At 39.0% G+C, this 72,089-nt stretch overlaps 3 protein-coding genes and 2 pseudogenes across 3 annotated transcripts in view; 2 read left to right on the forward strand and 3 right to left on the reverse strand.

The window, feature by feature from the left end:
- Nucleotides 1-11,967: 11,967 nt before the first annotated feature.
- Nucleotides 11,968-19,161, reverse strand: LOC136156407 (olfactory receptor 7E178-like; annotated as a pseudogene).
- Nucleotides 19,162-20,446: 1,285 nt separating this feature from the next.
- Nucleotides 20,447-21,466, reverse strand: LOC136156423 (olfactory receptor 7E24-like). Its single transcript, XM_065919099.1, has one exon. It carries the CDS (start codon nt 21,464-21,466, stop codon nt 20,447-20,449), a length of 1,020 nt encoding a protein of 339 aa, XP_065775171.1.
- Nucleotides 21,467-30,386: 8,920 nt separating this feature from the next.
- Nucleotides 30,387-31,390, reverse strand: LOC136156439 (putative gustatory receptor clone PTE01). Its single transcript, XM_065919100.1, is given in 3 exon segments — nt 30,387-30,513; nt 30,515-30,726; nt 30,728-31,390. Coding segments are annotated over 3 exon segments (1,002 nt in total).
- Nucleotides 31,391-43,491: 12,101 nt separating this feature from the next.
- LOC136156455 (olfactory receptor 7E24-like) lies at nt 43,492-48,656 on the forward strand (annotated as a pseudogene).
- Nucleotides 48,657-71,476: 22,820 nt separating this feature from the next.
- Nucleotides 71,477-72,089, forward strand: part of LOC136156471 (olfactory receptor 7E178-like) — an 894-nt gene continuing 281 nt past the window's right edge. Inside the window, exon 1 of the mRNA XM_065919101.1 lies at nt 71,477-72,089. This exon is cut by the window's right edge and continues 281 nt beyond it. Within this exon, the coding sequence (XP_065775173.1) occupies nt 71,477-72,089 (613 nt within the window).

Here is a 72,089-nt window from a genome sequence, read left to right on the forward strand (position 1 = left end):
TCTTACTTTATAAAACTTCACTGAAAAGTGAAAGGGAAGGAGGACATTAGAGGTAATACCTCTGGGATCTTGGTAAAATACAGCCTTCTTTTTTTACATATGTTAGTGTATATGTTTCCATGCTGCTCTCTCCATTAGCCTGAATGAGAAATTCTCTTCCTCCTTTAAGAAAAATTAAATTCCAATTTAAAGAAATGAAGCCATTAAACTTTGTTTTATTAAAATACAATTCTAGATAACTCTTTCATTTAGAATATCTACAGATCTCTATGAAATACAGGACTATGTCATCTGGATTCTAAATTTAAAATGGATGTTCATAATCAGAACACATTATATATGATATGCAGAGTTTTATCCTTCTATATTTTTCTGTCTTCCCTCCTTCATGAAATAAGTGATTACTCAAATGTCAAGGTTTTCTTTTGAAGGCCATTTAGTATATACTTGATATCTTTGATGGACTCTACAGTCCATGAAATTCTCCAGGCTAGAATACTGAAGTGAGTAGCCTTTCCCTTCTCCAGGGGATCTTCCCAACACAGGGATTGAACCTAGGTCTCCCACATTGCAGGAGGATTCTTTACCAGCTGAACCACAAGGGAAGTCCCATTGATGGACTTCAAATTTCAGTTAATATAGTTTAATTAAGTGCACATAATCATAATGCATTGGTGACTACAAGATGGTGGTAGTTTACAGGGGACTGTTAATGATTAAATGACAATGAAAGTTAAGAAAGTCTCTTGAAATCTTTTCTTTTATATGGTGTTATTTCTTTCAATTCTGCCTCAGTAAAATGTCTGATGTGTGATACCACTTACATTTTTGGACTCTATTCTGTACTGGTGGGATAATACTACATCATTGTTCCTCTTCTTTTTTTTTTTTTTTTTTTTTTTGGTTTTTTGAAGTTTGACAAAATTGCATATATTTGGGTTATGCAATGAAGTATTTTAAAAGATGTCCAAAATGATTTAATATACATCAACATTGTGAATGATTACCACAATCAAGTTAATTAGCATGTCTGTCACCTCACAGAATTTCTATTCATGTGTGTGTGTGTGTGTGTAGTAATGGTTAAGCAGATCTTTCTTAGCAGATTTCAAAAATATAATATATTATTATTAACTATAATCAACAGACTGTATTTAGATCCCCAGAACTTCCTCATTGCATAACTGAAAATTTCTCCACCACCAGTTCTCACAAATAGAGTTCTAATCCACAATCCTAAGATTTTTACTTTCTTAGCTTCCACACATAAATGAGATCATACAGTATCTGACTCTCTACATCTGGTATATGTTTTTTTAGTAAGCATATTATTTTCCAGGTCCATCACTGTTTTCACAAATGGCAGGATTTCCTTGTTTTTATGGCTGAGTAACATCTAATTGTTTACATATACACAACATGCTTTCTTTATTTATTCATCTGTCAACAGACACATACCCATATTTTCACTATTTAAAATAATAATGCCATGACATGGGAATGCTGATATCTCTTTAAGGTTCTGATTTCATTCCTTTGGCATCTACCCTGAAGTAGGGTTGTTGGATCCTAAGGTAGTTCTACTTCAATTTGTTGCAGTTTTAAATTTCTTAAGGAACCTTCATTCTATTTTCTGTAATAGCTGTACAAATATTCGTTCCCACCAACCAAATACAAGTGTTCCCTTAAACTCCACGTCCTACCCAATATTTGTTGCCTTTTTGTATATAATAGCCATCCTAACAGATGTGAAGTGATATTTGATTTACATTTGGTCTTGCATGTCCTAATGTTATCTGATGTTGAGCAACTTTTACCCAATGGTTTTGTTCTCCTGATCATAAACCCTCTTATTTATTGTTGAGGAGGTTAGCACTAGGGAAGGTACCACTCCCAAGTCAGGACCTAGCCTTCTTTTGTCAAGGTAACAAATTTTCCTGTCAATCAGTCTGATAGAGGGGTTGTAATTCTTCTAATTCTGCTTTTTATGGACAATTTAAGTTCTTTATTTTGGCGTTCAAACTATAACTTAATAGTGAAAAAAAAAGATTAGAATAATACAAACACATCTGGATAGTTTCCTTATCTATGAAATTTTGATAGTAACTGAACCTACTGAATAGGACTATTGCAAGACAGTTTTTTAAAAATCATTAATATTGCTTAAACAAGTGGTTTTCCATTCCAGTTGATTGATTATTTACATGTGTTTACTTTAAAAATACTCACTCACTCCAGCCTCAACCTCAAATCAGTTTCAGGATCTCTACATGTAAGTTTCTTGGTCTCCCTTCTTTGAAGCTGGGCTTGATAAACACTGCTTTAGAATACAGTCTAACACTTAGAAAAAGCTCAATGACCATCATCTATTTATACAATCATGAATTCACACTATTTTTAAAACAGAAACATTTTCTAATATTTGCTTCAGAGTTCATATTTCATACAGATTTGAAATATTAACAATAAAATTTAACTTCTCTTGATGTCTCAGCTCAAATCCATCTCTCTGCATACACCTCCCTCTCATGATACACCTCCCTCTCATGACACACCAGTGTCATGAACTTGTGTGCACACTTTGTTTCTATGAAAAATGGAAGGGTTTAAACAAAATTTAACTGGATTTATTTTATTCTTGTTGCTACCTCTGTGTCAACAAGATAGAGTCTCTGGGGAATCAAAAATTAATGAGTCCCAGTCATTTCTCTTCATTTATGAAGAATGTACTTGTGTAAACATAAACAAAATGTCCTGTCAGGGATCAGGACATCAGACCAACAGATATTTAAATGTGATAACATAAAAATTAGCATAGTCATTATTAGTAAAAAAAAAATCAAACCATATTTTGCCATTCTTATACGCCCATCATACAATTATTACACAAAGCACTATTATTATTTTAGTCCAACTTCAGTGGGTTTCTGTCTGTGAACAAGCAGCTCAGTTTACACTGCTAAATCTCACAGATTCTAAAAAATCTCCCATAACACACTGAGAATGAGTGCAGCATAGAGGATTCAAAATTAAGTTTTTCTTCTCTGAGTCCCATACCCTAAACTTCACTCTTTCCAGACTTCCTGAAAGTGTTTGGCAGAATTACAGAGATTTAACAACACATTCATCTGGTATACATTATTTTGAACTGTTTTCATTTTTCTGAGTGGGAACGGACCACAAGACTGATTCTGTGTCTCCTTTCATGATTGAGGAAACTGACTTTAAGCACAGAGGAGAAAGTGGGCAGGTGAACTGAAACCCAGGAACAGAGTCAACAGAGATCCATGCTGAAGTGCTGTGCTGCGCTTAATCCCTCAGTCATGTCTGCCTCTTTGCAACCCCATAGACTGTAGCCCACCAGGCTCCTCTATCCTGTGGATTCTCCCGGCAAGAACATTGGAGTGGATCATCATGTCCTCTTCCAGGGGATCTTCCCTGTCCAGGGATCAAACCCAGGTCCCCCTCACTGCAGGGTAAATCTTTACTGTCTGAGCCACCAGGAAAGCCCACCCTGAAGTATGAGGTGCCAAATATTTCTATGACTTTTGTCTGTGATTTCAGACCTCCTTCCTATAGTTGATGCAGCAAGTGCTACCTAGTAACCTCCAATGTGTCCTCCAGAAAACTGCAAGGGGAAGGGCACAGTGAGCAGGGAGTTTCTGCCCAGACTCACAGGGAAGTGACTAACTGACTGGGTGGCAAGAGGAAGATTGCTCAGATTCCCTGGGTCTTGAGTCATTCTCTCCAGAATGACTGGCTTCAACTTGGCTTTAGCGCTTTCTTACTCATGACCTGACACATATGACATAAAATGTTGCACTTCTTTTCTCTTATTAATAATAATGTAGGCAGTTATAATTTTGTGCATGCCTGTGTGCTAAGTCACCTCAGTTGAATCTGACTCTTTGTGACCCCATGGGTTGTAGCCAGCCAGGATCCTCTGTCCATGGAATTCTCCAGGCTAAAATACTGGAGTGGGTTGCCATGACCTCCTTCAGGGGGTCTTTCCTACCCAGTGATCAAACCCAAGTTTCTCCTGTCTCCTGCATTAGCACGCAAGTTCTTTTCCTCTAGCACCACCCAGAAAGACCATAATTTGGTGCAGATGCAATAAAAAATGAAACATAAAACATATACCTCAGAGTTCAGCACTTACAAAGTCTTAAGTAACAGTACCTGATAATATGGTTAATGTCAACCTCCTCACCATCTTCATCAGCACTTGCAGAGTTATTTGATGTGCTCATGGGAAAGTTTGAAAGTGAAAGTGAAGTTGCTCAGTCCTGTCCGACTCTTTGCGAACCCATGGACTATAGCCTACCAGGCTTCTCCATCCATGGGATTTTCCAGGCAAGAGTCCCAGAGTGGGTTGCCTTCTCCTTTTACAGGGGATCTTCCCAACCCAGGGATCAAACCTGAGTCTCCCGCATTGCAGCCAGACACTTTACCCTCTAAGCCCCGAGGGGAGGGATGCAGGGAAGTTTACAGAGACCTATTTACTGCTCTGGTGGGAGGCATACCAGGCAAGGCCACACCAGTGATGGTGGAAGTAGAACTCTTGAATCAGAGTTCTCACACAGCAGAACATAAATGTCACAGGGCTCTAATCTGAAATTTGTACACTGGTGCCCTCCCATCTGTCTATCCCAACTGTCATGTTTGCCATGTTATGCATAAAATCATGCTCCCCAAATTCCTTCCATTCATCAATCACTGTTTCCCTCAGGACTTACTGGGCTGGGTTGCATCTCTGCTGGAACATGACCAAGGAGCACAGACTCACTGCCCCTCTCCTGCCTGGTGTGTGATGAAGTCTCAGGGTCCCTCCTCAGGATGGGCAGGAAGACACACTCAGGCTGGATCTTCTAATGCAGGTTCCTACAAAGATGGAGATACAGGTGTGGACTCATAATATTAGAACTGGCAACATAATAAGCTAGAGACACTGACCAATTATTGATAAAGGTATGACCTTAGGGCTCAATGCTCAAAGCTCATCATTAGCCAGTTGGTCCATGTTGTCCCACTCCCTGGAGACTTGTTAATATTAACAAAACAGAAAAAGGAGAAAATTGAATGTCCTGGGAAGGGTCTGGGTCCCTCTTCATTTCAGGAGGAAATTCCATGTACTCTTGTTTCTCACCTCCAACTTGCAGGATCTTAACATAATGTCAGACATTTTTTTCTCAATTTTATTCATTCAGTGTGTGGTTTTGATATGTTGAAATCCATTGTATCAATTATGAAATCTGTGTAGCAAGAGGTCTAGCCAATGATGCGATGCACTTTCCATTTTCAGAGTTAATAATTGTCTGTAAAGATAAGAGGCTTTCATCTCTTTACTTTAGTTCACAGTTGATGGGAGGAAACATACAATGGAATGAAAACCAAGGGATAGGATAAGTGAGAGCATCTCAGATCCTGCCCACCACACAGGCCTCATCCTCTATAAGGACTTTGGGCACCAAACCCTTCCAAGATCAAGTCTTGCCCATCTGCTTTTCAGTATATTCCCAGATTCACTGCACCAACATGATCTCAACAAAAATTCCCTGGAAACAAACTGGAAATGGGTAGAACTTCATCTCCCCTGGGTACTCTACAACTTCATGTCATACAGTCTCAAGTAGACCCGTGGTTTCTGATACACTAGGAGAGCCCCTCAATCAATGTCCAGACAACCTGCAGTTGTTCCATGAACAGATGTAACAAATTTCCACATGTTATGTTCCACATGTTTCTGATGTCTGGTAATTCAAATGGAATCCACTCAAACCTGGATATATTTTCTCTAGGTTTCTTTGTGGTCTCATCTCTTGAGGGCTTTAACAAAATATGGATTTGGCTTACCCATTTTTGCTACTGGATAAAGTGGGATGTATGTGGAGAGTGTTGGGATGTAACCTCCTCAATCCTGTCCATGCAATCTTCCTGACAGAGAGTGCTCTCCTGAGGAATGCAGGGGTTGGTTTGTCTTTAAGGGACATGAAGAAAACTTTAACTTAAACCATATCAGATTGGATATAGAGGAAAGAATGTTATGCGACCATGTATAAATAATGACAGAGGATATTTTCAAGGGAAATCACATAGCAGATATGCACAGGTGGATATGAGAGGAAGTCATTGGGTGTTGTAGCATTTAAATATTTAGTTCACAGCAAAAACATATCACTAAACTGAAATGCTTTCATACTGAGATCTAGGAATAAGATTCTAGGGTCAAAGACAAAGACGAATTTATAGGACATGGGACAAGGAAACCAAGGTAGTTACATTTGTACCATAAAATGTGATATATGTCATGTTCTTTCCCCAGTTCTCAATGCCCACTATCATGATGACCCAATAGCAACTCAGTAGATTTGATTACGGGCTTCCCAGGTGGTGGTGTTGTTCAGTCACCCAGTCATGTTCAACTCTTTGTGACCCCGTGGACTACAGCACACCAGACTTCCCTGTGCTTCACCATCTCCTGGAGCTTGCTCAAATTCATGTCCATTGACTTGGTGATGACATCCAACCATCTCATCCTCTGTCATCCCCTTCTGCTGCCTTCAATCTTTCCCAGCATCAAGGTACTTTCTAATGAGTCAGCTCTTCACATCAGGTGGTCAAAGTATTGAAGCTTCAGCTTCAGCATTAGTCCTTCCAATGAATATTCAGGGTTGCTTTCCTTTAAGATTGACTGGTTTCATCTCCTTGTTGTCTAAAGGACTCTCAAGAGTTTTCTCCAACACCACAGTTTGAAAGCATCAATTTCTCAGTGCTCAGTCTTCTTTACAGTGCAACTCTCACATCCATACATGACTACTGGAAAAACCATAGCTTTTGCAATATGGACGTTTGCTGGCAAAGTGATGTGTTTGCTTTTCAATATGCTATCTCAGTTTGTCATAGCTTTCCTTCCAAGAAACAAGCATCTTTTAATCTCATGACTGCAGTCACTGTAGGGTGATTTTATAGTCCAGGAAAAGAAAATCTGTCACTGTTTCCATTATTTTCCCATTTATTTGCCATGAAGTGATGGGACCAGATGCCATAATCTTAATTTTTTCGTGTTTTGGTTTAAGCCAGATTTTTCACTTTCCTCTTCTTTCATCTTCATCAAGAGGCTCTTTGCTTTCTGCATTTAGGGTGGTGTCAGGTTGCTGTCATATCTGCAGTTCCTGATATTTCTCCAAGCAATCTTTTTTCCAGCTTGTGAGTCAACCAGCACACATTTCGCATGATGTTCACAGTGCGTATAAGTTAAATAAGCAGGGTGACAATATACAACCTTGATATACTCCTTTCCCAATTTTGAACCAGTCCATTGTTCCATGTCCAGTTCTAAGTTTTGCTTCTTGTCCTGCATTCAGGTTTCTCAAGAAATGGGTAAGGTGGTCTGGCATTCCCATCACTTTAAGAATTTTTAGCAGTTTGTTGTGATCCATGGAGTCAAAGACTTTAGTGTAGTCAATGAAGCAGAAGTAGATAGTTTTCTGGAATTCCTTTGCTTTTTCTATAATGGGTGTTGACTATTTGATCTCTGGTTCCTCTGCCTTTTCTAAATCCAGCTTGTGCATCTGAAAGTTCTCAGTTCATGTACTGGTGAAGCCTAGCTTGAAGGATTTTGAGCATTACCTTACTAGCATGTGAAATGAGCAAAACAGTACAGTGGTTTAAACATCCTTTGGCATTGCCCTTCTTTGCAACTGGAATGAAAACTGACAATTTCCAGTCCTGTGGCCATTGCTGAGTTTTCCAAATTTGTTGGCACATAGAGTGTAGCATTTTATCAGTGTCATCCTTTAGGATTTGAAATAGCTCAGTTGGATTTCCATCAGTTCCACTAACTTTGTTAATCATAATGCTTCCTAAGGCCTATTTGACTTCACACTCCAGGATGTCTGGTTCTAGGTGAGTGACCACACCATCATGGTTATCCGGGTCATTAACAATATTTTTATACAATTCTTCTATGTATCCTTGCCACCTCTTCTTAATTTCTTCTGTTTCTGTTAGGTCATTATGCTAAGTGAAATAAGTCAGACAGTGAAAGACATGGAATATAAGATTTCCCTTCTCTGTGGAATGTAATATATTAAACTCATACAAGCAGAATGCATTTTCTGACATATTACCAATTGTGAACATTGCAGAAAATCATTCCATGAATATTGTAGAACACCTAGGATTACTATTCAAGTGTATACTTTCTCTTGCAATATTTATGGATTTAAAATGCCTTATATTAATTTGCTATGAGAATTTAACATGCTCTAATAAGAAACCAAGTGATAGAAATTTAACAGAACATAAACAGAAAATTAAACCACAGAACCACACACACACACACACACACACACACACACACACACACACACACAGTAGCATTATTTTGACTTCTTTCAAGATTCTTTGACTGTCACTCAGGTTAGCTTAAATGGATATGCAGATATAGTATTATAGTGATTTTAGTAACTTTTTGGGGGGTGATATCTCTTTCCCTAAACTAGTAAGAATGTATCTTTTTTCAAGTATACTCTTTCTTTTAATATCAAAGTCTCTCATCAGTAGAGTTGGTGATTTTCTTAAGTCGTAAAATGGAAAGTAACTAAAGTAGTTCTGCACAGCTTTCAGTCAGCCAAGATTACTACCACAAAAACAATATGTGACATCTCAATTTGTGATGGATACTTATCTTGCAAAATGCAATAGGAGCCCTGGGATGTAAATATTCTGACAGAGGCATGGTAATCAAGTGGGAAAGGAGGACATCAAGGTTGTATATTGTCACCCTGCTTGTTTAACTTATGTGCAGAGTACATAATGAGAAATGCCAGGCTGGATGAATCACAAGCTGAAATCAAGATTGCCAGGAGAAATATCAATAACCTCAGATATGCAGATGACACTACTCTTTTGGCAGAAAGCGAAGAGGAACTGAAGAGCCTCTTGATGAAAGTGAAAGAGGAAAGTGAAAAACCTGGCTTAAAGGTCAACATTCAGAAAATTAAGATCATGGCATCCGCTTCCATCACTTCATGGCAAATAGATGGGGAAACAATGGAAACAGTGACAGACTTTATTTTCCTGGACTCCAAAATCACTGCAGATGGTGACTGAAGTCATGAAATTAAAAGACACTTATTCCTTGGAAGAAAAGCTGTGACAAACCTAGACAGCATTTTAAAAAGCAGAGACATTACTTTGCCAATGAAGATCCATATAGTTAAAGTTATGCTTTTTCCAATAGTCATGTACAGATGTGAGAGTTGAACCATAAAGAAAGCTGAGCACTGAAGAATTGATACTTTCAAATTATGTTGTTGGAGATGGCTCTTGAGAGTACTTTGGAATGTTAGGAGATCAAACCAGTCCATCCTAAAGGAAATCAGTCCTGAATATTCATTGGAAGGACTGATGCTGAAATTGAAGCTCCAATACTTTGTCCACCTGATGCGAAGAACTGACTCATTGGAAAAATCCTGAGCCTGGGAAAGACTGAAGGCAGGAGGAATGGGGATGACAGAGGATGAGATGGTTGGATGGCATCACCAACTCGATGGACATGAGTTTGAGCAAGCTCCAGGAGTTGGAGATGGACAGGGAGGCCTGGCGTGCTGTGATTCATGGGGTCACAAAGAGTCAGACACGATTGAGTGACTGAACTGAACTGACTTGTCTTGCAGAACTCAATAGGAGACCTAAGATGTAATTATTGAGAGAGAACAGGAAGGCATGGTAATCAAGTGAAGTCCTAACCAGACTGTTTCTTCTACTCCCTTGAAAGAAGGAAATAGAAGAAGAGACTTATTATAAAGACTTGGGTGACTCAATGTACCTCAGGCACCATTGGAGTCACACAGCAATTGGAATATGATACCACCTATTCACCAAGGCTATGGTTTTTCCAGTGGTCATGTATGGATGTGAGAGTTGGACTGTGAAGAAAGCTGAGTGCTAAAAAATTGATGCTTTTGAACTGTGGTGTTGGAGAAGACTCTTGAGAGTCCCTTGGACTGCAAGAAGATCCAACCAGTCCATCCTAAAGGAGATCAGTCCTGGGTATTCATTGGAAGGACTGATGCCGAAGCTGAAACTCCAATACTTTGGCCACTTCATGCAAAGAGTACTCACTGGAAAAGACCCTGATGCTTGGAGGGATTGGGGGCAGGAGGAGAAGGGGACGACAGAGGATGAGATGGCTGGATGGCATCACCAACTTGATGGAGTTTGAGTAAACTCCAGGAGTTGGTGATGGACAGAGAGGCCTCACATGCTGCGATTCATGGGGTCGCAAAGAGTTGGACATGACTGAACGACTGAACTGAACTGAACTGAACTGAATTCTCCAGCTGCGTACCCAAAGCTAAGATATACCCTTGACTTCCACCTGTCTTTCCAATTGCAGGAAGATACATAACAGCAAACCTTTAACCCAGCGCTATAGCATCAGTCAAGAGTCAGTCAAGTAAACAAAAACCAATTAGTGTTTTTTCAAAAACTTTTTCATTGGAGTAGAGTTGATTTACAATGTTGTGCTAGTTTCAGGTGTACACTACAGTGAATTAGTTATACATATATCCATTCTTTTTCAGAATGTTTTCTATATAGTTCAATACAGTGTATTGAGTAGAGTTCCTTTTGCTATACAGTAGGTTATTAACAGCTATCTATTTGGATATAATTGTGTTTATATGTCAATTCCAACCTTCCAATTTATCCCTTACAACCCCTTTCTCACTGATATGCATAAATTTGTTTTCTACATCTGTAACACTATTTCTGTTTTGTAGATAAGTTCATTTGTACCCTTTTATAGATCCCACATATAAGTGATATCATATGATATTTATTTTTCTCTGATATACCTCATGCAGTATGACAATCTCTAGATCCATTCAGGTTGCTACAAATGGCATTATTTTATTATTATTTTATGGCTGAGTGGCAGTCAGCCAGGAATAATGCAGTTAATCATTTTAGTGAAAAACTTTAACACAGAGAGTTGGTTAAATAGTTATTGAAGGGCTGAAAGGTAAATAAAAAGAAAGAAATAAAAAGAAGTAACATAGCCATCATAAGTGAAGGAAGAAGCTACTCCACCAAGGGCTTGAGGGGTTTAAAGGGATCACCTGAGCATTTAGGGTAAAGAGATGTTTACAGATCATGTTGAAAGTATGTAAGATCAACACAAGATGCAATATAGAACAGTGATTCTGAGCATCCCACCCCAGAGCAAAGTTCATGCATATATGTAGATACACCATGTGAAGATTATTGGAAATAATGGGGGAAATGCATTGTTTGTTACTACAGCAGAGTCTTCATACCTTCCACGCTTTGACCTCTGATCTCTTCTGGATCTTCAGCATTTGTCCATGAGCAGTTAGAACCCAAAGTATAAAGGTCACTTTTGAAGGAAAATTCTGACTTGTATCAGTAGTGCTCAATCTTGGCCACACACTAGAACCACCTGAGTGCTTTAAAAAATGCTCATAATTAGGCCACAACCAAGTACAGTTAGAGGGTCTGGTGTTGAAACACAAGGTCAGTATTTTTAATCTTCCCAGATATTTTCGATAAAAGCTTAGGTTGAGAAGCAGTGACATACCTCCTCAATCATAACTGCATGTGCAGATTTAAAACATAGATACAGAATTTACTATAGAAACGATATAACAGCTGTGCAAAACTCATAAATTTTCAATATTTTGAAAGGAAAGTATTCATTCTTTGAGGATGTTTGTGCCACCAAAGATAAATTATAGAATCTCCATAGAAATAAAGAAATTCAGGTAAGAAGTGATTATGACACACAAAGAATCCTCGATCTCCCACCGTCATGTTAAACCAGAAACAGAAACAATATTCAGGTGGAAAGCAAAGAAAGACATGAAGGTCATAAGAGTTGCAAAACTGATGACATAAGAATGGTAGAATTTTAAATCTCCAGGTTTTGTTTTGCTACATTTTCTAGCTTACACTCAAATGGGTGGCCAGGTCCTAAGCTGAGATTGTTCTGCTGAGGAACCTCCACATGGCCTTTTTGATGTCTTTGTTCCTCAGACTATAGATGAAGGGGTTTAGCATGGGGGTGACCACAGTGTACACCATTGAGGCTGCTACATCCTTCCTTGGAGAAAGGGAGATGGCTGAGCTGAGGTACACCCCCAGGGCTGTTCCATAAAACAAGCAAACCACTGTCAGGTGAGAGCCACAGGTGGCAAAGGCCTTATACATCCCACTTGATGAGGGGACTTTCAGAATGGAGACAAGAATTTTATAGTAAGAGAAAAAGATTCCTGAGGTAGGGAGAAAACCAGAGATGGCAACGATAGTATAGCTGACTATATTATTCATGAAAGTATCAGAACAGCCAAGGTTGAGCAGCTGAGAAGGGTCACAGAAGAAACTAGAAATTTCTACATCCTTGAAGCAGGTAAGTTGTAACACAGTCACATTATGCATCTGGGAGTCCAAAAGGCTAACAAAAAAAGACAACAAAATGAAGATGCAACAGGTGCGTGGGTTCATGATGATTGTATAGTGCAGTGGGTGGCAGATGGCCACAAACCTGTCATAAGCCATCACAGACAGAAGCATACCATCCATACACCCAAAAAGGATAATAAGAGACATCTGTGTCAGGCAGCCTTCATAGGAGATGACTCTGCTGTGAGTTTGGATGTCCACAATCATCTTGGGGACGGTGGTGGAGATGAAACTGATGTCAGCCAAAGACAGGTTGGTGAGGAAGAAGTACATGGGGGTGTGGAGGTGGGGGTCAGAGGTGACGGCCAGAATGATGAGTAGATTCCCCAGCATGGTGACCAGGTACATGGACAGAAACAGGACACAGAGCAAAGGCTGCAGTTCTGGATCATCTGAGAGGCCCAGGAGGAAGAATTCTGAGACACTTGTTAGATTTCCAGTTCTCTGTAGCTTGGACACTCTGGAGAAAGAAAAGAGGACTGGAAACAAAGGAAATAAGTAAATGGGCATTGAGCACTGTGCCCATATTTTGGATTCAAGCAATTCATTTTAATATTATACATCCCAGTATCTTCAGCAATATTTCTCAGTGTGACAAATTCTACCTGCTTAGAAATGTTTTCTCCTTGGTTTCTATGTTATTCATCTCTGCCTATACACTCTTACTTTATAAAACTTCATAGAAAAGTGAAACGGAACAAGAACTTTAGAGTTAATTCATCCATGATCTCAGCTAAAAATAGCCAGCTTCTTTAGACATAATGTAAAAGGAGAAGTTCCCTTCTCCTCTAATAAAATATAAAATTTGATTTAAAGAAATTAAGACATACATAGTTATACAAATCTTAATTCAATCAAAAACAATTCCAGATATTTTCCTCATTTTCAATATTGACAAATCTATGAAATGAAGAACTAGGTCCTCTTGATTCTTAATTAAAAATGAATGTTCATAATGAGAACACATTTTATATGATATTCAGAGCTTTATCACTCTTTGTTTTCTGCCTTCCCTTCTTCATGAAATTAGTCATTACTCAAACATCAGAGTAGTCTTTTAAAAGTTTTTAGTATATTCTTCATATCTTTGACTTTAGTGGAATTCAAATTTTGATCAGTATGGTTTAATTAAATGCAGGGTCATAATTTATTGATGACTACAAGGTGGTACTACTGTACAGAACAATGTTAATGATTAAATGGTAATAAAATTTAAGAAACTCTCTTGAAATTTTGATTCATGATGATGTATGGCAAAAACCATCCCAATGCTGTAATCATCCTACAATTAAAATAAATTAATTTTTTTTAATAGGCATAATATTCTCCAGATCATTCCATGTTGGCACAAATGGCAGGATTTCCTTGTTTTTATGGCTGAGTAATATCCCATTATTTATATAAACACACAATATTTTTTACCTATTCAACAGTCAATAAATACGTTTTCACTATTTAAAATAATATGACAATGACAAGGGAATGCAAATATCTCTTAGAGGTTCTGATTTCAGTTCTTTGGCACCTACCCTGAAGTGGGTTGCTAGATCCTATGGTAGTTCTATTTCAATTAGTTGCAGCTTTTAATTTTTTTTAAGGAACGTCCATTCTGCTTTCTGTAGTGGCTGTATCATTATTCATTCCCACGAACCAAGTACAAGTGTTCCCATAACAGTGAGCAGGGAGCAGGGAGTCTCTGCCAGGCCTGACAGGGAAGTGACATGATGGTTTGGGGTGGCAGAGGCACTGCCCACACACCTTGCATCTGGAATCAGTCTGTCCAAAATGACTGACTTCAAACATGATTTTATCATTCTTTAATTCATGATCTGCTTGCTGTTGTTTAGTCCCAGAGTTGTGTCTGACTCTTTACGACACCAAGGACTGTAGCCCGCCAGGCTCCTCTTCCATGGGATTTCCCAGGCAAGAACACTGGTGTGGGTTGCCATTTCCTTCTGCAGGGGATCTTGATGACCCAGGGATAGAACTTGAGTCTCCTGCATTGGCAGGCAGATCCTTCACCACTTGAGCCACCAGGGAAGCCCCAAGAACTGACACATGTTACATAAAATGTTTCACTTCTTTCCTCTCATTAAAATAATAGTAATGTTATGTACATATAATTGGGGATAAATTATGCACATGTAATCAAGCAGGAAATACAAAATTTATACTTCAAAGCCCGACACTTAGGAGACCTTCAATAACAGGACAGGATGGTATGGTTCATGTCATCTTCGTCATGTGCATTCTCATCCTCATCACTGATCCCATAATGAACTGAAGTGCTAGAAGGAAGGGGGACAGAGGATGAGATGTTTGGATGGCATCATCAACTCAACGGACACAAGTTTGAGCAAACTCCGGGAGACGGTGAAGGACAGGGAAGTGGGAGAGTCATTTCCTAGGCAGGTTGATAAGAAGTCTAGGGGTCCCCAAGGACAGAGGGGTCTGGAATTCTCAAGGAGGAAGAAAGGACAAACTTTTTTGTCCCTCTACATTCCTTAGGATTATATAACAATAATCTACCCTGCTTGAGGACAGTCTCTGGAAAAAACCTGGCGAATCATATTATCTCAATATGTAAATTATGGGAGTAGGTCTAGTGAGGTCTTTACAACCTCCAGGCATTCTTTTGATTCACTGTAATAATTAATTGGAGAGTATATAACTCCATTGCTAACACTAGCAAGCGGGTACTCTTTCTGCCTGCTTCTGACGCCTGTGTCAGATCTCCTTTTTTTTTTCCTGACAAAGCAAGAGATTTTATTGGGAAGGGCACCCAGGTGGAGAGCAGGAGGGTAAGGGAACCCAGGAAAACTGCTCTGCCTCGTTGCTCGCAGTCTTGGGTTTTATGGTGATGGGATTAGTTTCTGGGTGGTCTTTGGCCAATCATTCTAATTCAGAGTCTTTCCTGGTGGCGCACGCATCGCTCAGCCAAGCTGGATGCTAGCAAGAGGGATTCTGGGAAGTGGACGGACAGGTAGTGTCTCCTCTCAAACTCTTCCGGCTGGTGGTGGCTTATTAGTTCTGTATTCCTTATAAGGATCTCCTCTGATGTCGTTGTCTTCTCATCCTGGTGTAGTGTAGTTTCTCCTGTTTGAGCATCATTTTAAGGTGAGATCAGGTCGGCTGTCTTCTCTATAGACCAATCCAGTGTAGGGGCCTTTGGAAGCAGGAATTAATCTAAGAGTTAATTTCCCTTCAGTTTCATTGTGCATGAGCTAGTAAAGAGTACCTGATAAAAAGTCCTTCCATCCAGGTTGGAGACATTCCCTTAAATTATGTCTTTTTCCAGTCCTGGTTGCAGGTCATAAGGCATTGGTCAGGGCACTCTGGCCAGTTGTCCACGTCAGGAGGAGACCAGGGACAAAAGGGTCCCAGTTGCAGCTGCTGGGTCTGGTCCATTGGCAGGCAAGCTGGCCCCTGAGTACCCCGAGTGGTCAGGATGTCAGTCTCAGTGAAGAAGAGTCCCCACCAGAGTCGCCATTTGTTGCAGGAAGGGGGACCCCTTCCAGGGCCCAAAACTGGGCTCTTATCTAACACTCAGAAATGAATTGTCCGAGGAGACACACGTGCTGACAAAGCAAGAGATTTTATTGGGAAGGGCACCCAGGTGGAGAGCAGGAGGGTAAGGGAACCCAGGAGAACTGCCCTCCTCTATCTCCTTTATACTTTAATAAAATTTTATTACACAAAAGCTCTGACCGATCAAGCCGCATCTCTGGCCCCAGATTGATTCTTCTCCTCCAGAGACCAAGAAGCCAGGCATCTTTTCGTGGGTCAGCAACAACCTTTCAGAAGCCTGGTGTGTTGCAGTCCATGGGGTTGGAAAGAGTCGGACATGACTGAGGGACTGAACCACAACTGAACAAGGGGAAAGTTTACAGAGGCGCATTTGCTTCTCTAGTGGGAGGGATGACAGCCAGAGCCAGGCCAGTGAGGGTGAAACCAGAACTCTGAATGAGAGTTTTCACATATGAACCAAAGCTAAGAATATGAACTTCAAAACGCTCTATTCCAAACCCATGTAGATTGCTCCCAACACCCCTTCACCATCCCTGTCTCCGTCAGCACTTACTGGGTTGGCTGTATCTCTGCTGGAGCATGACCAAGGAGCTCAGACTCACTGCCCCTGTCCTGCCTGGTGTGTGATGAAGTCTTAGGGTCCCCCCTCAGGATGGGCAGGAAGACAGACTCAGGCTGGACATTCTGATGCAAGTTCCTACAAAGGATGGAGACATAGGTGTGGATTCACAACATTAGAACAAGCAAAATAATGATCTCGGAGGCACAAGCCAATTATTTACAATGACCTTAGAGCTCAATGCCCAAAGCTCATCATTAGCCACTTGGTCCATGTTGTCCTCATCTCTGAGGACTTGTTAATATTAAAAGAACAGGAAAAGGAGAAGAGTGAATGTCCTGGGAAGGGTCTGGGTCCCTTTTCATCTCAGGAGGAAATTCCACATCCTCTTGCTTCTTACTTCCAAGTTGCAGGATCTTAACATAACATCAGACCTTTTTTCCTCAATTTACCACTCAATGTGTGATTTTGATATGTTGAAATCCATTGTGTCAATCATGAAATCTTTGCAGCATGAGGTCTAGACCAACGATGTGATACACTATCCATTTTCAGAGTTTTCCACTTTCCACAGGACTGGAAAAGGTCAGTTTTCATTCCAACTGCAAAGAAGGGCAATGCCAAAGATTGTCCACACCACTACACAGTTGTGCTCATTTCACACACTAGTAAGGTAATGCTCAAAATCCTTCAAGCAAAGCTTCAACAGTGCTTGGTTCAACAGTGAACCAAGAACTTCCAGATGAACAAGCTGGATTCAGAAAAGGCAGAGGAACCAGAGATCAAGTAGTCATAGAAAAAGTAAGGGAATTCCAGAAAACTGTCTACTTCTTCACTGAGTATGCTAGAGTCATTGACTGTGTGTATCACAACAAACTGTGGAAAATTCTTAGAGAGATGGGAATACCAGACCACCTTACCTTCCTCCTGAGAAATCTGTGTGCAGGTCAAGAAGTAACAGACCCAACATGGAACAAAGGACTGGTTCCAAATTGGGAAAGGAATATGTCAAAGCTATATATTATCACCCTGCTTTTTTAACTTATATGCAGAGTATACCATATGAAATGCCAGGCTGGATATCAAGATTGCAGGGAGGAGTATCAATAACCTCAGATATGCAGATGACACTGCCCTATGGCCAAAAGCAAAGAGGAACTAAAGAGTCTCTCAAGGAAAGTGAAAGAGGAGAGTGAAAAAGCTGGCTTAAACTCAACATTCAAAAAACAAAAATCATGGTTTCTGGTTCCATCACTTCATGGCAAATAGATTGGGGAAACAATGGAAACAGTGACAGACCTTATCTTCTTAGGCTCCAAAATCACTGCAGATGGTGGTTGCAGCCGTGAAATTAAAATATGCTTGCTCTTTGAAAGAAGAGCTGTGACAAACCTAGACAGCATGTTGAAAAGTAGAGACATAACTTTGCTGACAAAGGTCCATCTATTCAAAGCTACGGTTTTTCCAGTAATCATGTATGGATGTGAAAGTTGGACTATAAAGAAAGCTGAGCACCGAAGAATTGATTCTTTGGAACTGTGGAGTTGGAGAAGACTCTTGAGAGTCCCTTGGACAGCAAAGATATCAAATCAGCCAATGCTAAAAGAAATCAGTCCTGAATATTCATTGGAAGGACTAATGCTGAAGCTGAAGCTCCAATATTTTGGCCACCTGATGTGAAAAACTGACTCACTAAAAACAATCCTGAGGCTGGGAAAGATTGAAGGCAGGAGCAGAAGGAGATGACAGAGGATGAGATGGTTGGATGGCATCACCGACTCGATCAAAGTAAGTTTGAGCAAGCTCTGGGAGTTGATGATGGACAGGGAAGCCTGGCATGCTATAGTCCAAGGCATCACAAAGAGTCAGACACAACTGAGCAACTGAACTAAACTAAACTGAAACTAAGAGTTGGTTTAAAAGATATTGAAATGCTAACAGGCAAAAAATGACATAGCAGTAACAGTAACATTAGCAATAGCAGTAACATAGCATTCATGAGCAAAGAAAGATGTTACTCCACCAAGGGCTTGAGGAGTATAAAACGAACAGCTGAGCATTTAGGGCAAAGAGAATTTACTGACCACTACAGAATGTATGTAAGATAAAAAATAGAGCAATCATTTCAAGAGCCACACCCCAAAGCAATGTACATAAGTGTGAGTTTGGAGTAGAGACAATAGCTTTTTAAACAGCACATAGGCTATAGGACCAAACTATCTGGTGTAGAGAAGCTATATGTGAAGAATCATTATCAGCAATAATGAGGAAAACACCCTGCCTGTTGGGCTTCTCAGTAGTAAAGAAACTGCCTTCCAATTCAAGAGATATGGGTTCCATCCTTGGGTCAGGAATACCCCCTGGAGAAGGAAATGGCAACTCCAGTATTTTTGCCTGGAAAATATCATGGACAGAGGAGCCTGGCAGACTACAGTCCATGGGGTCGCTAAAGAGTCAGACGCAACTTACTGACCGAGTATGCACGCAGGCACATTGCCTGTTACTACAGCAGGCTCTTCATATTTTCCCTCATGAGCGCAGATCTCTTTAGGATCTGGGACATTTGTCCATGAGCAGTTAGGACACATGACATAAAGGTCACATTTGACTGAAAGATCTGACTTAGATCAGAAGTTCCAACCTTGGCCACATGCTAGAACCAGCCTCAGTGTGTTTAAAAATCCTCACGCTGGGACTTCCCTGGTGGTCCAGTGGATTAGATTCCACCTTTCAATGCAGGAGGCACGAGTCCCTGGTCTGGGACTTAAGACCCCACATGCTGCATGGTACGACCAAAAATAAAAACAAATAATTTTTTAAAATCTTCAGTTCAGGACACCGTAAGTCTAACATTGTGAAGGAATTATCCTCCTTTAAAATAAGTAAATAAATTTAAAAATAAATAAATAAGAATAAAATAATATACATGTTTCAATGCTATTCTCTCAGATCATCCCACCCTCGCCTTCTCCCACAGAGTCCAAAGTCTGTTCTATACATCTGTGTCTCTTTTTCTGTCCTGTATATAGGGTTATCGTTACCATCTTTTTAAATTCCATATATATGCATTAGTATACTGTATTGCTGTTTATCTTTCTGGCTTACTTCACTCTGTATAATGGGCTCCAGTTTCATCCATCTCATTAGAACTGATTCAAATGTATTTTTTAATGGCTGAATAATATTCCACTGTGTATATGTACCACAGTTTGGCAGTGAGACTCAGTTGTCAGTTTATTTTTTAGTTTATTTTATTGTAGTATAGTTGATTCACAATGTTGCAAAACAGTATTTTTAAGCCTCCCAGGTGATTTTGAGAAAAGCCATGGCTGAGAAGCAGTGACGTGTATCCTCACACACAGACTGCATGCATACGTGTGTGCTCAGTCACTTCAGTCATGTCCAACTCTCTGCAACCCCATGGACCATGGCCCACCAGGCTCCCCTGTCCATGGGATTTTACAGACAAGAGTACTGGAGTGGGTTGCCATTGCCTTCTCCACATAGACTGCATACACAGATTTAAAACATAGCAATCAGCTGGAAAGTAAACAACAGCTTCCCAAAAACTATACTAACTAAATGTGTAAAAATGGAGCTGTTCATCTTCCTAGTATGTAGGTCACAACAGTAAATGAGAGACTCCTCCTTAGATACAATAAGATTCAGTTATGTGGTATTTTTGACATCTACGGAATCCCAGAAGACCCTCCCAGCCCCATAAAAAACATATATGAAGAAGCAATATTCAGGTATAAAACAAGGAGAGGTAAGAAGGCCCTAAGGGCTACAAATGATGTCATGAGAGAGGTAGAATTTTCAGATCCAGGTGTTAATTTTGCTACATTTTCCAACCCACACTCCAAATGGAGGTTAGATTGTTTTGTTGAGGAATCTGCACAAGGCCCTTTTGATGTCTCGGTTCCTCAGGCTGTAGATGAAGGGGTTCAGCATGGGGGTGACCACAGTGTACATAACTGAGGCCAGTGCATCGTTCCTGGGAGATTGTGAGATGGCTGAGCTGAGGTACACACCAAGGCCTGTCCCATAATATAAGCAAACAACTGTCAGGTGAGAGCCACAGGTGGAGAAGGCTTTATACCTCCCACCTGATGACGGGACTCTAAGAATGGAGGAAAGAATTTTGTAATAAGAGAAAAAGATCCCTGAGAAAAGGACAAAAGCAAAAATGGCACCAGTCAAATACAGGATTATATTATTGGTGAAAGTGTCAGAACAGGCAAGCTTAAGGAGCAGAGAAGGGTCACAGAAGTAATTAGAAATTTGTACATCTTTGAAGCAGGTAAGTTGTAGCACAATCAAATTGTGTACCTGGGAGTCCATAAGGCTACCAAAAAAAGACACCAAAACTAAACAGAAGCAGAGGTGTGGGTTCATAATGACCAGGTAGTGCAGTGGGTGACAGATGGCCACAAATCTGTCATAGGACATCATAGACAGCAGCATTCCATCCAAACATCCAAAAAGGATAAAAGAAGACATCTGTGTCAGGCAGCCTTCATAGGAAATGACTCTGCTGTGAGTTTGTATGTTCACAATCATCTTGGGGACTGTGGTAGAGACGAAACCAATGTCAGCCAAGGACAGGTTGGAGAGGAAGAAGTACATGGGGGTGTGGAGGTTGGGGTCAGAGATGATGGCCAGGATGATGAGCAGGTTTCCCAGCACGGTGACCAGGTATGTGGACAGAAACAGAACACAGAGCAAAGGTTGCAGTTCTGGATCATCTGAGAGGCCGAGGAGGAAGAATTCTGAGACACTTGTTAGATTCTGTGTTAGATTTTGTGGTTGTATGTACCTTGGACACCTTTGAAAAAGAAACAACATTTGGAAGAAAGAAAACAAGTAAATGACATGCAGTACTGTGCCCATATTTTGGATTCAAGCAATTCATTTCTAAGATCATATACCCCAGTTCCTTCAGCAATATTTCTCAGTGTGACAAATGCTATCTGCTTAGAATTCTTTATTCATTGGTTTCTATGTTTTTCACATCTGTCTATGCACTCTTAGTTTATAAAATTTCACTGAAAAGTGAAAGGCATAAGAAGGTTAGAGGTAATATATCCATGATCTCGGTTATATACAGCCTACTTCTTTAGAGATGATGTAGAATAAGAGATTCCCTTCCCCGTTTAAGAAAATATATAATAATTCAAATATAAAAAATTTAAGTTATTTATATAAATCTTATTTTTTCAAATACAATTCTAGATATTTCTCTCACTTTTCTATTTACAAATCTCTATGAAATTCAAAACTATGTCACCTGGATTCTAAATCAAAGATGAATGTTCATAATCGGAAACATTTTGTTTGATCTTCAGAGTTTTATTCATCCTTTGTTTTTCTGTCTTCCTTCCTTTATGAAATAGAGATTACTCAAATATCAGAGCTGTCTTTTAGAAGTCATATAGTATATATTCCATATCTTTGACTTTGGTGGGCTTCAAATTTTAATCAACTTTGTTTAATTAAGAGCACGAGATCTACTGTGTTGATGACTACAAAGATAGTGTTCATTGAACAGTATTGTCAGTGATTAAATGGTAATGAAATTTAAGCAACCCTCTTGAAATTTTTTATCTTATACAGGATTATTTGTTTCAAACCATCTCAGTAAAATGTCTGAAGTATGAGACTACTTTACATCCTTGGACTCTGTTCTGTACTGACAGGGTAATACTACTTCATTGTTTTTCTTTTTTTCAGTTTATTGAAGTGATTGTCAATTTATTGTCAGTGATTGACAAAATGGCATATATTTGGGTTCTGCGAGATGAAACTTCTTAAATATATACAAAAGGGCTATTTAAATACATATACACACGGGGAATTATTACCACAGTCAAGTTAATTACATATCCATCACCTCAAATAGTTTCTTTGTGTGTGTGTGTCTGTGTGTGTGTGTGTGTGTGTATGTGTATTAACAGGTAAGCCAAACTCTCTTAGCAAATCTCAACAACACAGTGCAGAATTATTAGCTATAATCACTAGGCTTTACATTAGATCCACAGAACTTACTCATTTTATAACTGAAAGTTTGTACCCTTTGACCAACATCTCCTCACTTTCTCCACCACCAATCCTCACAACTACAGTTTAAACTATGGTTCTAGCAGTTTGATATTCTCCGCTTCCACACATAAGTGAGATCATACAGTATTTGACTGTCTATGTCTAGTGTATATATTTTAATAAGCATAATATTCTTCAGGTCCATCCATGTTGCCACAAATGGGAAAATTTCCTTGTTTTATGGCTGAATAATAGCCCATCATTTATATATACATAGCACATTTTCTTTATTTATTCATCTGTCAACAGACACGTATCCATATTTCCCTATTTAAAATAATATCACAAGGACAAGGGAACGCATATACCTCTTAAAGGTTTTGAGTTCATTTTGTTAGCATGTACTCTGAAGTGCAGTTACTGGATCCTATGGTAGTTCTATTTCAGTTCATTGCAGTTTTTTCTTTTTTAGGGAACCTCCATTCTGTTTTTTCTAGCATCATAAGTATTCATTCCCACCAACCAAGTACAAAGATTCACTTACCTCCACATCCTCACCAACATTTATTGCTTTTTTTATATAATAGCCATCCTAACAGATATAAGATGATATTTAATTTACATTTGGACCTGCCTGTCTTCATATTAACTGATGTTCAGTGCCTTTTACCTGGTGATCTTGTTCTCCTGATCATAAACTCTCTTATTTATAGTTGAGTTTCAGGGGAGGTTTCACAGTCAGGTCAGAACTCAACCTTCTTATCACGACGTAACAAATTTCCATGTCAATCCTTGCTGATACAGGGATTGCAGTTCTTACACTTCTGCCTTTAAAAGGTAATTCTGGTTCATTATTTTGGCATTCAAACTATAACTTAATTGTGTAAAAGATCAAAATAGGATAATGAAAATGCATCTGGGCAGTTTCCTTATCCATGAAATTATTATAGTAATTGAACCTACCTAATAGGACTATTGCAAGAAATTTTAAAGAAAAATCATTAATGTTGCTTAGACCAGTGGTTTTCAGGTCCAGTTGATCTATTATTTATATGTGCATATTTTAAAAATACTCAGTTACCCCAGCCTCAGTCTAGAACCGGTTCCAGGATCTCTACATGTGAATTTCTTGGTCTCCCTTCTGTGAAGCTGGGCTTGATAAACACCACCTTAGAATACTGCACAACACTGAGAAGAAGGTCCATGACTATTTTATCTATTAACACTACCAAGAATACTTCACTTACTTTGAAAATATGGACATTAATAATATTTGCTTCAGATGTCATATTTTACAAAAATTTAAAACATTGACATTTTCATGGCATCTCAGTTCAATCCAATTCTCCATGCACATCCCCGAAAGCAACAAGTGTTGTGAAGTTCATGGGTTTGTTTCCTTGTAAATGTTTCCATAATGTCAGTATTCATTTATGTATCCAAAACCAGCTTTCATAAAATCTTCTCTAAACAGAATACTATCCATATTGCCCCTGAAATGCACTTCTTTACACGACATTTTGGTTTCACCTCTCTGTGAAGTACATACAACTACTTCATTTTCCTGACACACATTTTTGCATAAGGAAAGACAACATTTCATCAGTTCATAAATGTACATTTATAGAAAGCAATATAAATTTAACAAATGTAAAATATATCTTTGACATATATATTAAAGGCAATAATACATATTTTAATATAGTTTATATATTACATGAATATTTAATTTATATTATATGTATTATATTTTTATTCATCTCAGTTTCTGCTTACAACAATCCTATGAAAATTCTTGTACCTCTCTCTATATCAAGCAAATGAAGATTTGTATGTAATATGTGAGTGATAATCAGTCGCTCAAGTTCTAACAATTGATTCACAATCAGTTTTACTAATTAATATTAGTAATTGCTAATATTTGTTTCAATGAAAAAATCATTTTTGACAACTACATCATCTTTTAATAAGGTATTTTTTGAAAAGATCTTTGAAGTCTGTCTTGTGATAATTTCACATTAGCTGCACATGTTCATCTTATATAGGAAATCTTCTCAACCTTAGATTTCAAAACTGGACAGCAAAATGCATGGCTAATCATTGAAAACCTTATAATCCTCCATGTTAGGGTCATTATGGCCTCTGTAAACTGCTGTGACACTTTCATAATTCACAGATACACCCCCTGAACCAAAAGAAGATGAAACAATATATCTTCCCTGTAACTTCTGGGACCCAAGTAGATTTGAAAAGAAACTCTTACTAGGTACAGTGGAGGTGACTGAGAACTCATGTAAGAATGAGCATATCAGGGTTTGAGTCCTGGGTTTTTCACCCCGTATAAGTAGAGTATGTGCAAATCTCTCCACCTCTCTGTGTTTCTGTTCCTTCCTGGAAATTCAGTCCAATATTTGCCTCTACAGTGTATATCACACCTAAAGGGAAGTTTGGAACTTAATAAATAATCAATCATTTGTATAAAGAATTTCAATCATTATTGGGAGATCATACTCCTTAATAAAATAAACTCCCCCCCAGTTTAATGACTTTTCATGGGTTATAAGGCAAAGAGATCAAAGCCTTTCCTGTCTCAGAGCTGGAGCATAGAAAACATGAAATTCTAAAATATGTCTTGGCCCATGCATTAAGATGTGCATGTCCTCTTCTTTTCTGACCCTTTTTCCCCCATATTCATGAAAATTTCTTCAATGACTTCTCAGTGATTGAATGCAGTAGAGGCTATTGAATAGAAAATGATAGGTCCCAAAGAAAGTCCCATGATATAGGAAAAAACAAGCAGTATTCTAACTTGTCTCTGGTCCTATGGGACATTCTGAAAAGGATGAAAACACTAGCGTGAATGGTCCACTGTGTGGAAGCTATATTGTCCACACATTGTTTCTGTGAAAAATGGAAGGGTTTATTCAACACTAAAATGGGTTTTTCATCCTTGTTGCCTCCACTGTGCTACCAAGATATAGGCTCTGAGGAAACAGAATAAATAAACCTCAGTCATTTCTCTTCATTATGAAGAATGTACTTGTGTGAACAAAATTCACAATGAACTAAACAATAAAATAAGCAAAAATCTCCTGCCAAGGATGTGAGGAAACCATAGCATCAGATGAAGAGATAATTAAATCTGATGACAGGAGAACTAGCCTTATCATTATTAGTAACAAAATATCAAAAATGTATTTTGCCCTCTCTTCATCTATCATATAGTTATTGCACAGAGGGCTACCATTATTTGTTTAGTCCTAATTCAGTGGGTTTGTATCAATGAGGAATCAAGTCTGTTGACAATCCTAAATCTCACAGATTCTAAGAAATTTCCCCATAACACACTAAGAATTAGTGGAGCATAAAAGATTCAAAATAAAGGTTTTCTTCTCTGAGTCTCATGCCCCAAATTTCACTGTTTTCAGACTTTCTGAAAGTTTTCAGCAAAAGTACAGAGATATAGCAACATACACATCTAGAGTATATTATTTTAAACTGTTTTCATTTACCTGAGTAGGAATGAACCATAAGACTCTGATTTTGTGTCTGCTTTCATGATTGAGTCAGCTGATCATCAGAGCAGAGGAGAAAGTGGACAGATGAAGTGAAATCCAGAAACAATGTCAACAGAGAGATCTACCCTGGAGTATCTGGTGGCAATCATTTCTCTGGTCTTTGCCTGTGATCTCATATGTTCTTCCTAAAGCTGACATAGCAAGAGCTACCTACTGCTCTCCTCTGTGCCCTCCAGAAAACTCCAATGGAAAGGGTACAGTGAGCAGGGAATCTCTGCCAGGAGTGACAGGGAAGTGGCACGATGGTTTGGGGTGGCAGGGGGACTTCCCTACATTGCATCTGCCATCAGTCTGTCTAAAATCACTGACTTCAAACTTGGTTTTAATATTCTCTAACTCATGATCTGGTTGCTGTTGTTTAGTCCTTAAGTTGCGTCTGACGCTTTGAGACCCCATGAATTGTAGACTGCCAGTCTCCTCTGTCCATGGGATTTCCCAGGGAAGAATACTGGCGTGGGTTGCCATTTCCTTCTCCAGGGAATCTTCTTGACCCATGATTCAAACCCACATCTCCTGCATTGGCAGGCAGGTTCTTTACCACTAAGCCACCAGGAAAGTCCCTTGAACTGGTACATGTTGCATAAAATATTTCACTTCTCTCTTCTTATTAAAATAATAGTAATGTGTGTACATATAATTGGGGAGAAATTATGCAGATGTACTCAAGCAATAAACATAAAACAATTCCAAACCCATGTAGATTGCTCCCAAACTCCCTTCATCATCACTATCTCCCTCAGCACTTACTGGGCTGGGCTGCATCTCTGCTGGAACATGACCAAGGAGCACAGACTCACTGCCCCTCTCCTGCCTGGTGTGTGATGAAGTCTCAGGGTTCCTCCTCAGGATGGACAGGAAGACAGACTCAGGTTGGACATTCCGATGTATGTTCCTACAAAGGATGGAAACAGAGGTGTGGATTCACAATATGAGAACAGGCAAACTAAAGAGCTGGAGGCACTGGCCAATTATTTACAATGATATGACCTTAGGGCTCAATGCATAAAGCTCATCACTAGCCAGTTAGTCTATATTATTCTAATCTCTGGGGACTTGTTAATATTAACAGAACAGGAAAATGAGAAAAGTGGATGTCCTAGAATGAGTCTGGATCCCTCTTCTTCTCAGGAGAAAATTTCCTGTACTCTTGCTCTGTACTTCCAAGTCACAGGATTTTAACATAAAGTCAGATTTTTTTTTTTCATTTTGCCACTCAATGTGTGGTTTTGAGAGCTGAAAATCCATGTATCAATCATGAAATCTATGCAGCATGAGGTCCATGCCAAGGATGTGTACACTTTCCATTTTCAGAGTTAATAATTGTTTCTAAGGATAACTTGTTTTCACTTCCTTACTTTAGCTCACACTCAATGGGAAGAAATACAAAATGGAATGAAAACCAGGAGTTGAGATCAGTGAGAGCATCTCAGATCCTGCCCACCACACAGGCCTCTTCCTCTATAAAGATTTTGTGATTTAAGCCATTCAAGGCTCAGGTCCTGCCCATCTGCTTTGTAATATGTCCCCAGATTCACTGCACCAACATGATCTCAACAAAAATTCCCTGGAAACAAACTAGAAACAGGTAGAGTTTCCTCTCTACTGGGTACTGCAGACCCCACTGTACAGCTTAGGTCATGCAGTCTCAAGTAGACCCCTGGTTTGTGATACACAGGAGAGCCCCTCCATCAGCATCAAAGCAGGTGTGGAGCCACAATATTAGAACTGGCAAACTAATGAGCTAGAGGCATTGGCCAATTATTTACAATGATATGACCTTAGGGTTCAGTGCCCGAAGCTCATCATGAGTCAGTTGGTCCATGTTGTTCCAATCTCTGGAGACTTGTTAATATTAATGGAACATGAAAAGGAGAAAAGTGAATGTCCTGGGAAACATCTAGGTCCCTCTTTTCCTCAGGAGAAAATTTTCCTATATTCTTGCTTATTACTTCTCACTTGCAGGATCTTAACACAAAATGCAGACTTTCCCCCTCAACTTAGCCATGCAATGTGTTATTTTGATATCTATAAATCAAGAGTATCAATCATGATATCTACAAAGCATTAGGTCTCTACTATGGATGTGACATGCTTTCCATTTTCACAGTCTCTAAGGGTAGTTTCTCTTTTTTTTTTTTTTTTTTTTTTTTTTGGCCAATTTTAATGAAACTTCACATGGGGTTACAAGAGTCAGACATGATTTAGCAAATAAACCACCACCAAACCAATGAATCTTGAGTCCTAAGGTTTTTTCTTTACTGACATTGGCATATTAGAAAACTATTAATCTTTACTTACAATTTAATAACTGATACTTTAATTAACTATTTCAGTGGATCTCCCAGAAGGTCATAATCAAGGTGTAAGCCAGGGCTGCAGGCATTTCAAGCCTGGATCAGCAAGTGTCCACTTTCAAGCACATTCATGAGGTTGTTGGTAAGATTTATCTGTTCACACAATATTACCCAGAAAATTCCTTCAGTTCCTTGACACATGGCCTCCTGGTGGGACAGCTGGGTTTTATCAATGTGAGCCATCAAGAATACCAGAGAGAGGCACCAGGAAAATAGCCAGATTATTGTACTCTGTTCACTATTACTTCCCAACATTTCTTCCTCATTCTTGTTGTTGGAAGTGGGTCTCTATGTACATCTAGCACTCAGTAGTAGGGAAATACACAGGGGTAGGAAAACAGGAGTTTGGATCCATGAGAGGATCTCAGATAGTGCCCACCACACAGAAACCTCACTGTTTATGAGTGGAAGACAGTGGGTGTTGGGACATCAAAAATAAATCATCCACAGAAAAATGTATTACTATGCATGTGGGCTATGCATGTGTGCTAAGTCACTTCAGTTGTCCGACTCTTTTCGACCCTTTGAACTGTAGCCCGCTAGGCTCCTCTGTCCATGAGATTCCCCAGGCAAGAGTCCTGGAGTGGGTTGCCATGCTCTCCTCCAGGGGATCTTCCCAACCCAGGGACTGAACCCAAGTGTCCCTCATTGCAGGTAGATTCTTTACCGGCTAAGCTACCTGGGAAGCCAAGTATCCTTGAAGTGAAGTAAAGCAAAATTCACTCAGTCATGTCTGACTCTTTGCGACCCCATGAACTATACAGTTCATGGGATTCTCCAGTCCAGAATACTGGAGTGGGTAGCCTTTACCTTCTCCAGGGGATCTTCCCAACCTGGGATCCAACCCAGGTCTCCTGCATTGCAGGCGGATTCTTTACCAGCTGAGCCACAAGGGAAGCCTAAATGGCAGTTGAGTAGAGTCGATTATAGAGAGATGAGGGGAGTACTGGGGCTCTTTAAAATATGTGAGCAGTGGTAAAAGTGTTAAACTGAATGAACAGCATTGAGGGGAGAGGGAATCAGACATTAGAGTCAGTGCTAAGGATGAGTGTAGAAGACATGGTGTATATAAAAGATAGATATTGGTCTTTATGTAGTAAATTAGCAATTTGCTTTGCACTCACCTTGGTTTTCCTTACATGATGACTATCTCTAAAGAAAACAAGAATCTTCTCACGTTCAGTGTTTGATGTGTCATTGAGAAATTTCTGTCCTCACTTTTTATCCCTTTACTATGTGCAGAAATAGTCAAACCCCACTCTTTGTTCTATGAGTCTTAATCTTGCAGTTACCATTAGAAAAAACAGATTCTATTGAATGTCCTGATAATAAATGCAAACCATATTTTTATGATTTTAAAGCAAACCATATTTTTTTTCTCTCTTTTGCAAGTTTTCTTAGAGATGTCTATAGAAGTTTTAAGACAGAAGAAAAATACTGGATGTATAATTGTTAAATTGACTTTACTCTTTCTTATGAGGTAGTGGGTAATTTATTCAAGGTTGTACAAAGTAGAGCTGTGCCTAATCTCTGCCTTCACTGTGCTACACTAGAGTACAAATAGACAAATTTCAGTTTCTGTCCTCAACCTAATGAGAACCTACTGCTTAGCACAGGGAACTCTACTCAATGTTCTGTGGAGACCTAAATGGGAAGGATATCCAAAAAAGAAAGGATACATGCAAACATATAGCTGATTCACTTTGCTGTACTGCAGAAGCTAACACAACTTTGTAAAGCAAATATACTCCAATAAAAATTAATTTACAAAAACCTTAGAGTGCTTTAAGCTCCATGTGGTTAACAAAGAAAAATTAGAATGAATGAGATTTTTTTTTTTTAATTTTTAAAACAGATTGTTTTGCTGAGGAACCTCCACATGGCCCTTTTGCTATCTCGGTTCCTCAAGCTGTAGATGCAGGAGTTCAGCATAGGAGTGACCACAGTGTATACCACCGAGGCCACAATCCTTCCTGGGAGATTGTGAGATGGCTGAGGTGAGGTACATGCCAAGGCCTGTTCCATAAAATAAGTAAACAAATGCCAGGTGAGAGCCACAGGTCAAGAAAGCTTTATACCTCCCACCTGATGAGGGGACACTTAGAATAGAGGAAACAATTTTATAATAAGAGAAAAAGATCCCCAAGATAGGGAGAAAAGGAGAGATGGCACCAAGAAAAATACATGAATATGTTATTGGTGAAAGGGTCAGAACAGGCAAGGTTGAAGAGTTGAGAAGGGTCACAGAAGAAATGAGAAATTTCCACATCTTTCAAGTAGGTGAGTTTTATCACCATGGAATTGTGCATCTGGGAAGTCAAGAGACTGATGAAAAGTGATACCAAAACCAATGAGCCACGGAGACATGGGTTCATATTGTCCAAGTAACGTAGAGGGTGACAGATGGCTACAAACTGGTCATAGGCCATCACAGTCAGGAGGAGGCTATCCAAACACCTAAAAAGCATAAAAAAGGACATCTGTGTCAGGCAGCCTGCATAGGAGGTGACCCTGCTGTGAGTCTGAATGTCCAGAATCATTTTCAGGATTGTGGTGGAGGTGAAATCGATGTCAGTCAAGGATGGGTTGGAGAGGAAAAAGTACATGGGAGTGTGGAAGTGGGAGTCAGAAGTGACAGCCAGGATGATGAGCAGGTTCCCCAGCATGGTGACCAGGTATGTGGACAGGAACAGGAAAAAGAGCAAAGGCTGCAGATCTGGATCATCTGAGAGTTCCACGAAAAGGAATTCTAAGTCGTTTCTTAGATTCTGTGGCTCCATATAGCTTTGAACCCTTTTGAAAAAGAAGGAATATTGAAAGAAAGGAAACAAGTAAATGGGCATGCAGCACTATTTCCACATTTTGGATTCAAGCAATTCACAAACAAAATATTCACACTTGGTTTAAAAGTCTGTTCTTTACGTCTGTGTTTCCTTTGCTGCCCTTCATGTAGGAGTGTCGGTACTATCTTTCTAAATTCCATATATATTCATTAATATATAGTATTTGTCTTTCTCTTTCTTTCACTCTGTATAATAGGCTCTGGGTTCATCCATGCCAATAGAACTGACCCAAATATGTTTTATTTTATAACTGAGTATTGAGGTAATATGCCCTGGTACCTCAGCAATACTTCTAAGTGTCTCAAATCCAGTTTGTTTGATTTTTTTCCCCCTTGGAACTGTTTTTTCACTGGTTTCTATGTTATTCACTTTTTTCTTTTTTTTAATTCTTACTTCATTTTTTTATTTTTCTTTTTTTATATAAATTTATTTATTTTAATTGGAGGCTAATTACTTTACAATATTGTAGTGGTTTTGCCATACATTGGCACCTTTCTCATTACACTAGCCTGAAGAATGTTAAGAAAGTAAGGAACTTTTATGATAACAATCTATGATCACAGAAATAAACTTCTCTGGTGGCTCAGATAGTAAAAAAAAAAAAAAATCCACGTGCAATGTGGGAGACCCAGGTTCAATTCCTGGGGCAGGAAGACCCCCCCGGAAAGAACATGACAACCTACTCCACTATTCTTGCCTGGAGAATCCTCAGAAATAGATGAGCCTGATGGGCTGCAGTCTGTTGCAGGAAGGGGGACCCCTTCCAGGGCCTGAAAGCGGGCTCTTGTCTAACACTCAGAAATGAATTGTCCAAGGAGACACATTTACTGACAAATCAAAAGATTTTATTGGGAAGGGATGCCCAGGCAGAGAGCAGTAGGGTAAATGAACCCAGGAGAACTACTCTGCCACGTGGCTTGCAGTCTCGGGTTTTATGGTGAATGGATAAGTTTCCAGGTTGCTTTTGGTCATTCATTCTGAGTCCTCCCTGGTGGCACACACATTGCTCAGCCAAGATGGATGCCAGTGAGAAGTATTCTGGGAGGTGATTGGACAAGTGACGTCACCTTTTGACCTTTCCCAAACTCTTCCAGTTGGTGGTGGCTTATTAGTTCCATGTTCCTTACCAGGACTTCCTGTTGTTTAAAACAACTCAGGCAAATGGTTACTATGGTGCCTGGCCAAGGTGGGCGGTTTCAGTCAGTGTGCTTCCCCTAACAGTTCATGGAGTCACAAAGAGTCAGACACGACTGAGTGACTAAGTACAAGCACTCTTAATGAAATATATTGAATAAGAAATAGACTTCTCCCTCTGAAATGAAAACATCTCTTGACATATCAGTAAACCATAAATGGCATAGACATCAGCGATTTCTGGTCCCCAAATGTGGATGAGGGCTCCCAAAACTGTGATACACCAACAACAACACCCCACAGTGATTGCTGAGGAGCTGGGAGGGGTTCTGTGCTGTGCTTAGTCGCTCAGTCTTGTCCAACTCTTTGCAACCCCAACTACTGTAACCCACCAGGCTTCTCTGTCCATGAGATTTCACAGGCAAGAATACTGGAGTGGCAGGGGAGAGGAAGGCAAGAAGCAATCTTCTGCCACATTGCCACTCTTTAAAGTGAACAAAGAAACAAGATTTGGGCCCAGAGAGGTGAGGTGCATATGAAAGGAATGAATTCACTGATCCTGGAGACTTGAATCTTCCCATACATAGAATGGTAAATTCCTTAATTTGCTGTCTGATCTTTGATGTTCAGACTGCCTGTTCCCTTTGTTGCAGACTTGTATATAGCCTGCAAGCTTGTATTTAGCCTTCCCATCACAATAAACTGTGGAAAATTCTGAAAGAGGTGGGAATACCAGCCCACCTGACCTGCCTCTTGAGAAACCTATATGCAGGTCAAGAAGCAACAGTTAGAAACTGGACATGGAACAACAGACTGGTTCCCAGTAGGAAAAGGAGTATGTCAAGGCTGTATGTTGTCACCCTGCTTATTTAACTTATATGCAGAGTTTATCGTGAGAAACACTGGGCTGGAGGAAGCACAAGCTGGAATCAAGACTGCTGGGAGAAATATCAATAACCTCAGATATCCAGATGACACCACCCTTATGGCAGAAAGTGAAGAAGAACTAAAGAACTTCTTGATGAAAGTGAAAGAGGAGAGTGAAAAAGTTGGTTTTAAAGCTCAACATTCCGAAAACTAAGATCATGGCATCCAGTCCCATCACCTCATGGGAAATAGATGGGGAGACAGTGGAAACGGTGTCAGACTTTATTGTTTTGGGCTCGAAAATCACTGCAGATGGTGACTGCAGCCATGAAATTAAAAGACGCTTACTCCTTGGAAGAAAAGTTATGACCAACCTAGACAGCATATTAAAAAGCAGAGACATTATTTTGTCAACAAAGGTCTGTCTAGTCAAGGCTATGGTTTCTCCAGTGGTCATGTATGGATGTGAGAGATGGACTATAAAGAAAGCTGAGCGCTGAAGAATTGATGCTTTTGAACTCTGGTGTTGGAGAAGACTCTTGAGAGTCCCTTGGACTGCAGGGAGATCCAACCAGTCCATCCTAAAGGAGATCAGTCCTGGGTGTTCATTGGAAGGACTGATGTTGAAGCTGAAACTCCAATACTTTGGCCACCTGATGCAAAGAGCTGACTCATTTGAAAAGACCCTGATGCTGGGAAAGATTGAGGACAGGAGGAGAAGGGGACCACAGAGGATGAGATGGTTGGATGGCATCACCAACTCAATGGACATGGGTTTGGTTGGACTCTGGGAGTTTGTGATGGACAGGGAGGCCTGGTGTGCTATGGTTTATGGGGTTGCAAAAAGTCGTACACGACTGAGCGACTAAACTGAACTGAACTTGCCTCCTTGGAGCAGTTTTCTCAAGTTACTGAGATGCTGTCGCCCACGTCCAAATTTCTAAACTTTCCTTCCAAATAAAATAACTCTCTACTTTCATGTTGTGACTATATTTTTTAGTTTATAGCACAAACAAGTGCTATTTGACCTTGTCTTTTGTTCTATGGGACACCCCATAGGCATGGACTGGAAAGCACCAGTGCATGCAAGCCATGTTGACCAGTCTCTGTTTCTGTGAACCAAAGAAAGGTCTATTCAATATTTACCATATTGGGGGTTTGGTTTTTTTTTTTGGGGGGGGGGGTGGGAGGGGGCATTATTGTTGAAGGAAAGCTACCTGGCTCAAAATAGCCTGGAGTTAAAACTCCCCTCCAGGTCCTCCCGACCATTCTATACAAAATTCTATACAGAACTTTCTCCCCTGAAGAAAGGAATGGACATTAAGATTGATTACGCTCAGCTCCCAGCAGATCCCAGTCTCCAGCTGGTCTCAGGATTTCCTTTCCCCAGTTGTTGAAAGCTAACTAATCAAGAATAATCATGAGGACAAACAGACCCCCTCCAAATGATGTATCTCTGCAAAGATATGTTTTCTATATATACCTACTCTCTTCTTGACTTAGGGCAGCAACCCACTAATCTGACTGCTGCCCCTTCTCACCTCTTTAAAAGTGATTTGTTCCTGTAAAGTGTCGGTCTCTATTTTTTTTTTTTTTCTTGAACCTCGTCTTCTCTAACTCCCTTACCTTACAATTGTTGCCTACATTGTGCCAAAGACTAAACTCTGGAGAATCAGAAATAAATGTGACTCAGTCATTTCCTCCAAGTACTCATTATCCACTTGCATAGAGATGAAACTTAAATGTTTCAGGAATTGCCTGGCTGTCCAGTGACTAAGACACCATGCTTTAACTGCCAAGGGCCCTTGTTCAATCCTTGGTCAGGGAACTAGGATCCCACAAGCCATGGGGCACAACCAAAAAAGAAAAAACTAACATGATTTGTCAGGTATCCATTAAAAACCAAACTGTCAGGTCACAGAATGTTTCAGTCAAATCATGTGAACCATAGTATTATAAAAATTAATAACATCAAAAATTTTGCCCTTATTGTAAGCATCCATCACTTAGTTAAATCATATAGGTAGTATTCTTTATTTTGTTCTTACTCAGTGGAATGGTATTTTTAATCAGGAAGAGTTAATTTTGAATTCACACCGCATCTGATCTGTGACTTCAACCCTTATCTTGCTGCTTCTGTTATTTGTACATAAGGGCCTGCCTAAGAGAGATAATCTGACCCAACCCACCTGTGAAGGACTGTGACACATTCTTAAATTCTTTGTGTGGCAAAGGGCACGGTGCCCCTCCTCTGTTGCTTACCGAGTGGCCCAGAAATACACATTTGGGGAGGCTGGATCACAGATAGATGTGACATCTTTGTTTGTTGATATGCAAGAGACATTCCATTTCATACCACCCATGAAATGACTTGTAAGGAGGTCAAATTAACACATCCCCCTGCCTGAGGCTTGCCATTCTAGGAGACATCTGCAAGGACTGAATAGACTTTTTACTTGTTTCCTCACCACCACCACCACCACGCCCCCACTATCTCTGATCCGTAAAAGTACCTGGTTTTCAGGTCCCAGCAAGATGGTTATTTTGAGGCACTAGACTATCATCTTCTCTGTCAGCTGGCTCATGAATGCAGTCCCATCCTTGTCCCAACACCTCGTCTAGGTTTTATTGGCCTATCATGTGGTGAGCAGAGCAAGCTTGGACTTGGGAACAGTTATCAACCAGGAATCAACTCAGATAACATTATGGAGGTTCAGAGGTACTAAGTACTTGTTCCACTTTTCTAGATAGCAAGTAGAGCAGATAGGATTTTAAATTATATTGTGTACAACTTAGCAACAAAGCAACAACAGGGAATCTTTAAAAAAGGTTAATGATACTAAGTCTATAGCTTGTTGTTCAGTCACTCAGTCATGTCCAGCTCTTTTCAACCCCTTGGACTGCAGCACGCCAGGCTTCCCTGTCCTTCACCATCTCCCAGAGCTTTCTCAAACTCATTTCCATTGAATCAATGGAGCCATCTAGCCATCTCATCTTCTGTCACCCCTTTCTCCTTTTGTCTTCAATCTTTCCCAGCATCAGGGTCTTTTCCAAGGAGCTGGCTCTTCACATCAGATGGCCAAGGTATTGGAGCTTAAGCTTCAGCATCAGTCCTTTCAATGAATATTCAGGGTTGATTCCCTTTAGGGTGGACTGGTTTGATCTCCTTGCTGTCCAAGGGACTCTCAAGAGGCTTCTACAGTACTGAAGTTCAAAATATGTGTAACTGACATCATCCCCCTGCTCATTTTCATCATCACTTTCATGATCACTGATCACTTTGGGATACTTAAGGGGCAGTTGTTTGTTTTTGTTTTATGTTGTTGTTGTTGTTGTTGTTGTTGTTGTTTTTTAAATTTTGGCCATGCCATGCAGCTTAGGGGAGACCATGAGCAGGGATCGAGCCTGTGCCCCTGCAGCAGAAATATGGACTTCTAACCACTGGGCCCACAAGGGAATTCCCCTAGGAGATTGTTTATAGGGACTCATTTCCTGCTAAAGTGAGATAGATGCCAGTGGGCACTAGAGTCCATGTGGGAGGAAAACAGAAATCTAAATAAGAGTCCCAGAATCCCCACCAGAACCAATAGCATAAACTCCATGGGCCTCTGAGCTGACTGCCTATGGTGCCCTACCATCTTCTACTCCAACTGTGCTTCTTATCCCGATGATCAAGACTCAACCCTCCCCCAGTCCCTCCAGTATCCAGTATCTCCAATGGCACTCACTGTGCTGCATTGCCTTTATGCTGGCTCATGACAAAGGACTGACAATCCTCTGCCCTTCCCATTCTTGGTCAGTGATGAAGCTTCGGGCTTCATTCTCTGGACTGGCAGAAAGACAGAGTTAGGCATGAACCCCTTGATGCATACAATGACTCTGGGAATAGAAGACACAAATACAGATGCAACTGGACAAGGACTTGCAAACTGAAAGCTTGCACAGCACAGGCTGATTATTTGAAGTTGTGTGGGCTTGAAGAGTTGATGCACAGAGCTCCTAATTAGCCAAATTGGTCCATGTGATCTCAGTCTCTGAGGGTTTGTTGTTGTTAATTGTACTGGATTATAGGAAAAGTAAATGCTCTTTATAGAGACTAAGGATTTCCACTTCGCAGGAGGAATCTTGACTGTACTTCTCCTTCTGACTTTCAGGTTTCATACACCTTAATGAAAAATTCAGACTTACTATATGTGTATGTGTTAGTTTCAGGTATAGTGCAAAGTGATTTAGTTATATACACATATGTATGAATATTATATATATATATATATATATATATATATACCCTTTTTCAGATTCTTTTCCATTATAGATTATTACAAGATATTTAATATAGTTCCCTGTGCTATATACAGCACGTCCTAGGGTGCTTATTTAATATATAGTAGTGTGTACATGTAAATTTCAAAGTGCTAATTTCTCTCTCTACCCACAAGGCTGTTATCCCCTTTGGTAACCATAAGTTTATTTTCTAAGTCTATAATTCTATTTCTGTTTTGTAAATAAGTTTACTTGCATCATTTTTGAGATTCTACATTGAGTGATATCATATGATATTTGTTTTTCTCTGTCAAAGTTCGCTTAGCATGATAATCTCTAGGTCCATCCATGTTCCTGCAAATGGCATTATTTCATTTTTCTTTATGGCTGAGCAATATTTCCTTGAATATACCACATCTTCATTACCCATTCATCTGTCAATGAACACTTAAGTTGCTTCCATATCATGGCTTTTGTAAATAGTGCCGCTAAGAACATTGTATGTATGTATGTATCTTTTTGAATTAAAGTTATCCCTGGATATATGCCCAGGAGTGGGATTGCAGAAATATATAGTAATTTTATTTTTAGTTTTCTAAGGAATATCCATACTGTTCTCAGTATGGCTGCACCAGTTTATATTTCCACAGACTTACTTTTTAAAATAACATACATTACTTAAATTGGAGAAGGAAATGGTAACCCCCTCCAGTATTCTTGCCTGGAGAATCCCCATGGACAGAGGAGCCTGGCAGGCTACAGTCCCTGGGATCTCAAAGAGTCAAACTTGACTGATGCAACTTCGCACATCACTTAAATGGGAAGAGAATCTAAAAAAAGGTATATGTATCTGTATAACTGATTCACTCTGTTGTACACTAGAAACTAACACAACATTGTAAAGCAACCATACTTCAATAACAATTAATTAATGTATATCAAAATATGAGTTTATCATCATCAAATGTATTCAAATGATCAAGAAATTTAGGGAAAATTAGGTCTTCTACATCAAGAATCTGATGGTATATGTCCTGAAATGTTAATTGAAAGTTAATGTTTGTGTCTCTAAGGACAACTCTTTTTTTATTGTGAAAGGAATACTTAGCATGAGATCTGCCCTTTTAACAAATCTCAAAGTGTTCATATATTATTATTAACTGTAGGTGCAATGTTGTAGAGCAGATCTCTAGAGTTTATTAATTTTAATTGACTGAAGATTTATGCCGTTTAAGTAGCAACTCTCCAATTGCTCCTCCTCTTGGCCCCTGGCAGCCACCATTCCACTCTATGATCTTGTGGATTTGACTCTATTAGATAAATTATGTAGGTAGAATTAGGCAGTATTTGTCTTTCGGTGCTTAGTTTATTTCTCTTGACATAATATCCTAAAGTCACCCATGTTGTTGCAAATGACAAGATTGCCTTCTTTTTTCAGGCTGAAGAGTATTCTCATTTCCTTATCCTGCCATCTGTTTATGACATTTAAGTTGTTCCCAGACCTTGGCTATTATGAGTAGTACAGCAATGAACATAGAAATGCTACTATTTCTTTGAGATCGTGATTTCAATTCCTTTGGTTTAAATACTAAGAGATGGAATTGCTGGATCATATAGCAGTTCTATTTTTAATTTTCTAAGGACCCTTCATGCTGTTTTCCTCAGTGGTTGCCACATTTTTTTTATTTACACCAACAATGCACAAGGGATCCAATTTCTCCACATCCTTGCCAGCACTGTTGTCTTGGATTTTGTTTTCTTTTTTTTCAACCATACTGACAGGTATGAAGTGATATCTCAGTGTGGTTTTGATTTGCATTTCCCTGATGAATAGTGATACTGAGCAACTTTTCATATACCTGTTAGTCATTTGTATATCTCCCTGGAAGAAATGTCTATTTAAGAAATTAGTCCATTTAGGGAGGCTTCCCTAAGCAGTCCAGTGGTTAAGACTTCAAAGGAGTATAGGTTCGATTCCTAGTCAGGGAACTTAGATCCCACATGCTGCACAGTGCATCAAAAATAAATAAATAAATAACAGAGAACCAATATATGTGTGGTGACACAAACAGATGGAGAGATATACAATGTTTTTGGATTGGAAGAATCAATATTGTGAAAATGACTATACTACCCAAAGCAATCTATAGCTTCAATGCAATCCCTATCAAATTACCAGAGACATTTTACTGGAACTAGAACAAAAAATTTACAATTTGTATGGAAACACAAAAGATCCCAAATAGACAAAACAATCTTGAGAAAGCAAAAATAGAGCTAGAAGAATCAGGCTCTCTGATATCAGATCATACTACAAAGCTACAGTTATCGAAACATATGGTAAATGGCACACAGGTCCTAAGTCACTTCAGTCGTGTCCAACTCATTGCAACCTTGTGGACTGTAGACTGCCAGGTTCCTCTGTTCATGGGATTCTCCAGGCAAGAATACTGGAGGGGGTTGCCATGCCCTCCTCCATGGGGTCCTCCAAACCCAGGGATTGAACCCTGGTCTCTTATGTCTCCTGCACTAACAGGTGGGTTCTTTACCACTAACACCACCTGTACATCAAAGGAATAAGATAGAAAGCCCAGTGATAAACCCACACACCTATGGTCACCTTTCTTAGACAAAGGAGGTGAGAATATGCAATGGGGAAAAGACAGTCTCGTCAATATGTGGTGCTGAGAAAACTGGACACCTACACACAAAAGAATGAAATTAGAAGACTTTCTAACACCATATACAAAAAGAAATTCAAAATGGATTAAAGACCTAAATGTAATGCTGGACACTATAAAACTTTCACAGGAAAACAATGGCAGAACACTCTTTGACATATATTACAGCAAGACACTTTTGGACCCATCACCCAGAGTAGTGAAACTAAAAACAAAACTAAAGAATTGAGACCTAGTTAAACTTAAATCTTTTGCACAACAAGGGAAACCATAAACAATACAATAATGCAATCCTCAGAATGGGAGAAAATATTTGCATATGAAGCAACTGACAAAGGATTAATCTCCAGAACATACAAGCAGCTCATGCAGCTCAATTAAAAAAAAAAAAAAAAAAAAAAAACCCAATCAGTAATATGGGTGGAACCTAAATAGACAGTTCTCCAAAGAAGACATGGTGGTATAGTTGCTAGGTCGTGTCCGACTCTTGTGATCCCATGGACTGTAGCCTGCCAGGCTTCCCTATCCATGGGATTTTCCAGGCAAGACTATTGGAGTGGGTTGCCATTTCCTCCTCCAAGTGATCTTCCCAATCCAGGGATTGAACCCAGGTCTCCTGCACTGCAGGCAGTTTCTTTACCAACCAAGCTATGAGGGAAGCCCAAAAATACAGATGGCCAACAAACACATGAAAAGAAGCTCAACATCACTAATTATTCAGTTCAGTTCAGTCTCTCAGTCATGTCCGACTCTTTGCGACCCCATGAATCGCAGCACGCCAGGCCTCCCTGTCCATCACCAACTCCTGGAGTTTGCTCAAATTCATGCCCATCGAGTCGGTGATGCCATCCAGCCATCTCATCCTCTGTCGTCCCCTTCTCCTCCTGCCCCCAATCCCTCCCAGCATCAGGGTCTTTTCCAATGAGCCAACTCTTTGCTTGAGGTGGCCAAAGTACTGGAGTTTCAGCTTCAGCATCAGTCCTTCCAATGAACACCCAAGACTGATCTCCTTTAGGATGGACTGGTTGGATCTCCTTGCAGTCCAAGGGACTCTCAAGAGTCTTCTCCAACACCATAGTTCAAAAGCATCTATTTTTCAGCTCTCAGCTTTCTTCACAGTCCAACTCTCACATCCATACATGACCACTGGAAAAACCATAGCCTTGACCAGATGGACCTTTGTTGGCAAAGTAATGTCTCTGCTTTTTAATATGCTATCTATCAGTTGGTCATAACTTTCCTTCCAAGGAGTAAGCGTCTTTTAATTTCAGAAATGCAAATCAAAGCTACAATGAGGTATTACCTCACAGCAGTCAGAATGTCTGTCATTAAGAAGTCTATGGACAATAAATGCTAGAGAGGGTGTGGAGAAAAAGGAACCTTCATGCACTGTTGGTAGGAATGTAAACTGATAAGCCACTATGAAGAACAGTATGGAGATGCCTTTAAAAAGTGAAAATAGAACTACCATATGAGCCAGCAATCCCACTCCTGGACACATATCGAGAGAAAACCATAATTCAAACACACACATGCACCCGAATGTTCATTGTAACACTATTCACAATAGCCAGGGCATGGGAGTAACCTAAATGTCCATCAGCAGAGGAATAGATAAAACAGATGTTGCAAGTGCACGTATATATAATGGAATATTTCTCAGCCATAGAAACAGTGAAATAATGTCAAATATTTGCAGCAATATGGATGAATCTAGAGACTGTCATACTCAGTGAAGTAAGACAGAGAAAGACAAATATTATGATATCACTTACATGTGAAATCTAAAAAACAGGTAAAATGAATTTATCTACAAAATAGAGTTACAGATGTAGAAACTAAACTTGAAGTTACTATGGAGTAAGGGGGTGTGGGTTAAAAGGAAGATTGAAACTGACATATACCCACTACTGTATATAAAATAAATAACTAACAAGGACTTACTGTAAGCACAGAGAGCTCTACTCAATGTTCTGCAATGATCTATACAGGGGAAGAATCTAAAACAGAGTGGGTACATGTTTGTGTGTAACTGATTCAATTTGTTGTACACCTGACACTATCACAACATTGTAAATCACCTACAGTCTAATAAAATATTGTTAAAGATGAAAAAGATTTTCCTAATAAGGCAATGTAATTCCATTGGAGAAAAACTTGGAAGTCAAGACTCATTCAAATTAGAGAAATAAAAATCTATAAATCTTCACAGTATAAAATGCCATCAAAAGCAAGAACTAAGACAATTAAAATAAAAATTTATACTTATAGACAAATTTTGACTGAGAAAATGGAAAGTGCATCACATTTTTGGTAGAGGAGTCATAATACTGTGTAGATTTCATAATTAATAAAATGGATTTACAAATATCAAAATCACACATTGCATGATTAAACTGAGGAAAAGAAGTCTGAATTTTATGTCATTATCCTACAACTTGGGAGTAGGAAGCAACAAGTACAAGTGAACAACTTCCTGAGAAGAGAGATCTAGACCCTTCCCAGGACATTCATTTTCTCTTCCTGTTGCATTAATAATAACAAGTCTCCAGAGACTGGGACAACATGGACCAGCTGACGAATGACGAGCTTTGAGCATTGAGCCAAGAGGTCATATCATTGTGAATAACTGGCAGTGCCTCCAGCTCATTAATTCACCTGTTCTAGTATTGTGAGTCCACTCCTGTATCTCCATCCTTTGTAGGAACCCACATCAGAAGGTCCAGCCTGAGTCTGTCTTCTTAGCCATCCTGTGGAGGGACCCTGAGACTTCATCACACAACAGGCAGGAGAGGAGCAGTGAGTCTGTGCCCCTTGGTCATGTTCTAGCAGAGATGCAGCCCAGCCCAGTAAGTAAGACAGGGATGGATGAAACGACTGTTGGGAACATGAATTTTTCCACTATAAGACAAACATAACAGTTGGGATAGACAGGTGGGAGGGCCCCAGTGTACAAATTTCAGATTAGAGCCCTGTGAGCTTGATGATCTTTGCTCCAGTTGGGGTGTGAGAACTCTCACTCAGAGTCCTGCTTCCACCATCACTGATTCTAACTCTAGCTGGCACCCCTCCCATCCGAGCAGCCAATGGGTCTCTGTAACCTTCCCCTGAGCCCTTCAGTTCATTATGAAAGCAGTCATGGGGATACTGAGTAGGATGACATTAACCAAAGTATCAGGAACTGTTATTCAAGGCTTCCTAAGTGTCAGGCTCTGGGGTATGTTTTTGTGTTTCTTGGTTGACTACATCTGCATCATCTCTCCCAAATTATAAGTGCACATATTATTATTATTTTATTAAAAGGAAAGAAGGACAACATTTTTTTTTCCACTGCCCGCCCTAGGCTCACCTCCAGGGGTGTGTGAATCTGATGGGTTGCAGGCGAGGTGTCCAGGCATAGGTCCCAGGCACGGGAGCTGCTGGAGGGCAGGTCCTGGCACCTGCCTGAAGCCTGGGCTGGCCGGCTCCCCACCAGGGTGCAGAGAAACATGGTGAATGCAGGGTGGAGGGGCTGCAACAGTTGAGGGGCGTGCTCCTCCACACGTCTTCGCAGCTCCTCAAGAAGCACATTTTATGTCACATGTATTGTGTCATGAGGTAGAAAATGTTAAAACCTTTGGAAGTCAGTCACCCTGGGTAGGCTGATTCCAGACACAGAGCACCTGGGCTCTTCCTGTTTTCACCCAGTCCTGTCACTTCCCTGTCAGCCCTGGTAGAGACTCCCTGCTCATTGTGTCCTTCCCCTTGGAGTCTTCTGGAGGACACAGAAGAGGGGAGTAGGTAGCACTTGCTGCGTCAACTTTAGGAGGAATGTCTGAGATCACAGCAAAGGTCAAAGAAATAATTGGCACCTGAAATTTTCAGAGTAGATCTCTCTGTTGATGCTGTTCCTTGATTTCACTTCATCTATCCACTTTCTCCTCTGTATTTATAATCAACTGAATCAATCGCGAAAAGAGACATAAATATCACAGTCTTGGTTTCAGAAAACTGAAAACAGTTCAAAATAATATACCCCAGGTGTATCTGTTGTTATACCTCTGTACTCCTGCTGAAAACTTTCAGTAAGTCTGAAAACAGTGAGATTTAAGGCACAGGACTCAGAGAAGAAAACTGTAATTTTGAATCCTATAGCTCTACCAATTCTTACTATGCCATGGGGAAATTTCTTAGAATCTGTGAGATTTAGGATTATCAACTGAGTTGATTCCTTGTTGATACAAATCCTCTGAATTAGGACTAAAAAAATAATTATTGCCCTCTATTCAATAACTAAGTGATGGATGCATAAAGAAAGTGCAAAATACCTTTTTGATATTTTGTTCCTAATAATGATTATGGTAAGTCTTGCATCATCAGATTTAAACATTTGTTGATCTGATGTTATGAAACCATAACATCATCCCTGACAGGACATTTTATTTTTGTTTATACAAGTATATCCTTCAAATATAAAGAGAACTGAGTGAGGGTCATTTATTTCTGATTCCCCAGAGCCTATAACTTAATAGCACAGAAGTGGCCCCAAGAACTTAAAAAAACTCAGTTAAGTGTTGAATAAACCCTTCCAGTTTTCACAGAAACAAAGTGTGGGCAATATAGCTTTTGCATAGTGCACCATTCATGACAATGTTGTCATCCTTTTCAGAATATCCCATAGGACTAGAGACAAAATAAAATAATATTTGTTTCTATGTCATGGTCTTTCTATGGGACCTATTATTTTCCATTTAACCTGCAGATTTCAATGATTGAAAAACCATTTCAGAAGTTTTTATAAGTATAGGGGGGGAAAGGAGTCAGAAAATGTGGGGACAGTACATTTTATTGCACTTGCAGAGACAAATTTCCTCTCATTCCACGCTCTGGTGCCCTGCGACAGGAAAGCCTTTGAACTCATCTATCATATAATCCATGCTGCTGCTGCTGCTGTTTGCTTACTAAGGTGGTGTCCAGCTCTTTGCAACCCTGTGAACCGTAGCCCACCAGGCTTCTCTGTCCATGAGATTTCTCAGGCAAGAATAGTGGACTGGGTTGCCATTTCCTTCTCCAGGGGATCTTCCCAACCCAGCGATCGAACCCACAACTCCTGCATTGGCAGGAGGATTCTTTACCACTGAGCCACCTGGGAAGCCCAATAGTCCTCTTAAAAAGGTTCAGTTATTATCTAATTCACAGATGAGGAATCTGCCAGATGTGTTTATATTATTTATTTTGAATGTTTCTCAATTAAATCATAGTATGACATGCCAAAATAATGAACCTGAATTACTTTGAGGCAGCAGAAGCAAGGGAATTGCAATCTCTTGATCAGGAAGGACTCACATGAAAATCTGTTAGTAGACATAAGGCAGGTTGTGGGACCTCCCCCGGGTGCTAAACTCATCAACCATAGATAGGAGGGTTTAGACCAGGAAAGGAAGACAACCAGGTCCATGAAAATGGGCTCAATAAGGCTAATACCAGGAAACTCAATTCAAAAATCCAATCAAATACCACTTTTCATGTGTTAGGATGTTTATTATAAAGAAAAAAAGACAAGTGCTATGGAGATAAGGGAACTGTTGTGTGTGGTTGGTGAGAATGAATATTGGTACAGTCATTACAGGAAAGAGAATGAAGGTTCCTTAACAACTAAAAACTTACTAATTGAAATAGAACTACCATAGGATCCAGCAACCCCACTTCAGGATATATGCCAAAGAAGAAATTATCTGTTCTTACATGTCATTATGATATTATTTGAAATAGTGAAACCATGAAAACATTTGAAGTGTCTGTTGACAGATGAATAAAGAAAATGTGGTATGTATATATGTGTGTATATGTAACCAATGAAATATTATTCAGCCAGGAAAAGAAGGAAATCCTGCCGTTTGTGACAACATGGATGGACCTGGAGAATACGCTTATTAAAGTACATACACCAGACATAGAAAGTCAATACTATATGATCTCACTTATGTGTGGAAGTTAAGAAAAGCAAACACTTAGGGCCATAGATTAGAACTGTAGTTGTGAGGAGATGGTGATGGAGAAAGTAGGGAGATGTTGCTCAAAAGGTACAAACTTTCAGTTACAAAATGAATACATTCTGGGGAGCTAGTACACCGCCTGATGACTATAGCTAATAATTTTGTATTATATTCTTGAAATATGCTAAGAGAGATCTCCTTAACTATTACTATAAACACACACACATAAATAAAAACTATGTAAGGTGACAAATATGTTAATTAACCTGACTATGGTAACCATTCACAATGTGTACATATATTAAATCATCATTTTGGACATCTTTTGAGAAATTTCCCATTGCACAACCCAAATATGTGCAATTTTGTCAGTCAACTTCAGTAAGCTGAAAAAAGAAAAACAATGACATTGTTAATCTGCCAGTACAGAATAGGGTCCAAAAAAAGTAAAGTGGTCTCACATATCAGACATTTTACTGAGATGGAATTGGATTGAAACAAATAAGCCTGTATAAAATAAAAAATTTCAAGTAGGTTTCTTAAATTTTGTTACCACTTAATCATTAACAGTCCTTGGTACACTGATAACATCTTCATAGTCATGAATGTGTATTATGTGCACTTAATTAAACCATACTGATTGAAATTTGAATTCCACCAAAGTCAAAGATATGAAGTATATATTAAGTGACTTTTAAACATAACCCTGATATTTGAGTAATCACTCATTTCATGAAAGAGGGAGAAAGAATGAGAAAACTTTGAATATCATATAAAATATTTTCTGAGTATGAACTTCAGCTTTAATTTAGAATCTAGATGACATAGTCCTGTGTTTCATAGCATGCATGCTAAGTCACTACAGTCGTGTCTGACTCTGTGCAACCCCATGGACAGCAGCCAACCATGCTCCTCTGTCCACAGGATTCTCCAGGCAAGAATACTGGAGTGGGTTGCCATTGCCTCTCCATAGAGATTTGTAAATATTCTATAGAATTGCATTTGAAAAAAATATAACTATATCTAAGTCTCCCTAAATTGAAATGATATTTTTCCTTAAAGGGGGAAGTTTCTCATTCTGTATTATGTCAAAAAAAGTAAGCTGTATTTAACTGAGATCATGGATGTGCTTGCATTACCTCTAAAGTGCTTTCCCTTTCATCTTTCAGTGAAGTGTTATAAAGTAAGACTTTATAGACAGAGGTGAATAACACAGAAACCAATGAGGAAACAGGTGTAGGCAGATAGAAACTGTCATAATGAGAAATACTGCTGAAGGAACTGGGGTGTATGATCTTAGAAATGAATTGCTTGAATCCAAAATATAGACACAGTATTCAATGCCCGTTACTTAATTCCTATTTTTTCAGCCCTCTTTTACTTTTACTTTTACCAAAGGTGTCTAATCTACACAGAACTGGAAATCTAACCAGTATCTCAGAATTCTTCCTCCTGGGCCTCTCAGATGATCCAGAACTACAGCCTTTTCTCTTTATCCTCTTTCTGTCTATGTACCTGGTCACTGTGCTTGGGAACCTGCTCATCATATTAGCCGTCACCTCTGAACCCCACCTCCACACCCCCATGTACTTCTTCCTCACCAACCTGTCCTTGGCTGACATTGGTTTCGTCTCCACCACCGTCCCCAAGATGATTGTGAACATCCAAACTCACAGCAGAGTCATCTCCTATGAAGGCTGCCTGACACAGATGTCTATTTTTCTCCTTTTTGGATGTATGGATGGTACTCTTCTCACTGCAATGGCTTATGACCGGTTTGTGGCCATCTGTCATCCACTGCACTACATGGCCATCATGAACCCACGCCTCTGTTGCCTCTTAGTTTTGGTGTCTTTTTTTGTTAGTCTTTTGGAGTCACAGCTGCACAATTGGATTGCATTACAACTCACCTGCTTCAAAGATGTAGAAATTTCTAATTTCTTCTGTCACCCTTCTCAACTCCTCAAGCTTGCGTGTTGTGACACTTTCACCAATAACGTAATCATATATACTGCTGGTGCCATTTTTGGTTTTCTTCCTATCTCAGGGATCTTTTTCTCTTACTGTAAAATTCTCTCCTCTGTTCTGAGAGTCCCCTCATCAGGTGGCATGAATAAAGCCTTCTCCACCTGTGGTTCTCACCTGGCAGTTGTTTGTTTATTTTACATAACAGGCATTGATGTGTATCTCAGTTCAGCCACCTCACAACCTTCTAGGAAGTTTGCAGTGGCCTCAGTGATGTACACTGTGCTCACTCCCATGCTGAACCCCTTCATATACAGTCTCAGGAACAAGGACATCAAAAGGGTCATGCAGAGGTTTCTCAGCAAAATGTTCTACACTTAGTTATCCATTTGGAGGGTAAGTTGCAAAATGTAGCAAAATTAAATCTAGACCTGAAAAGTCTACCACTCTCATACATCATTTTTTGTAGCTCTCATGGCTTTACTTCTCCTTTTGCTTAATCTCATATTTAAATATTACTTTTCTTTTATGTCTTTAATGTGATGGGTGAGATTTCTAGGATTCTTGTGCATCAAAATCATTCCTTGGCTGAATATTTTTTTCTTTTTTTTTTAAATTGGGAGGTAATTGCTTTACAATATTGTGTTGGTCTCTGACATACATCAATATGAATCAGCCATAGATATACATATGTCCCCTCCCCCTGAACCCCACTGCCATCTCCTACCCCATCCCACCCCTCTAGGTTGTCACAGAGCACTGGGCTGAACTCCCTGTGTCACATAGCAAACTCCCACTTGGTATCTGTTTTCCCTATGGTCATGTATATATTTCCATGCTACTCTTTCAATTCAACCCACCCTCTCCTTCCCCTACTGTGTCCACAAGTCTGTTCTTTCTGTCTGTGAGTCCATTACTGCCTTGACTGAATTTTACTACATCTACAAAAATTATATAGGTTATCTTTGGTGGCCCAAGCATCCTTGAAAGATGAATAATTCCCTTTTAATATACTGAAAATGTATAAGTTTTTCACAGCTCTTGTGTATTTTCCACAGTAAATTCTATTTTTCAAATCTGCTTACCTAGGTTGTGTGTGAGTATTTGTGTCACTGCTTCTCAGCCTTGGGTTGAAATCATCTGGGAACTTTAAAATACTGTTCACTGGGTCTAACCACCATCAGATATTCTGATTTAATTAGACTCGGGTGTGGTCTGAGCATAAGGAATTTTAAAAGCACTCAAGTGGTTCCAGTATATGGCCACGGTTGAAAACTACCAACGCAAATCAGATCTTTCATTCAAAGGTGACCTGTATACCTTGGGTCCTAACTGCTCATGAACAAATGCTGAACATCCAGAAGAGAACAGAGTTCAGAGGGGAAGCTATGAAGACCCTGATGTAGTAATAGGCAATGTGTTTACCACATTATTTCTGATCATTTTCTTCACTTAGCTTCTCTACATCACACAGCTAGGCTTTGCTTTGGGGTGGGGCTCTTGAAATCACTATTTTTCATCTTTGTCCATCTTGCATATATTCAACAGTGGTCAGTAAAATTCTCTTTGCCCTAAAAGCTAAAGTGTTCCCTTTATGCCCCTCAAATCAAGTCTTACTTCACTTATGATAGCTATGTTACTGCTTTACTGTTTTTAAATTTTCAGTCTTTCAATATCTCTTTAGCCGACTTTCTGTATTAAATTCTCTTTATTTAAAATGACTAATTGGTTTCTCTTTTCTTGACTGAACCCCAACTGATATTGTAGCATGAGTACAAAAGTATATTTTGGGGTCTTCCTAGGTGGTCCTGTGGTTGGGAACCTGCCTTCCAATGCAGGAGACACAGGTTCAATCCCTGGTCAGGGATCTGAGATTCCCATATGCCACAGGGCAAGTAAGCCCATGTGCCACAACTAGAGAACCCAAGTGCCACAACTAAGACCTGACTAAAAGGTGACACAGCAAAATATTTTTTAAAAATCAGTGTCGATTGTTTTAAAAAAGTGTATTTTGAGGCATCTGCAATTGAAGATGCAAAATGTGCACAGGGAAGAAAGGTTGTCAAAAATGTGTCTTAGTTTGGGGTATGCACCTGGAAAATAGGTTGGCGATGTCATATTTCAATTGCTGTGTGATTCCAATGATGCCCAAGGTACATTGAGTCACCCAAGTCTTCACAATGAGTTTATCTTTTTTCACATTACTTAAGAGTGCAAATAGCCCAGTTGTCAGCAAAGGGGAGTTTTTTTCCTTTTATTAATACTAGAAACACCCTGGTTAGAACTTCATTTGAATACCATGGCTTTCTGTCACAATAACTTGAGTCTTAGGGTTTCTGTTGAGTTCTACAAGATGACTATCCATCACTTCATAGATATGTCACACATTGTTTTGTAGTGGTAGTACTGGCCATCTGAAAGTAATATTGTGCAAAACTAGTTTAATTTACTTTGCCTTTTACCACTTAAGAAGATCACCACAAGCTCCATTGATGAGTAACTTTGATATTAAAGAAAAGATACACTTGACAAAGGATAAATTCCTATTAGATTTTGGGAATAGATAGCACTCATTAAAAATTACTAAAATAGTATATCAGTATATCCACTTATGCAGACGACATGAGTTTGAGTGACCTCCAGACGATAGTGAAGAACAGGGAAGCCTGGTTTTCTGCAGTTCATGGGGTCACAAAGAGTCGGACACGACTTAGCAACTGAACAACAACAAAGTGATAGTCAAAGAATCTTGGAAAAAATCAAAGTAATCCCGCTTTGAGTGTATATGTGTATGTGTTTGTGTAGTTTAATTTCCACTTTATGTTCTGTTAAATTTATTACCTCTTATTTTCTTATTAAATCATATTAAATCCTCACATCAAATAATTATGGGAAATTTAAGTCTGAAAATATTATAATTGAAAGAACAAACCGGAATTCTAATCTAGATGTACTACAGCATTCATGAAATGTTTTACCACAACATTCACAATTGGTCAAATGGGAGTAAATAAACTCTGTTTCTATGAGTTCAGTAATTCAGATTCCACAGATAAGGGAAACCATACATTCCATGTCTTCCCTTGTCTGACTTATTTCTTTTAGCATAATGCCCCTAAATTTCATCCATATTGTAATGAATAGCAGAGTTTTCTGCTTTCTCGTGGCTGAATAATATTCCATTGTTTGTGCTGAATATCTATCATTTTTTTTATTCTTAATTCATCCATGGACACTAGGTTGTTTCCATTTTTTGCTCTTTGGACATACACGCAGGTGTAGGGTCACTGTATCATGTGATAGTTCTATTAAAGACTTTTGAGGAACTCCACTCTCTTGTTGGTAGTGGCTGCACATTCCCATCAACAGTGCATGAGGATTCCTTTTTCTGAATATTTGCCAGCATTTGTTAACTTTTGTCTTTTTTATAATAACCACTCTAACAGGTGTGAGGTGAAGATTTCACTTCCTAATGTCAGACCCCAGACTTGGGTGCCCAACATGTGGTTCAAACCCCTCACTCCCCAGGAAGGATACCCCAGCCTGTTATATCACCCTCCTTCTCTTCTGTGTCACATCCTAGAGGCACAGATCCCTACTCAAACACTTCTCCCACTTTTCTACCCAACTCCATGTGGGTATTTCTTTAAATTCTTTTTTCTTCAGAAGTATGTGTCATTTTTTTTCTTGGCACAAAACATTATTTTTGTTTGTTCTTTAAATTTATTTATTTTTAATTGGAGGATAATTGCTTTACAATATTTTGCTGGCTTGTGACATATATTAACATAAATCAGTCATAGGAATATGTACGTCCTCTCTCTCTTGAACCTCTCTCCCACCTCCTATCCCATCCCACCTCTCTAGGTTGTCACAGAGCACCAGATTTGAGCTCCGTGCATGATACAGCAAATTTCCACTGGCTATCTAATTTTACATATGGTAGGGTAGATGTTTTAATGCTACTGTCTCAGTTCATCCACCCTTCTCCTTCCGCCCATGTCCACATGCCTGTTCTCTATATCTGTGTCTCCACTGCTGCCCTGCAGATGGGTTCATCAGTACCATATTTCTAGATTCCATATATATGCGTTAATATACAATGTTTGGTTTTCTCTTTTTGACTTACTTCACTCTATATAATAGGCTCTAGGTTCATCCATCTCATTAGCTAGCACTGACTCAAATGTATTCCCTTTTAAGGCTGAGTAATATTCTATTGTATATATGTACCAGAACTTCTTTATCCATTCATCTGTTGATGGACATCTAGGTTACTTCCATGTCCTAACTATTGCAAATAGTGCTGAGATGAACATTGGGGTACATGGGTCTTTTTCAATTTTGATTTCCTCAGGGTATATGCCCAATAGTGCGATTGTTGGGTCATATAGTAGTTTTATTCCTAATTTTTTAAGAAATCTCCATACTGTTCTCTATAGTGACTGTATCAATTTGCATTCCCATCAACAGTGCAAGAGGGTTCCCTTTTCTCCACACTCTCTCCAGTATTTATTGTTTGTAGATTTTTTTATGATGGCCATTCTGACTGGTGTGAGGTGATACCTCATTGTAATATTGATTTGCATTTCTTTAATAATGAGCAATATTGAACATCTTTTCATGTGTTTATTAGCAATCTATATGTCTTCTTTGGAGAAATGTCTGTTTAGGTCTTCTGCCCACTTTTTGATTGGGTTGTTTTTTTGGTATTGAGCTGAATGAACTACTTGTATATTTTGGAGATTAATCCTTTGTCAGTTATCTCTTTTGCTATTATTTTCTCCCATTCCAAGGGTTGTCTTTTTACCTTGTTTATAGTTTCCTGCACTGTGCAAAAGCTTTTAAGTTAGAAGTGTGTTTGTGAAGTTTCCAGTTTGTTTTTGGTAAGAATATCTCGGCATATAGATGTATTTTTTATGTGTTCCATGGGGAAGTGTGTTCAGGGTTCTCCTATGCCACCATCCTCATCTCCTCCTGATAATGAAGGTAATGTTCAGTGAATATCTTGGAATTCATAAGTTATCTGATTTTGCAAACTGTGACCTTGAGTATAAAAGAAAAAGTCTTTCTGTTTAACTTTCTCATTTGTAGAATAGTGATAAGAAGTTCTTAACTGAGAAGATGGTAGAGAGGAGGTAACCTAAAGTACTTATTATAACAATGTTTGGACCTACTAATGGATCAATAATTGTACACTATCATAGTCACCACTTTAATAGATCAATCTATTGTTTCAACTAATGTGCTTTTCAGGTAGAAAAGTTGATTTTCCCCATCAAGTCCTCTGAATTTTTAACCCTGTGGAACTGTTATTTTTTCACTCTGGGGCTTTCTGATTCCTCCTTTTTAATCACATACAGCTTAAATCACTTGTGGATTAAGCAGATAATACATGCACATGGTAATAAATAAATAAATGTTCATACCCTTCCTACCATCTACTCTGAGGTTGATGTGTTTTCAAATTAGTTAATTGTGTACCATTAGCACTTTATTGCAGATGCCTGACTGACCTTGACATTTTCTTGTTTACACAATAAGACCTTGACCAGGTTGAGGGCAGGGACTGAATATCATTTATTCAAATGTAACATTATATCATTATATCAACATTGTATCATTATATCAAATGTAACACAGAAATGGCAGAGATTAGACATGGCTCTACTTTGTAAAACATTGAGCAAATATTCTACTATATTATAAGAAAAAGTGAAGGCAATTTAATATTTATTCTTCCTCCCTGGATCCCTTGACTTCTAAAGACATATCTAAGAATTCCTGAGAGAGATGGGGGAAAGTATGGTTTGCTCCTGTTTATTATCAAGAACCTCACTGGGATCTGTTTTTCTCTCATAGTCACTATAAGATTAAGACTCACAGAATAAAGTTAGTGTTTGAAATTTACTATAAATAACCAGTGGATAAAGAATGAACTAGAAATTTCTCAATTTCACATCAAGCAGTGAAAAGATTTCTGTTTCCTTAAAAGGTACTCATCATGTGAGGAGAAACTGGGAAAAGCTCATCACTAATTTTTACTACATAAATATCAATATCTATGTTTTTCTTCCACTGTGTCTTGTACACACATCTTTAGTAGTGACCCTAATATCAGATCCCCTCTACACAATATGCCATGAGATCAGTTACTATTATTTTTGCTACTGTACAAATATTTATTAAATGTCCCCAACACTTACCTCCACTTTCTCCAATCCACCTCTGCTCACTTTCCACTTAGTAAAGGATATTCTCCAAGCGCATTGAGAAAAGGACAAAGCATATGTCACATTTATGGGACAAACATAACTACCTCTGGTTTTCATATCCCATTTCCTAGAAATCATGTTTGCCAATTAACTTAGTACCTTATCCCTTCTATTCACATGAAACAACTTCTGATTAGTAGTGCACTTTTGCCCTGTGCTCATTATTTTAAATGCCTCAACATTCAGTCTCTCCCCCTCCTATCCACCTCTAGATATCTGCCATGTGTTTTCCTCTAAAAATACTCTTTGTCACTTATCACCACACAGGTAAATAGCATCCTTTCCTCTATACTCCATTTAATTTTGGTATTAATTAAAGTTTTCTCATATCACCTAATGATAAACCAATCTCTGCATTCTCAGCAGAGAGGTCTCTAGGTCAGAAAGGCTTCATGGACAGAATTTAGATGGCTCCATCACAACTCTATCCACTTACTTCCCACCTTATCCACTAGAAAAAATACATAAGCCAAAACCACATTTTATTAACATCTTCAAGAGTTTAATAACACAAAGAAATTGGAAAAATATATATATATATTCTGGAGTGAGCTGATTCATCTCTCCTTAGAAGCAATCAGATTCACTGGGAACATTTATTATTATACATTTGTCCATGGAATGACTACAGGTTGTTCTGATGTTGATGGAGGGGCTGTCCAGTGTATCAGAAATCAGGGGTCTACTTGAGACTGCATGACCTGAAGCTGCAGAGTAGGTTCTGCAGAAGTACCCAGTGAAGGGGAAGTTCTACCCATATGCTAACTTTTGTCCAGGGAAATTTTGTTGAGATCATAGTCGTTTGAAGAATTTTAAAATATTCTGGAAAACAGATGGACAGGAACTGAGGCTTAAGTTGTTTGGAGCACAGAGTCCCTACAGAGTATGAAACTTCTATGCTGAACAGTATCTGAGATGTTCTTACTGACCCCAGCCATGGTTTCATGACCTGTGTGTTTCCTTCTCATTGAATGTGAGATGGACATAGAAACCCACTTCCAACAATGAGGATGTGGAAGAAATGTTGGGAAGTCACTGGGAACAGAGTAAATAAAATTCTGGCTTTCTTCTTGCTGGCTATCTCTCTTGCATTCTTTTTTTTTTAATTAATTTATTTAAATTGAAGGCTAATTATTTTACAATATTGTAGTGGTTTTTGCCATACATTGACATGAATCAACCATGGGTGCATTCTTGATGGCTCACATTGCTAGAATCCAACTGCCATGCCAGGAGGCCATGTGTTGAGGAGCTGAAGGAATTCTCTGGACAATATTCTGTGAACAGGTGAATCCTGCCAACAGCTTCATCAGTGTGCTTGAAAGTGGACACCTGCCAATCCAACCTTGAGATGCCTGCAGCCCTGGCTGACACCTTGATTGCAACCTTCTGGAAGGCCCACTGAAATATTTAATTTAAAAATCAGTCACTAAATAATAAGTGAAAATCAATAGTTTTCCAATATGCTATGTAATTCATTTATAGAAAAAAGTTAGAAATAAAGATTCACTCAAATTAACAAAAACTTAATAATGTCTACCATATCTAATGCAGATGAGCAAGGGAAGGGAAATGAAAATAAAAAGTTATCCTTAGAGACAAATATTAACTGTGAAAATGGAAAATGTATCACATTCTTGATACAAAAGCCTCATGCTGCATAGATTTCATGATTGATACAATGGATTTGCAGATATCAAAACCACATATTGAAAGGTTAAATTTAAGGGGGGAAAGTCTGAATTTTAGGTTAAGAGCCTGCAAGTTAGAAGTAAGTAAGAGTCCAGGTGAACTTTCTCCTGAAGGTAAGAGGTACCCAGACTCTTTTCAGGATATTCACTTTTCTCTTTTTCTTTTTCTGTTAACATTAACAAGTCTCCAGAGGTTGAGACAATATGGACCAACTGGTTAATGATGAGCTTTGGGCATAAAATTGTAAACAATTGGCCAGTTCCTCCAACTCATTATTTTGTCAGTTCTAATACTGTGAATCCACACCTATGTCTCCATCCTTTGTAGGAACCTGCATCAGAAGGTCCAGTCTAAGTCTGTCTTCTTGCCCATCCTGAGGCGGGACCCTGAGACTTCATCACACTCCAGGCAGGAGAGGGGCAGTGAGCTCCTTAGTCATGCTCCAGCAGAGACACAGCCCAGCCCAGAAAGTGCTGAGGGAGACAGACATGGATGAAGGGAGTGTTGAGAGAATGATCTTTTCCTCAACAAGACAAACATGACAGTTAGACAGAGAGGTGGGAGGGCACCAGTATACAAATTTCAGATGAGAACCCTATGATCTTCATGTTCTTTACTCTGGTTGGGGTGTGAGAACTCTCATTAAGAATTCTGCTTCCACCATCACTGTTCCTGGCTCTGGCTGGCATCTCCACATCTGTAGTAGTAAATAGGTCTCTGTCAACTTTCCCCTAAGCACTTCAAACAGTTACGAAAGTGATGACAATGGTGAGGAGGATGACATAAACCATAACGTCACGTACTGTTATTCAAGGCTTCCTAAGTATCAGGCTCTGAGATATGTGCTTTATGTTTCTTCTTTGATTGCATCTGCATCATCTCTCCCAAATTGTAAGAGCCCACATTATCATAATTTTAATAAGAGGAATGAAGCATGGCATTTTATATCACATGTATCAGGTTATGAGCTAGAAAGTATTAAAGCCAAGTTTGAAGTCAATCATTCTGGGCAGACTGACTCCAGACACAGGGCACCCAAAGCAATCTTTCTTTTTACCCAAACAGTCCTGTCCACCTTTCCACTTTCTCCTCTGTACTTATGATCCACTGAATCAATCATGAAAGTAGACACTAAATCAGTCTTGGGTTTTTTCCTACTCAAGAAAATGAAAAATTCAAAATAATGTATGCCAGATGTATCTGCAGTTATACCTCCATACTTTTGCTGAAAACTTTCAGGAAGTCTGAAAACTGTGACATTTAAGGCTTGAGACTCAGAGAAGAAAAACTTCATTTTGAATCCTGTGTGCTCCACTAATTCTTAGTGTGTTATGGAGCAATTTCTTAGAATCTGTGAGATTTTGGATTGTCTACTACCTTGACTTTTCATTGCTACATGCTGCGTGCTCCATTCCTCGGTCGTGTCCAACTCTTTGCAACCCCATGGACTTTAGCCCACCTCCACAGGCTCCTCTGTACATGGGATTTCCCAGGCAAGAATACTAGAGTGGGTTGCCGTTTCCTCCTCCAGGGGATCTACCTGGCCCAGAGATCGAACCATGTCTCCTGCAGCTCCTACATTCAGAGGCAGATTCTTTACTGCTGACCTGCCCGGGAAGCCCTCTTGTTAATACAAACCCACTGAATTAGGACTAAATAAAGAATGATCGCCCTCCATGCAACAGCTATGTGATGGATGGGTATAGAAAAGGCAAAATACATTTTTGACATTTTGTTACTAATAGTGATTAGACTTATTTTCAAGTTATCAGATTTAGATATCTATTGATCTGATGTTATGGTTTACCTACATCCCTTACAACACATTTTATTTTTGCTTATACAAATACATTCTTCACATATGAATAGAAACGACTGAGGCTCATTTATTTCTAATTCTCCAGAGCTTATATCTTGTGGCCACAGAGGAGGCATCAAGGATTTAAAAAAAAAATTTTTTAATGTTGAATTTAAATTTCTTTTTCATAGAAACTCTGTCTGAACAACATGGCTTCCACAGAGTGGACCATTCATGCCAGTATTTTCCATCCTTTTCAGAAAGTCCCAAAAGACCAGAGACAAGATAAAATACTGCTTGTTTGTGCCTGTATCATGAACTTTCTTTGGGACCTATTATTTTCAATTTGATAGCATCTGCAGCATTCAATCATTGAAAAGCCATTGCAGTAAGTTTCACAAAACTTGAGGGGAAAGTCAGAAAAGAAGGGGACGGCACATCTTAGTACATGGACTAAGACACATTTTAAGATTTCATGTTATCCCTGCTCCAGCTCTGAGACAAGAAATGGCTCTGATCTCTCTGCCATATAATCTATAAAAGGTCACTAAATTGGGGGGATTTTATTTTATTAATAAACATGCTATCTCAATAATGATTGAAACTGTTTATACAAATGATTGCATATTTATTAAGCTACAAATATTCCTTAGGTGTAACATATGCAGTAGAGGTGAATATTGGACTCTGTTTCCAGGAAGAAACAGAAGCACAGAGAAATGGAGAGATTTGCACATACTCCACTTTTGGGAGTGAAAGACCAAGACTCACTAATTGATCTGCTTATTCCTGCCCAGCTCTCAGTCACCTCCATCTAGCTAAGAAGTGTTTGTTTTCTAACCTACTTGGGTACCAGAGGTGAAAGAATGGTAGAAAACTGTTTTAACTTCTTTTGGTTCAGGGGATGTATCTGTAAATCATGAAAATGAGCCAGGAGTTTACAGAGGCTCTAATGGCCCTGATGTGGAAGATTACAGGGTTTTTAATGAATAGCCATGCATATTGCTGTCCAGTTTTGAATCTAAGGTTGAAAAGATTTCCTATATAGGATGAAAATGTGGAGCTATTATGAAATTATCACAAGACAGACTTCAAAGATCTTTTTAAAAGATACCTTCTAAAAGAGGATGCAGTTGACAAAAATGATTTCTGCTTTGAAACAAATACAGGCAGTTACCAGTATAAATTAGTAAAACTGATTATGCACCAGTTTTTAGAATTTGAACAATTAATTATTACTCCCATATTATATACAAATTCCCATTTGGATTATACAGAGAATGGTACAAGAATTTTCATAGATCTGTTGTAATAAGAACCTGATATAAATAAAAATATAATGCTTATAATGTAAATTAAATATTTATTTAATATATAATAAAATGCTATTAAAACATGCTTCCCCTATAGCTCAGCAGATAAGAAAATCACCTGCAATGCAGGAGATGCAGTACACACAAGTATGATCCCTAGGTCAGGAAGATCCCCTGGAGGAGGAAATGGCAACCCACTCCAATATCCTTGCCTGGAAAACCCCATGGACAGAAGAGCCTGACAGGCTACAGTCCATGAGGTTGCAAAGAGTCAGACATGACTGAGTGACTAACACTTTGCTATTAAAGTATATACTATAAAGTATATAAAGTATTTATGAATCGCCAGTCCAGGTTCGATGCATGATACAGGGTGCTCAGGGCTGGTGCACTGGGATGACCCAGAGGGACGGGATGGGGAAGGAGGTGGGAGGGGGGTTCAGGATTGGGAACACATGTACACCCATGGCGGATTCATGTCAGTGTATGGCAAAACCAATACAATATTGTAAAGTAAAAAAATAAATAAATAAAACAAAAAAAAAACAGCATCCAAATAAATTAATAAAAATAAATGTGGTATTCATGGCTATATTAATAGATGATATTCATGGAGCTTTTTCCAAGTGTTGGGCAATATTCTAAGGCAGTGCTTATCAAGCCCAGCTTCACAGAAGCTAGACCAAGAAACTCGCGAGTAGAGATCCTGAAACTGGTTCTAGGCTGAGGATGGGCTAACTGCATTTTAAAATAAACACACATCGATCAACTAGAACTGAAAACCATGGTTTAAGCAATATTAATGATTTTTTAAATTTTTTCTTGTAATAGTCCTATTCGGTAAGTTCAATTACTATCATAATTTCATTGATAAGGAAACTGCCCACAGATTTTCCATTATTCTATTTTGATCATTTTCACAATTAAGTCATAGTTTGACATGCCAAAATAACAAACCAGAATTACCTTTATTTATTTTTTCTTTTTTTTCTTTTTTACATTTATTTATTTATTTATTCCATTTATTTTTATTAGTTGGAGGCTAATTACTTTACAATATTGTAGTGGGTTTTACCATACATTGACATGAATCAGCCATGGATTTACATGTGTTCCCCATCCCAATCCCCCCTCCCGCCTCCCTCCCCATCCGATCACTCTGGGTCTTCCCAGTGCACCAGCCCCAAGTACTTGTCTCATGCATCCAACCTGGGCTGGTGATCTGTTTCACCCTTGATAATATACATGTTTTGATGCTGTTCTCTCGAAACATCCCACCCTCGCCTTCTCCCACAGAGTTCAAAAGTCTGCTTTGTACATCTGTGTCTCTTTTTCTGTTTTGCATACAGGGTTATCATTACCATCTTTCTAAATTCCATATATATGCGTTAGTATACTGTACTGGTCTTTATCTTTCTGGCTTACTTCACTCTGTATAATGGGCTCCAGTTTCATCCACTTCATTAGAACTGATTCAAATGAATTCTTTTTAATGGCTGAGTAATATTCCATGGTGTATATGTACCACAGCTTCCTTATCCATTCGTCTGCTGATGGGCATCTAGGTTGCTTCCATGTCCTGGCTATTATAAACAGTGCTGCGATGAACATTGGGGTGCACGTGTCTCTTTCAGATCTGGTTTCCTCGGTGTCTATGCCCAGAAGTGGTATTGCTGGGTCATATGGCAGTTCTATTTCCAGTTTTTTAAGAAAACTCTGCACTGACAATGGAAAAAAGACAACCTCTTTAACAAGTGGTGCTGGGAAAACTGGTCAACCACTTGTAAAAGAATGAAACTAGAACACTTTCTAACACCGTATACAAAAATAAACTCAAAATGGTTTAAAGATCTAAATGTAAGACCAGAAACTATAAAACTCCTAGAGGAGAACATAGGCAAAACACTCTCCGACATGAATCACAGTAGGATCCTCTATGACCCACATCCCAGAATATTGGAAATAAAAGCAAAAATAAACAAATGGGACTTAATGAAAATTAAAAGCTTTTGCACAACAAAGCAAACTATAAGCAAGGTGAAAAGACAGCCCTCAGAATGGGAGAAAATAATAGCCAACAAAGAAACAGACAAAGGATTAATCTCAAAAATATACAAGCAACTCCTGAAGCTCAATTCCAGAAAAATAAATGACCCAATCAAAAAATGGGCCAAAGAACTAAACAGATATTTCTCCAAAGAAGACATACAGATGGCTAACAAACACATGAAAAGATGCTCAACATCACTCATTATCAGAGAAATGCAAATCAAAACCACAATGAGGTACCATTACACACCAGTCAGGAGGGCTGCTATCCAAAAGTCTACAAGCAATAAATGCTGGAGAGGGTGTGGAGAAAAGGGAACCCTCTTACACTGTTGGTGGGAATGCAAACTAGTACAGCCAATATGGAGAACAGTGTGGAGATTTCTTAAAAAACTGGAAATAGAACTGCCATATGACCCAGCAATACCACTTCTGGGCATACACACTGAGGACACCAGATCTGAAAGAGACACGTGCACCCCAGTGTTCATTGTAGCACTGTTTATAATAGCTAGGACATGGAAACAACCTAGATGCCCATCAGCAGATGAATGGATAAGGAAGCTGTGGTACATATACACCATGGAATATTACTCAGCCATTAAAAAGAATTCATTTGAATCAGTTCTAATGAGATGGATAAAACTGGAGCCCATTATACAGAGTGAAGTAAGCCAGAAAGATAAAGAACATTACAGCATACTAACACATATATATGGAATTTAGAAAGATGGTAACGATAACCCTATATGCAAAACAGAAAAAGAGACACAGAAGTACAGAACAGACTTTTGAACTCTGTGGGAGAAGGTGAGGGTGGGATGTTTCTAAAGAACAGCATGTATATTATCTATGATGAAACAGATCACCAGCCCAGGTGGGATGCATGAGACAAATGCTCAGGCCTGGAGCACTGGGAGGACCCAGAGGAATCGGGTGGAGAGGGAGGGGAGAGGGGGGATCGGGATGGGGAATACGTGTAACTCTATGGCTGATTCATGTCAATGTATGACAAAATCCACTGAAATATTGTGAAGTAATTAGCCTCCAACTAAAAAAAAATTTGAAAAAAAAAAAAAAAAGAGCACAGGTTACTTCATCCTGAGGAGAAGAGGGACCCAGACCCTCCCCAGGACATTCACTTTTCTCCTTTTCCTGTTCTGTTAATATTAACAAGTCTGCAGAGATTGGGACAACATGAACCAACTAGCTAATGATGAGCTTTGGGCATTAAGCTCTAAGGTCATACTATTGTAAATAATTGGTCTGTGCCCCCAGCTCATTATTTTGCCAGTTCCTTTTTTAATATTTATTTATTTAAATTGGAGGATATTTACTTTACAATAATGTGGCAGTTTTTGCAATATATCGACATGAATCAGCTGCAGGTGCACATGTGTCTCCATCCTGAGCCCCCTCCCATTTCCCTCCCCACTCTATCTCTCTGGGTTGTCCCAGAGCACTGGTTTTGAGTGTCCTGCTTCATGCATTGAACTTGCCCTGGTCATTTATTTTACATATGGTAAAATATATGTTTCAATGTTATTCTGTCAAATCATCTTACCCTCACATTCCCCCACATGATCTGAAAGTTTGTTATTTACATCTATGTCTCTTTTGCTGCCTTGCATGTAGGATTGTTACCATTTTTCCAAATTCCATATATATGTGTTAATACACTATATTGATGTTTCCCTTTCTGACTTACCTCACTCTGAATAATAGGCTCCAGTTTCACCCACCTCATTAGAACTGACTCAAATGTGTTCCTTTTTATAGTTGAGTAATATTCCATTGTGTATATATACCACAAGGTCCTTATTCATTGATCTGCCTATAGACACCTAGGTTGCTTCCATGTCCTAACTATTGTGACTCCATGTCTTTGTCCATCCTTTGTAGGAACCTTCATCAGAAGGTCCAGCCTGAGTCTGTCTTCCTGCCTGTCCTGAGGAGGGACCCTGAGACTTCATCACATACCAGGCAGGAAAGGGGCAGTGAGTCTTTGCTCCTTAGCTGTGTACCAGCAGAGATGCAGCCCAGCGCAGTAAGTACTGAGGGAGACAGTGATGGATGAAGGGAGTGTTGAAAAGGTGTTTCCTCTTCAAGAAGAATAAACATAATAGTTGTTATAGAAAGATACTATTATTGTTCAGTTGCTCAGTCATGTCTGACTCTTTATGACCCCATGGACTGCAACATGCCAGGCTTCCCTGTCCTTCACTCTCTCCTGGAGTCTGCTCAAACTCATGTCCATTGAATCAGTGATGCCATCCTACCATCTCATCCTCTGTTGCCCCCTTCTCTTCCTGCCCTCAGTCTTTCCCAGCATCAGGGCACCGATCTATGTGGGTTTGGAATAGAGCCCTTTGAAGTTTATGTTCATGGTTCTGGTTGGGGTGTTAGAACCCTCATTTAGAGTTCTGCTTCCACCCTCACTGGTTCTAGCTCTTGCTGGCTGGCATCCTTCGTACCAGAGCAGCGGCAAGTGGGTCTCTGTAAACTTTCCTCTAAGCACTTCAGTTCATTATGAGAGAGGTATTGAGCATGAAGATAAGCATTAGCAAGATGACATGAATCATAATATCATATACTGTTATGGAGGGCTTCCTAACTGTCAGATTCTGATGTATGTGTTTTCTTTCCTGTTTCATTTCATCTGAATAATCTCTCCCAAAATACAGGTGCACACATTATTATTATTATTTTAACTGGAGGAAAGAAGCACAGCATTCTATGTAACATGTGCAAGATCATGAGTTAGAAAATGTTAAAACCAAGTTTGAAATCAGTCAGTCTCGTCAGACTGACTCCAGATACAGGGCACCTGGGCAGTCTTCCTGTTTTCACCCAGTCATGTCACTTTCCATCAGTCCTGGCAGAGACTCCCTGCTCATTGTGCCTTCCCCCCTTGTAGTTTCTGACTTGCTGCAACAACTGTAAGAAGAACGTCTGTGATCACAGGCAAATGTCATAGAAATAATTAGCACTTGATGCTCCAGGGTAGATCTCTCTGTTGACTCTGTTCCTGGATTTCACTTCACCTGTCCACTTTCTCCTCTGTACTTATAATCAGTTGCCTCAATCATGAAAGGCGACACAAAATCAGAGTCTTGGGGTTCTACCTATTCAGGAAAATGAAAACCTTGAAAAAAATATCTGATATGCCTCTGTGCTTAGACTGAGATACCTCTGTTTAAAGCTGTGCCTCTGCTTGAAATCTCGACACTTAGGGTATGGGACTCAGAGAAGAGAAATTTTATTTTGAATCTTGTGTGCTCCACACATTCTTAATATATTATGGGGCAATTTCTCAGAATCTGTGAGTCTTAAAATTGTCAACTCAGTTGATTCCTCGTTGATACAAACCCACCGAATTTTAACTAAATGAATAGTGGTCACCCTCTATTCAATAACTCTGTGACAGATACATTAAGAAAAAAGGGCAAAATACATTTTTATATTTGTTACTAATAATGATAATGCTAATTCTCATGTTATCAGATTGAAATATATGTCTATCTGATGTTATGGTTTCCCTACATCTCTGACAGGGCATTTTATTTTTTTTTTTTTTTGTACAAGTAAATTCTTCATATAAGAAGAGAAATATCTGAGGCTCATTTATTTCTGATTCCTCAGAGCCTATACCTTGATGGCACAGAGAAGGTACAAGGAATGAAAAATCTCCAGTTAAGTGTTAAATAAACCCTTCCATTTTTCATAGAAACAAAGTATGGGTGTTATGGCCACGCTTTCCGGGAAACAAACTCACTCAGAAGGACAATGCAGATAGTGGAGTGCAGTTTATTACACTGGCATGCCCAAGGCAGAGTCTCCTCTTAGCCAAGGACCCCAACCAGCATTTGCGAAAATCTTTTATACCCCATGTGTACATGTCCAAACCCACCACCCCAAATTCCTTGAGACTTACAAAGGAAGGGTAAATACAATCACAATAACCCCATCATTCATGTGTTATGTGTTCAAACAGTTAATAACCAATAAGCCCTCGGTTACATTCCAACCAGTTAATAACCAATAAGCCAGTGATTACATTCCGATAGATACTGTTCAGAGGCAGGGGTGATTAGAGTATGTTGTCTCTTAGGTGATGAGTAACCTGGATATGATCTTCAAGATTCCCCTGTCTGGAGGGGGTCTTATCCTTCCATTGTCGTTCCCAAAGGCCCTAAGCAGAGAGTTCAGAGTCCATTGGAGAGGCAGCCAAGCATGATCAGCACAGACAAGCCTGAGATGGAGTCCTGGCCCTATGAATTCCTTCTTCATGGGCAATATGGCTTCCACACAATGACCATTTGTGCCAGTGTTTTCATCCTTTTCAGAATGTCCCACAGGACTTGAGACAAGATAAAATAGTGCTTGTTTCTGTCTATGTCATAGACTTTCTTTGGGACCTATTATTTTTCATTTAATAGCACCAGCAGCATTCAATCTTTGAAAAGTCATTACAGAAATTTTCATGATAAGAGGAAAAAAAGAGTTGGGAAAGAAGGCACATCTTAATGGATGGCTGAGACACATTTTAGTATTTCATGTTATTTATGCTCCAACTTGATACAGGAAAGGCTTTGATCCCTCTGCCATATAATCCATGAAAGGTCATTAAACTGAGGGGATTTTATTTTATTAATACACATGCTATCCCAATAATGATTGAAATTCTTTATATTAATACAAATGACCAAGTATTGATTAGGTTCCAAATTTCCCTTAGGTGCCACATGTGTTCTGGAAGTGGGTATTAGATGCCGGGTTCCAGTCTCAGTAGGATCCAGGGGTACTCTCAGGATGAATGGCGTCGATGAGAGAGAGACCAGGCTGGGGGTATGCAGCAGGGCCTGGCAATGCTTTATTTTTCACCGTAGCTTTTATACCCTAAGTACATTTCTAAGGGGAAGATAGTTTAATATTACATCAGCTTGTCCTTCACGAAACCAGGGTGTTTTCTGCATACTTCTTTGTTTATGAGAGTCTTGTACATTATCTTCTGGCCTTGGGGCCTATTGACATTTTATGACCTAGGTGAATGCAAAGCTGTTTTCCGTAATCTATTCTTTATTGTTCCATTTTGCCTTGAGCTTAACAGAAAACAGAGAAGTTGCAGTCCTTTTGCAGAAGTTATCAGTTAAATCTAAAAGGTTTACCACACAAAGACTCTGCAGCTCTGGTGAGGTAGTCCCTGTTTAGCATTCCTGGTTAAAATTAACAATTCTAAACTCTTATTTTTCTAAATCTTTAACTATAACCACTTTTAGAATAATATTTTTGTGTTCTCTAATAGGGCTTCCTCACCCCTGAAGGGCCTTTTGTGTGATCAGGTTCTTTATGCTGTTTATGATTAAGGTGTTGTGAGCAGTCATGTGCATTAGTACGCATTTGCCAAGCAGGCTAGAATGCCAGCAAAGGGGTCTAAATTTAAATACTCCTTTCATCCTGGATAATCTTATAGGATACCACCGTCCGGGGGACGTATTAATTAAAGTTCTAAGTTGATTCTGTTTGGAGAGAGATCGGGGAAGGCCTTCTAGCTGTGTCACAGAAATTAGGGAGTAGTCTAATATAGCAAGCATCAGAAAGACAGAGACCATCTTTAAGATGAGCGCCAGGGCAGCTTTTCAAAATCTCTGAAGTCCTGATCTACCTTGCTTGTCAGGCCTTCTCCTCATGACCTTGTCATGGGTGGGATCTCGTGTGCTGGCTCCCGGCAATTAGACTCTTTTATTTCCAAGAAGGAACAGAACCACAGAGAGGCTGGGAGATTTGCACAAACTCCTCTTATAAGAAGTAAAAGACCCAGAACTCAATCATTAAAATGCTTATTTCTTCTGCACCAGTTCTCTATCATCTCCATACAGCTAAAACATATTTCTTTTCAAACCTATTTTGGCCCCTGAGATAAAATGAAGGTAGAAGAATTGATTCATCCTCTTTGGTTCAGGGACTTCTCTGTGAATTGTGGGACTGACACAGCATTTACAGAGGCATAATGGCCCTAACATGAAGGATTATAGGGTTTTCAATGACTCGTTATGCATTTTACCTTCCAGTTTTGAATGTAAGGTTGAAAAGATTTCCTGTACAAGATGAAAATACCAACTGCACCTATTATGAAATTATCACAAGACAGACTTCAAGGATATTTTCAAAAGATAGGCTAATAAAAGAGAATGCAGTTGGCAGAAAATGATTTTTCTTTTGAAAAAAAGTATGCAATTAACGTTAGTAAGTCTGATTATGTCCCAACTGTTGAAACTGGGAAGACTGTCACTCACATATGATATACAAATTCCCATTTGTTTGATACAGAGAGAAGTATAGAATTTTCACTGGACTGTTGTAAGCAGAAACTGATACAAATAAAAATAAAATACATGAAATATAAATTAAATATTTATTTAATATATCAATAAAATATATTAAATAATGTATTATATTTAAATATATGAAAGATACATCAAAAATTTTTAAAGTTATAATAATGTATATAGTATACATTTTATTATATAAATATAAATTTATATATATAATGTATATATATAAATTTTATATAGTATAAAGAAAACAAAATGTTTTCTTTTTGTGTGTCAGGAAAATATTTGAAGTATTGTTTGTAGTTCACAAAGAGACTTAAGCAAAACATTGTGGTAAACAAGTTCATTTCAGGGGCAATATGGATAGTATTCTGTTTAGAGAAGATTTTACAAAAGCTGGTTATAGATACATAAATGAATACTGACATTATGAAAGCATTTTCAAGGAAACATACCCATCAAGTTCATGGGAGTGGTTGCTTTTGGCAATGTATATGCTGAGGAGTGGGATGGAGCTGAGACGCCAAAGAAAAGTTAAATTTTATCTTAATGTTTCAAATCTCTATGAAATATGAGATCTGAAGCAAATATTATTAAATGCATATACTTTAAAATAGGTAGGGGTTACTGATCATAGCATTAACTGGTAAGATTAACGGAGCTTCTACTAATGGTTGGGCAATGTTCTTAGGCAGTATTTGTCAAGCCCAGCTTCACAACACAGTGACCAGTAAACTCACTTGTAGATCCTAAAATTGGTTCTAGGCTGAGGCTGGGGTAACTGAGTATTTTTAAAAAGACACATGTAAATTTGGAGAAGAGAATGGCAACTCACTCCAGTATCCTTGACCAGAAAATCCCATAGACAGACAGGTCTGATGGGCTACAGTCCAGGGGATCTCAAAGGGTCAGAGCCAACTTAGTGACTGAACAGCAACAAAAATAGCAACACATAAATTATCAACCAACACATAAATTTCAGTATTGGAACTGAAAACCACTTGTTTAAGCAATATAAATGATTTTTAAGACTTTATTTCAATAATCCTATTAGTGGTTGGTTTAGTTGCTAATTTGTGTCCAACTGTTGTAACCACATGGACCAAAGCCTGCCAGGCTCCTCTGTCTATGGGATGCACCAGTTAAGAATACTGGAGTGGGTAGCCTTTCCCTTCTCCAGGAGATCTTCCCAACCCAGGGATCAATCCAAGGTGTCCCACATTGCAGGCAGATTCTTTACCAGCTGAGCCACAAGGGAAGCCCAAGAATACTTTGGTTAGGAGGGATAAGAGTGGGCAGCCTATCCCTTCTCCAGTGGATCTTCCCCACCCAGGAATCAAACTGGGGTCTCCTACACTGCAGGTGGATTCTTTACCAACTGAGCTATGATTGAGCCACCAGGGATAGTATAATATTCCTGTTAGGAAGATCCAATTATTATCATAATTTTAGAGATCAAGAGATGGCCCAGAGGTGTTTACATTGTACTAATTAGAATTTTTTCTCAGTTAAATCAGAATGTGACCTGCTAAAATAATGAAGCTGAGTTACTTTCAGGCAGCAGAAGTAAGAGAATTGTAATCCCTTTACCAGGAAGAGTTGACATAAAATCTGTTAACTCGACCTAAGGAGGCTGGGTCCTGACCTGGCTGTGGGACCTTCTCTGGGACTGAAGTCCTCTTCTGTAAATAGGCAGGTTTATGATCAGAAGAACCACACCATCAGGTATACGAAAAGGGACACATCAGTTAGTACTGGAAATGCAAGTCTAAAGCTAAACAAAAGTTCATCTCACATCTCTTTGGATGACTTTTTAAAGAAAAAACTTAAAAGAAAACAAATATTGGTGAGAATGTGGAAGTGGGGGAGCACTTGCACCTGATCATTGAGAATGAATATTGGTACAGTCATTACAGAAAGCAGAATGGAGGTTCCTTAAAAATTAAAAACTGAAACTGATTGAAATAGATCTACCATAGACCCCAGCAACCCCACTTCAAGGTAGATGCCAAAGAAATAAAATTAGATGCCAAAAAAATAAAATTATCTCAAAGAGATAAATGCATTTCTTGTCAATGTGATGTTGTTTGAAATACTGAAAATATAGATAAATGTCTATTGACAGATGAACAGGTTAAAAAAAAACAGCTAATAATTCTGGCTATGTTCTTGAAATCTGCTAACAGAAATCTGCTTAACTGTTACTACACACAAAAATAGAAACTATTTCTATTTGAAGTGACAGGTATGTTAATTAACTTGACTGTGGTAATCATTCCCAAGGTCCCTGTATATTAAATCATCACTTTGTATATCTTTAAAAAACCTTCATGTTGCACAACTCAAATATATGCAATTTTGTCAATCACTTCAATAAACTGAAAAAAGAAAAGACAATGAAGTTGTATTATCCTGCCAGCCCAGAATAATGTCCAAAAATATTACATTGGTTTCTCATATCAGACATTTAACTGAGACAGTAGTGAAACAAATAATCCTATATATAATTTTCAAATTTCCTGAAGGATTCTTAAATTTTGTTATCATTTAAAAATTGAAAGTGCTCTGTGTACTAACAACATATTTGTAGTCACCAGCACTGTATGATCATAAGTGCTTAATTAAACCATAATGATCAAAATTTGAAGCCCACCAGAACCTGCCTGCCAATGCAGGAAACATAAGAAATGTGGGTTCGATCCCTGAGTCAGGAAGATCCCCTGGAGGACTGCATGGCAACCCACTCCAGAATTCTTGCCTGGAGACTCCTATGGACAGAGAGGCCTGGTGGGTCACAGTCCATAGGGTCACAAAGAGTCGGACACAACAGAAGCAACTTAGCAAAGTCAAAAATATGAAGTCTATACTAAATGACTTTTTAAAAACAACTGTGGGACAAGTGTTCCAGTGGCTAAGACTCTGCAATCTTAATGCAGTGCACACTGGTTTGATCTCTGCTCCAGGAACTAGATCCCACATGCCCCAACTAAAGATTCCTTATCTGCAAGGGAGATCAAAGATCCTGCTTGACCACAACAAAGACACGGCATGTATAAGTAAATAAATAAATATAAATTTTAAAAGAAGATAATCCTGATTTTTGAATAATCAATTATTTCATGAAGTAAGGAAGACAGAAGGAACAAAGGATGATCTAAAACTCTGAATGTAGTATAAAAGCATGTTCTGGTTAGGAGCATTCATTTTTAATTTAGAATCCAGATGATACTGTCCTGCATTTCATAGGGATTTGTTAATATTCTAAATGAAGGAAATATCTAAAATTGTATATGAGTAAAATTAGATATATATAAATAAGTTTTAATTTCTGTACATTTGAATTATGCATTTTCTCAGAGGGAGAGGGAAATTTCTGATCCTGTATTGTTTCTAAAGAAGTAGGCTGTATTTTACTGAGATCATGGATGTAACACCTGTAACATTCTTGTTACCTTTCACTTTTGGGTCCAATTTTATAAAGGAAGAGTGTATAGACACAGGTGAATAACACAAAAACCAATGAGGGAACAATTCTAAACAGAATTTATCACACTGACAGATATTGCTGAAGGAACTAGAATGTAAAATCTTAGAAATGAATTGCTTGAATCCAAAATATTATCACAGTGCTCAAGGCCCATTTACTTATTTCCTTTGTTTCCAGACCCCTTTTCTTTTTCCAGAGGTGTCCAAGATACCCAGAACTAGAAATCTAACAAGCGTCTCAGAATTCTTCCTCATGGGACTCTCAGATGATGCAGAACTGCAACCTTTGCTCTGTGTCCTCTTCCTGTCCATGTACGTGGTCACTGTGCTGGGGAACCTGCTCATCATATTAGCCGTCACCTTTGACCCCCACCTCCACACCCCCATGTACTTCTTCCTCTTCAACCTGTCCTTGGTTGACATCGGTTTCATCTCCACCACCGTTCCCAAGATGATTGTGGACATCCAATCTCACAACAGAGTCATCTCCTGTGAAGGATGCTTGACTCAGATGTCTATTTTTATCCTTTTTGCATGTATGGATAGTATGCTTCTTACTGTGATGGCCTATGACAGATTTGTGGCCATCTGTCACCCACTGCACTATGTGGTCATCATGAACCCGCGCCTCTGTTGCTCCTTAGTTTTGGTGTCCTTTTGTGTTAGCCTTTTGGACTCCCAGGTGCACAATATGATTGTGTTACAACTTACCTGTTTCAAGGATGTAGAAATTTCTAGTTTCTTCTGTGATCCTTCTCAACTGCTCAACCTTGCTTGTTCTGACACTTTCACCAATAACATAGTCAGCTATACCATCGGTGCCATGACTGGTTTTCTCTCTATCTCAGGAATCATTTTCTCTTACT

The sequence above is a fragment of the Muntiacus reevesi genome, chromosome 1 (genome assembly GCF_963930625.1).
Source record: "Muntiacus reevesi chromosome 1, mMunRee1.1, whole genome shotgun sequence".
NCBI classification, from domain to species: domain Eukaryota; kingdom Metazoa; phylum Chordata; class Mammalia; order Artiodactyla; family Cervidae; genus Muntiacus; species Muntiacus reevesi.

Excerpts from the sequence above, each read along its gene's own strand:
- LOC136156423 (XM_065919099.1), bottom strand. The coding sequence starts at position 21,466 with ATGGGCACAGTACTGCATGTCATTTACTTGTTTTCTTTCTTCCAAATG.